This window comes from Eleutherodactylus coqui, chromosome 1 (assembly GCF_035609145.1).
Source record: "Eleutherodactylus coqui strain aEleCoq1 chromosome 1, aEleCoq1.hap1, whole genome shotgun sequence".
NCBI classification, from domain to species: domain Eukaryota; kingdom Metazoa; phylum Chordata; class Amphibia; order Anura; family Eleutherodactylidae; genus Eleutherodactylus; species Eleutherodactylus coqui.
Genome location: NC_089837.1, coordinates 7,465,942 through 7,538,030, shown reverse-complemented (window position 1 = coordinate 7,538,030; position 72,089 = coordinate 7,465,942). Strand labels below are relative to the sequence as shown.

General features: G+C 45.8%; 1 protein-coding gene across 1 annotated transcript; it reads right to left on the bottom strand.

The window, feature by feature from the left end:
- Positions 1 to 13,391: 13,391 nt before the first annotated feature.
- Positions 13,392 to 57,341, bottom strand: LOC136592503 (uncharacterized). Its single transcript, XM_066588603.1, has 7 exons — positions 57,211 to 57,341; positions 54,291 to 54,582; positions 47,243 to 48,061; positions 40,803 to 41,903; positions 22,511 to 22,723; positions 14,410 to 14,533; positions 13,392 to 14,299 (listed from the first exon to the last, which is right to left on the bottom strand). Exons 1-7 carry the CDS (start codon positions 57,339 to 57,341, stop codon positions 13,392 to 13,394), a joined length of 3,588 nt encoding a protein of 1,195 aa, XP_066444700.1.
- Between the last annotated feature and the right edge of the window lie 14,748 nt (positions 57,342 to 72,089).

The following is a 72,089-nucleotide window of genomic DNA, read 5'->3' as shown; positions in this document are numbered from 1 at the left end:
CAGGAGGTATCACAAAAGTAGCGACCACACGTATACAGTGACCCTGTGAACGTCTCATGAAATCAGTTCATTCTGTGTAGGTGACAGATAGTTACAGATAGACAAACACCGTAATGGAAAATCTTTGTGCACCCACAGCATTATTAACGGACAGTATTACACATGAAGAAATCAGAGTGCCCATACAAGGCCGAGTTTCCCCCCGTCAAGGACCTCAGCCTTGGCCCACATTTCTGTCCAATTCATTCTTTGTATGCGCCAGATAGCTGAACAACGTAATGGGAAAGCCTTTGTGCACCCACAGTATAGGCGAGCCCCTGGAACCTAGGGACAGAATTAAACAGGTAGAAAAGAGAGTGCCCAAACATGACAGAGTTTCACCCCACCAAGGACCTCAGCCTTGGCCCACATTTCTGCCCAATTCATTCTGTGTTTGTGTCAGATAGCTGAACAATGCAATGGGAAAGTCTTTGTGCACCCACAGCATAGGCGAGAACTTGAAACTCAAAGACAGTACTAAACATGAAGAAAAGAGAGTGCCCAAACCCTGCCCAGGACCTCAGCCCGCACTTTTGTCCAAGTCATTCAGTGTATTAGTGCCAGATAGGTAAAATGACACAAAGGGAAAGCCATCTGGACCCTAGCCAAGTCAGTCAGTGTAATTGTGCCAGACAGGTAAAACTCTGCAATGGGAAGTCTTTGTGCACCCACAGAATAGGCAAGCCCCTGGAACCCAAGGAAAGTATTAAACATGAAGCAATTACAGTGCCCAAACATGGCAGAGTTTCACCCCACCCAGGACCTCGGCCTCTGCCCATACTCTCAACAATCGTGGGCATAAAGCGGACTCGGATGCCAGTTCAGCTGTGAACGTCTCATTAATTCAGTTATGCTTCTTCTGATTGGTCCGAACAAGTGTCTCACATAACTGTGGTAACACGAGAGATAATACATAGTGCCCAGCACTAATCCCCAGACTCCCAGAAGGGGGAGGAGGTGGCATAATAAGCCCGAGAAACCATGACCGAGGTAGCACCCGCAATACTCTGTGTGGGAAGCACGTGAGCGGGCCCAGGGTCAGGCTCGGCCCCAGCCTCCACCTTGTGTGACCCAAGGTGCCGTGAGTTACATAGCAATGGGAAATTCATGTGTCCCCACACACTTCATTCTGTGTATGTGTCAGATAGCTAAACACCGGGATGGGAAGTCATTCAGTGTATTATTGCCAGATAGGTAAAACACCGCAATGGGAAGTCTTTGTGTACCCACAGCATAGACGAGCCCATGAAACTCAAAAACAGTATTACACATGAAGAAATCAGAGTGCCCACATGGCAGAGTTTCACCCCGCCAAGGACCTCGGCCCACACTTCTGTAATTCTGTGTATTTCTGCCAGATAGCTGAACACCACTATGGGAAACTTTTGTGCACCCACAGTATTGGCGAAACCCTCAAACCTTTCTGTAGCAAGTATATAGGCGGACCCCCCAAACCTCATTGTCACTTTATTTGTAACAGACCCTGGAGGCAGCCCTCTGAAAACATTGGTTTTAAGAAAGCCTTTTGGCCCGCAAAAAAATTCGTAGTTCAGCGTGGTGACATGCTGTTTTAGGAAGAGGAGGAGGAGTAAGTTCCGAAAGGGATAGACAAAGCAACTTTTCCCCCTTTTTGGGGTTAGAAAGAGGAGGCATATTTCTTGTATTGCAGCTAAAAGAACCATTATGTTCCGCTGCTTTCCACTGGTGGAAAAGAGAAGTCTGGGGAAATCCAGCCTTTGTTCATCTTTATGAGTGTAAGCATGTCGGCGCTGGCAGTTGACAGGCGGGTACGCTTATCCGTGATGATTCCCCCAGCTGTACTAGCCACCCTCTCTGACAAGATGCTAGCGGCAGGGCAGGCCAGCACCTCCAGTGCGAGAATTCGTGCCACGTGTCCAGCTTTGACACCCAATAGTTGTATGTAGCAGAGGGATAACAGAGGATTGTGGTACGATCAGCTATGTACTCCCTCACCATCCTTTTACATTGCTCCCTCCGACTCAGCCTTGACTGGGAAGTGCTTACACAGTCTTGCTGGGGAGCCATAAAACTGGCAAAGGCCTTGGAAAGTGTTCCCCTGCCTTGCTGGACATGCTGTCTGATCCTTGCGCCTCCACTGCTAGTTGGCCCTCGGAATTGCGTCCTCTGCCGCTAGCGATGTCAGATGGCAACATTAGCATCACTTTTTCCACCAGGGCCCTGTGGTATTGCATCACATTTGTACCCCTTTACTCTTTGCGAATGCGAGTGGAAAGGTTCTCCTTATACCATGGGTCTAGAAGGGTGTACACGCAGTAATCTGTGTTGGCCAGAATGCATCTAACGCGAGGGTCACGGGAAAGGTGACCTAACATGAAGTCAGCCATGTGTGCTAGAGTCTGATTACGCCACACATTGCTGTTCTCACCAGGAGGATGACTTTCAGGATCCTCCTCTTCAGCCCAAACATGCTGAACAATTGAGAGGCAAGCAGCATGACTACCCTCTGCATGTGGGCAGCAGTCTCTCCTCCTCCTCCTCACCCTCCCCTCCTCCTCCTCCTCTTCCAAAACATGCTGAGAAATAGATATGAGGGTGGTTTGGCTATCAAGCGTCATACTGTCATCGACCTTAATGTTCAGCAGCAAACTTCTCAGCAGGCAAGGCAGCGGGATGGAAATGCTAATGTTGGCTGCATTGCTGCTCACCATTTGGGTAGACTCCTCAAAGTGTCCGAGATCCTGGCAGACGTCTGCCATCCATGCCCACTCCTCTGCAAAGAACTGCGGAGGCTGACTACCACTGTGCTGCCCATGTTGCAGCTGGTGCAGCGTAGAATTCCAACGCGTGGGAACGTCGCACAGCAGTCGGTGCTCTTTACTGAGGAGTGGTCATGGGTGACAGATATCTGCTAGGTCCTTGGAAACTTTTAGGAGTCTACCCAGATGGTGAGCGGCGATGCGGCAATCATTAGTGTTATCATCCCACTGCTTTGCCTGCTAAGAAGTTCGCTGAAAAGCATAAAGGTCGACACTTTGCGGTTGGAACAGAAGACGGGGGATGACAGTATGTCACTTGATAGCCAGACCACCCTCATGTCTATATCTCAGCATGTTTTGGAGGGAGAGAGGGAGGGGGAGGAGAGGAGGAGGAGGGAGAAGGGACAGTTGGGCGCACTGCAGAGGGTACCCAAGCTCCTTGCCTGTTCAGCGATGTGTTACGTACTGGGACCCTGGCACACATGGCTGACTTCAAGTTAGGCTGCCTTTCCTGTAACCCTCGCGTTAGACGCATTCTGGCCAACACAGATTACTGGATGTACACCCTTCTTGACCCCCGGTATAAGGAGAACCTTTCCACTCTCATTCCCGAAGAGGAAAGGGGTACGAGAGTGATGCAATACCACAGGGCCCTGGTGGAAAAAATGATGCTAAACTTCCCATCTGAAAGCACTAGTGGCAGAAGATGCAGTTCAGAGGGCCAAATAGCAGGGGAGTAGCGGGAATCAGGCAGCATGTCCAGCGCAGGCAGGGGAACACTCTCCAAGGCCTTTGCCAGCTTTATGGCTCCCCAGCAAGACTGTGTCACCACTCCCCAGTCAAGGCTGAGTCGGAGAGAGCACTGTAAAAAGATTGTGAGGGAGTATGTAGCCGATCATACCACCGTCCTACGTGATGCCTCTATTCCATACAACTATTGGGTGTCAAAGCTGGACACGTGGCACCAACTTGCGCTGTACACCCTGGAGGTTCTGGCCTGCCCTGCCCCTAGCGTCTTGTCAGAGAGGGTGGTTAGTGCAGCTGGGGGAATCATCACGGATAAGCGTGCCCGCCTATCAACTGACAGTGCCAACATGCTAACACTCATAAAGTTGAACAAAGCCTGGATTTCCCCAGACTACTCTTCTTCGGAAAGCAGCAGAACCTAATGTCCTTTTTGCTGCAACAAGAGAAAAATGCATTCTCTATCATACTATACTTTTGCTACAGAAATGTTACTGTGGTCTCACCTATACTTTTGCTACAGAAATGTTACTGGGGTCCGCTTATACTTTTGCTATAGAAATGTTACTGGGGTCCGCCTATGCTCTTGGTACACCAATGTTTCAGGGGTTCGCCTACACTCTTGCTACAGAAATGTTAGAGGGGTCTGCCTATACTTCTGCGACAGGAATGTTACTGGGGTCGGCCTATACGTTTGCTACAGAAATGTTACTGGGGTCTGCCTATACTTTTGCTACAGAAATGTTACTGGGGTCTGTCTATTCTTTTGCTACAGAAATGCTACTGGGGTCTGCCTATACTTTTGTTACAGAAAGTTTACTGGGGTCTGCCTATACTTTTGCTACAGAAATGTTACTGGGCTCGGCCTATACTCTTGGTACACTAATGTTACTTGGGGTCGGCCTATACCCTTGGTACACCAATATTTCAGGGGTTCGTCTACACCTTTGCTACTGAAATGTTACTGGGGTCCGCCTATGCAGTTTCTACTGAATGGTTTGAGGGGTTCACCTATACTTTTGCTACAGACATGTTACAGGGGTCTGCCTATACTTTTGCTACAGCAATGTTACTGAGGTCCGCCTATACTCTAGGTACACCAGTGTTTCAGGGGTTCGCCTATACTCTTGCTACAGAAATGTTACAGGGGTCCGCCGATGCAGTTTCTACTGAATGATTTAAGGGGTCCGCCTATACTTTTGCTACAGAAATGTTACTTGGGTCTGCCTATACTTTTACTACAGAATTGTTACTGGGGTCTGCCTATACTTTTGCTATAGAAATGTTACTGCGGTCTGTCTATACTTTTGCTACAGAAATGTTACTGGGATCTTCCTATACTTTTGCTAAAGAAATGTTACTAGGTTTTGCCTATACTCTTGGTACAGAAATGTTACAGGGATCTGTCTATACTGTGGGTGCACAAAGACTTCCCATTGCGGTGTTTTACACATCTGGCACAAATACACTGACTGACTAGGGTAGAAATGTGGGCCAAGGTCCTTGGCGGAGTGAAACTCTGCCATGTTTGGGCGCTCTGATTTCTTCCTGTGTAATACCATCTTTGTGCACCGACAGCATAGGCGAGCCCAAGGAACTCAAAGACTTCCCATTGCGATGTTGATCTATCTGACACCCACACAGAATTAATTGTGTGGGGACACATGGATTTCCCATTGCTAGGTAACTCTTGGCAACTTGGGTCACACAAGGTGGAGGCTGGGACCGAGCCTGACCCTGGGACCGCTCATGTGCTTCCCACACACAGTATTGCTGCATTGTGGAGATGTGGAGAAGTTGTGTAGAGTCCTCTTTATGCTCACGTTTGCGGCTCCTGACAATTTTGTGATGGAGGTGGCACAGGATTGGAATGATGATCGTACGTCAATTTATCATCAATTCTTAACAGCATTGTGAGTTTTCGCCCACACTTTCAAAGAGGGCCGCTGCCTAGTCCTGCCAACCCTCTGCAGTGTGTGCTTCCGGTTCCTCCTCATCCAGTACGCACTTATAAATAGACATTAGGGTGGTGTGGCTATAAGCGAGTGTGTGGCATGAGGGTAGCTGAACGCTGCTCAGGGAAACTTTTGTGTGCGCTGTGGATGCAGGGGCATGCGTGGACAGCAATGCCAGCATGTAACCCAGGAGAAGAGGTAGCGGTGTCACCCGCAGGCAGTGATTGTCCTTGGTTGCAGTTAGTGTGGTGCTTGAGTAAGATGTATGAGCACATGTGCCTTGCTAATGAGGGTTTGTCCAAAGTAAATTGTTAGGGGGGGTGACGCCAGACTCTTGCCCCCATTTTGGATTAATAGTATGACGTGGGAGCCTCAGATGCAGCAATGTATGCTGCCCCTGCCCTTTCATATCCGTTTCCGTGGTGTTTCTATGACTTTCTGATGTTTTCTGGTGTTGCACAAGTCATGACCTATGCTGAGCATCGGTCCCATACAAAAATGCTCGAGTCGCCAGTTGACTTCAATGGGGTTCGTTACTCGAAACGAGCTCTCGAGCATTGCGAAAAGTTCGACTTAAGCAACGAGCACCCGAGCATTTTGGTGCTCGCTCATCTCTATTTGTTAGTGATGAACTTTAGTGTAATATAGGTATATGCTTCCTGGACGCCATTGACTGGCAAACAGTTTCTGTAGTAACCCATTGGACCTCTGGGATTACATAGCGAAGGGTCAATGGTGTCACAAAGGTAGCACTCTGCGAATGTTTTACTGTACGTTGATCACAACATGATAGGGTTAACACTAGGGATCCATGTTCTTGCAGTTAGTTATATTTGGTACATAGTATATTAGCTATACATTCTACATGTTTAGGGAACTTTATATATATATATATATATATATATATATATATATATATATATATATATATATGTGTGTGTAATCAAATTTGTCAATATAGCAAAAGGGGTCAAGAAGGGACCCTGGTAACTACAGGCTGGTAAGTCTTACTTCAATAATTAGAAAAAATATTCAAGGGGTTTCTGAGAGACGCCATCCTAGAATACCTCAATGAGAACAACGGAATAACTCCTTACCAGCATGGGTTCATGAGGGGTCGATCATGTCAGACCAATCTGATCAGCATCTACAATGAAGTAAGTTCTAGGCTGGACCTAGGAGAGTCTGTTGATCCTGTATTTCTGGACCTCTCTAAAGCATTTGACACAGTGCCGCATAATAGGCTGATATATTGAAAACAAAGATCTGATATAGGCTGATATATAAAATGAGACAGCTCGGACAGGGTGAAAATGGGTAAATAACTGGCTCAGAGATAGAAAACAGAGGGGCGTAATAAATGGTTCATACTCTGATTGGGCCACCATCGTCGGTGGGGGGCTACAGGGTTCAGTATTAGGCCCCATTCTGTTTAATATATTTATCAACAACCTGATAGCGGGGCTTCACAGTAAAAAATCAATATTTGCAGATGATAGAAAATTATATAAGACAATTAATACAACAGAGGACAATGTACAGCTACAAAAGGACCAAGATAAGCCGGGGGCTTGGGGGAGAAAAAGGGTAAATGAAGTTCAATGTGGATAAATGTAAGGTTCTGCACATGGGCAGGAGAAACGGATGTCTCCAGTATACACTAAATGGGGTATTGCTAGGGAAAAGTGAGATGGAAAAAGATCGGGGGTGGTGGAGCCTGGATGCCGAGCGGCATGGTAGTGTGAGAGCAGCGCTCCCGATAGTAGGCTTCTCCCAAGACCCATAGCAGCGGCAGACAGACAGCAACATGGGCAAAATCACAAAAAACAAGGCAGCAGAACATCAGGGAACCCGCCGGACGTCTAAGGGGCAAGTGGATATGCAGCGTTTCTTCAGAGACCGGAGCGCTTGGCCCCCGACCCCCCCCCCCTCCAAGATGGCGCCGGCTCGTGAGCTTGTTCCCGCTCCTAGCAGAGGAGATGAAGAAGAGACCCTGTCAAAGGAGGAGGACAGCGAAGGGGTGTCCAGAGGCTTTATGAAGGAGCTAATAACACAAGCCCTGCGCCCCATCAGCTCTGACTTGGCTGAAATCAAAGAGGTGCTCAGGCAGCTGGGGCACAGAGTTAAAGATTTGGAATCTACTTCTGCAGCTATCTCTACCCATGCCATGCAGCTTGAGCAAGTGGTGAAGGACCAGCACTCACGCACACCTGAATAGGGTGCTATTGATGCAGGAAGACCTGGAAAATAGAAATCGCCGCAACAATGTGCGCATCAAGGGTCTTCCGGAAACCTTCACGGGTGAGTGCCTTCCTAACATTGCGAAATAAATTTTCAACACGTTACTAGGCGCGGATAGAGCTTCCACGATATGCATTGAAAGAATACACAGAGCTCTTAGGCCCCCACCTAGTGCGTCTGAACCACCTAGAGACGTCATTTGCAAACTGCTAGCCTTTCCTGACACAGCAGCTGTATTGAGAGCTACTGGAACCCACAAAGATTTAAAATATGCATTCTACGCCCACTGCTGGATGTCCTCAGATCCATGGAGATAAAGTATGCGTGGCTCTTCCCCTTCGGACTTAGCATTATGCACAGCGGCAAAAGAGTGAGCGTGCGTATGCCCGAAGATCTTCAGAACCTGTGGAAATTGCTGGACATTGATCCCATAGAGCTCCCGAGCCGGCAATCGCTCCCTGAACCTCCTCAGCTGCCCCATCTGGAGAACCCGGGGAGGTGGCTGGTTGCGGGTAGCTCTAAATCCCCAAAAGGCAAAGGAAGATCGGTGAGAATGTGAGACGACAGATCTGTTATCCGGCGAGACTAGACACCGTTCGTCTCCCACCCAGAGTGGTCCAATTTACCTTGGGCCCCATAATGATGGAGTGACATGCTCCCCTATCCAGTTTTACTACCCCACAGAGGAGACTCTGGAAGCCCCGAGGACACTTAAATACCCAGGCCGTACCACTCCTCCGGAAGCGAACTGGAGACTATACGTTCCCCCCCCCCCCCCCCTCGGGGGATTCACCCGAATAATTACACTCCTTTGTTTTCTCGCTTTGTGCCCGTTAACTTTTTCTTTCTCTTCTAGTAGTGCATAAATTGTTCTATTTGATGTTCTACACGATTTGTTCCTTGTTGAACCTGTCTGCCATAGCAGCATGCGACTGGGGAGCCCACCCAGTCACTTTCGCTCTCCCCCCTGTGGGTCGAGGGTGCTGCCTGTCTGTCCAGGCAGTGAAAAATTATTCTGACATCTCTGCAGGGTCTACGACTCTGTAGGATCTCAGTAATCTGCCCCCAAGTGGTCCGGGGTACTGGGTCCTCTGACCCCCCCCCCCCCCCCCCCTGGCCCACGCCTGTTTAAATTGATCAGTGGTATTTTTCTGCTGACTTAGTGTTGTTTACTTATTGTTTTGCTAATTATCTTTTATTTGTACCCTTCTGTGTCTTAATTTTTCCCTACCCCCCTCCTTCCTCTACCCCTTCTAACCCGTCCCCTCCTGATACCCTTGGGTGCTGCGTGGGGTGATTGGCAGCTGTCCACACCGCTCTTGGTACGCAACTCACTGTAACTATGTCTGACATTTCAACTCCCTCATCTATAGCTCAAGAACATCAGTATGAACGGACTCCGTCTCACGTCCTTTAATATCAGGGGCCTGAATGCACCACTCAAAAGGCATAACCTGGCGCTTCTTCTGAAAAGGTATGACACCAAAATTCTTTTCACACAGGAAACGCATTTCAAGGGCCACAAACACATGGACTTACCAGGAAAACAATTCCCTAAGGCCTTCCATAGCACTCACCCCTCGTCGGCCTCGAAGGGAGTCTCCATTTTCTTTCACAAATAGATTAATTTCGTAGAGGAGGCTCAATTCAGAGATGACGAGGGGAGAGTCCTTTTCATCGGAGGGTCTCTAAACAACGTTAAACTGACACTAGCTAACATATACGCCCCGAACGCTGACCAGGTACCCTGGCTTTTAAAACAGCTGGAGATATTAAAACACTTTAGAACAGGCCAGACAATTTTGGCGGGCGACTTTAATGTGACCCTCAACCCGCTGGATTCATCTTCCGGTCATTCCCAGACTTCACAGTCTAGACTAAGAAAACTCGGTAGGACTCTGCAGGAAATGGGACTAGTTGACGCCTGGCGTACATTACATCCGTCAAGGAGAGACTACTCATTTTTCACCCCGGTGCACTCTACGTTCCAGAGATTGGACTACGTTCTGGTCTCCTCTGATCTCCTCACTTCCCTGATTAAGGTTGACATCGATACAATGTCAATCTCTGACCACGCACCAGTACACGCGACCCTCAGAGCGCCAACCCCGCTCCCTCGGGAGTGGAGATGGTCTCTTAATGCCTCTTTACTGGACTCACCCGAGGAGAGGGAGCATTTATCCAAATTACTTGAGGAATACTTCCTCTTGAATTCATCAGACAAGATAGAGACACCAATGGTTTGGGAGGCTCACAAAGCCTACATGCGGGGCCTCCTGATTGCCCTGCGCACACGCATCAAAAAACGCTTACAAAAGGAAATCGACTAAAAATTAACGCAGATAGCAAAAATGGAACTGACAGCGAAACTCTCCCAAACAAAACAGAACTTGAATAATCTGTCGGCTCTAAGGGCAGAATTGAGATTCGTCATAACAACAAGATTTAATAAAAAACAAATGCAGTTTAAGCATAAGGTGTATGCGCAGGGCAACCGAGGGAGCAAGCTGATGACCGCGCTGATTAAAAAGACCAGGGCGAGGAATCAGATTAGCTCCATCAAATCTACCTCTGGTTTAACAATGACCTCATCCAAGGACATAGCATTAGAATTTCAGAGCTACTACTCCAACCTGTATAATTTGAAGGGTCCCCCGCAATCCGGGGCTCCGGATGATCCAGTCACCCTGATAGACAAGTTCCTATGCCATCTTAACATTCCCAAACTAAATCTTGCAGATGCATCTGCCTTGACTGCTCGGGTCACCCAACCCGAAGTAGAGAAATTGATAGCTTCATGCCTCCCAAACAAAAGCCCCTGCCTGGATGGCCTTCCCATTCAATATTATAAAGCTTTCATGCCTGTCTTAAAACCAAGACTGACGGACCTATTCAATAATCTATTAGATGGGGCAGCCCTGCCGAGACAATCTCAAGAGGCCCACATAACCCTGATTCATAAGGAAAATAAGGACCCAGAGTTATGTGGAAGCTATCGCCCAATATCCCTGATCAACTTAGATATGAAATTATGGGACAAGCTACTCGCCAGAGGACTTGAGCCTCTCATGCCTGGTTTGATTGATACTGAGCAGGTGGGCTTTGTCAAGGGAAGGGAGGGGAGAGACAACTGCATTAGATTACTCCATGCAACCCGCTATGCACAACACCATAAGATTCCACTAGCCTTAGTAGGCACGGACGCGGAAAAGGCTTTTGATCGAGTAGACTGGCGATATATGGAAAGCGTCTTATATCATTTTAACTTCCCGTCGGAGTTTATCCGAGCAGTGTTCTCTCTCTATGCGTGCCCCTATGCTAGACTCAAAATCAATGATATCCTCTCTCCCCCCTTTGATATAAGAAATGGTACTCGGCAGGGCTACCCCCTCTCTCCCTCCCTTTTTATTCTGGCATTGGAACCAATGCTATTGAAGGTCAGACAGGACCAGACAATCTGAGCACTGTCGCCTGACGGCCAATCCCTTCACACAGCGGCATTTGCTGACGACATCGTCTTTCTAGTAACTGACCCACATAAGAGCCTCCCGCGTCTTATTGAATTACTGGAGGAGTTTAGTGCCGTATCCAACTTTAGGATCAACTTCGCGAAATCAACAGTGCTGAATGTATCTATTCCCGAGAACCAATGTAGGCTTTTAAGAACCAATTCCCCATTTACATGGTCGTCCTCCTCGTTGGACTTCCTCGACATTAAGCTATCCAAGCATGCAGAGGACCTATACAAAGAAAACTTTACCCCCTGCTGAGCCAAATTAAACATCTCCTCAAATCCTATGATGTGCCATTCATATCATGGTTTGACAGGAAAAATATTAACAAATCATATATACTACCTATCATTTTATATAAAATTAGAATGCTCCCAATTCACCTCCCAGCCAACTTCTTCAAGACAATACGCTCGGCTTTTTCGAGCTTTGTGTGGAGACAGAGGAGACCGAGACTGGCACATAAACTGCTGACTAAGAGGAGCGCCGAGGGAGGTATTGATCTCCCGGATACGTACGACTTCTACCGAGCGTCTCAACTATGTTACTGGATAGACTTTTCACAGGGCCGCAGAGACACTCTTTTGTCCACGCTGGTGGAGGGTTACAGTGGCGCCACATTGTCGAAGGACCTTTGGCTCCCGTCGGGGTCCCGCTATAAAACGAAAGCTTTCAACCCGTTACTCAGAGGTCCCTGTGGGGTGTGGGACGAGCTGAGGGTGGATCTTGCGCCGCTCCCCTCTTCCCATCCTTCCATTATACAATATTATCAACACGCTAGGTCTCCCACCGGACCTGAGTACTGCCTCGGTCTGGAAAAGATTCAAATCATCCACGATAGCTGACCTTCAAGCTCTAGCTAGCAATCTTCAGCCAGCAATCATTTTAAACAGGCTATTACCATCTGAAAAATTCTCCTTTCTACAGAGAGCCCATGTACTGGGGATATTCAAGAAATTCCTCCTAACATTTAGATCCACTAGGCCACGGACCGCCTTTGAGAAGGCCCTGACCGAAAATAAAGCCTCCCTCAGGAAAATCTCCTTTCTGCGGAAAAACTGTATAACTCCCCTCTCATTTTGTAAACCAGCATTTCTTACCTCGTGGGAAAGGAAGTTGAATATTGTACTCTCAGCAAGCGAGGTAGAGGCGATCCTAAAAACCTCCTTAGGGAGATCTCCTTGCATACTCGCTCAGGAATCACATTATAAACTATTAGCCAGATGGTACCGGACCCCCCAATGGCTACATGACCACAACCTCGCAACCCAGGGTTCTTGTTGGAGATGCGGGAGGGACATTGGATCATACTTACACCTGTGGTGGACGTGCCTATTAATAACCTCCTTTTGGAAAGAGGTAGAGAAAATTATTCAGAAACTGTACCCGAATTTATCCATCTCACCAGACATGGTCCTCCTGTGGAGACCGTCACACCAGTTTCACCCACTGAAGGACAAACTATTAGCCCTTCTATTTGATGCAGCTAAGTCCTTAATACCTTCTCTTTGGATGCAAAACACACACCCCTAGCTCAGACAATGGAAAGAAAAAGTTGATAACCTCTATAATTTAGAAGAGCTACACAGTTGGTCTACAAACTCCCACGATAAATTCACTCAAATCTGGGCGCCATGGATGAGACTTAGGTGACTGGTATGCTGGGACGAATGAGACGGTGCCCGTCTGCCCCTGGAAGGATGCCCATTATACACACCCTAATACTGCGTCAGGACTGCGACGGTAACAAGACGGCATCCTCTACGTCTAGAAGAAAGCAGGTTTCATCACCAACACAGGAGGGGGTTCTTTACTGTAAGTGCAGTGAGACTGTGGAGCTTTCTGCCTGAGGACGTGGTGATGTAAAAATCCATAGAGTTTAAGAGGGATTAGATGTCTTTCTAGAACACTATGATATCACAGGATATAGACATTAAATAATCAGCAGGGTTGTTGATCACAAATGTTGATCCAGGGATTACTCTGGCTGCCATTATGGAGTCAGGAAGGATGTTTTTTCCCTCCATAGGAACTAATTGACTTGCTGTTTTTTTTTTTGCCTTCCTCTGGACCAACAAAGGAGGGTGGGGGGTTGAAACAGGCTGAACTAGATAGACATTGTCTTCATTCAGCCTAACATACTTTGTTACTATGTAAATCTCTCATCTGCTTCTTCCCTCCAGTAAACGTGTTCTTGTGTTGAGGTCCTGTCTCCATAGGATAATGTAGCACTTTGGGAAGAATATACACCCTAAAAGTCCAGCACATGAGGTCAATATGGCAAATATCTCCACAGCCACCATGTATTTCCCTCTGGTGCTCAGATAAGCTGGAATCATGGCAATCCAGACACTACAGAACACCAGCATGCTGAAGGTGATGTACTTGGCCTCATTAAAACTGTCCGGTAATGTCCGAGCTAAAAAAGCCATAATAAAGCTAACAGCCGCCAAAACCCCCAAATAACCCAGGACAGAGTAGAACCCAATAACACAACCTTCATTGCACTGCACAATGATCTTTCTCTGATAGGAATGAGTGTCCAGCTCCAGGAAGGGGGGCGCTAGAGCCAACCAACCCATACAGATTATTACTTGGATGGATGTGCAAAACACCACCAAAAAATTAGTCCACTTGCTTCCAATCCAGTGTTTCCAGAAACTGTCAGGCTTGGTGGCTCTGAAAGCAATGGAAACCATGATGGTCTTGGCCAAGACACAAGAAACGGCTATTGTGAAGAGGATTCCAAATGAGACCTGACGTAGTATGCAAGTGAGGTCCACGGGATGTCCAAGGAACGAGAAGACACAGAGGAAGCTCAGCATGATGGAGACCAGAAGGAGGAAGCTCAGGTTCCTGTTATTGGCCTTCACGATGGCCGTGTCTTGGTGCAAAATAAAAGCAACAAGAATCATGAATGTAAGGAAAGAAAATATAGTAGAGACCAGGGAAATAACCAGGACCATTGTGTCATCTGTGTAGGAGAGAAATTCCAGCTGCTTTGGCACACAACGGTCCTTCTTCATGTTGGGCCAATCAAGGTCTGTACATTTCATGCAGGTTTCACTGTCTGGAAAATCAAAAAATAAAAACCATAAATATTCAGTATCTGAAGAATCATCAATATATCGTTAGTCCATAATCATCAGTGGAGCACACCTATGCGTGAGGTTTTCATACCTGTAATGTTGGAGATTTCTCCTGAGGAGCACTGGACACAATTATAGCAGCAGGTATGGATTTTGGAGTGGGAGACTTTACGAGTTCCTGGTAAACAGTTCTCTGAACATTGAGATGCAGGGATCTTGGGAGAAAGACAATTTACTTTGCATGAGTAAACTTCTAGAATGATCTATGTTCCCTGTGCAATAATTTCTCACAGTCCATATAACCATATCCAATACTTTTCTATGATGTCTTTTCTGCGTGTAAGGGATTGTACACCATGCTGGAATGTCTCAAATACTCGTTGATGTAAACAAAAATTTTTATTATTTGCGCGTGGAAGCACACAAATGTAATAGAAACCACATAGTCTTGTAGATATATCTTTTAACCCGTTGCAATCCAATATATATATTATATAACGTATGTATATATATATATATATATATATATATATATATATATATATATATATATATATATATATATATTATTTATATATATATATATATATATATATATATATATATACACATACATATGAAAAGGCACAGACATGGCGTGATTAATAAAAACAGTTAATTAAAACAATACTAGAACAGGATGAGTAGCGGAGTAAATATTTAACTCGTCTGGTGATTAGGGGTGAAAATTTTATTGTCTCTAAATTGGTGTTAGGGGGTCACCAGGCCAGAGTGTTATCTCTGCTATAGATTTCTCATATTCTCCAATGATGCATGAAGCCACTTACAATGTGGATTTCTGTCTTCAGAGTGTCAAAGATGGCTATAAATTCGCACTCCAAAATTCATCTGGGACGTTGAGATTTAAAGTTGCCTTTTGATATAGTAACCTTCATATATTCTATGTTGTGTCTGTGGCTAGTAAAGTGCTCCGCCACAGGTAATTCAGTCTTTCCCTCTCTAATTGTGTGGTGATGAGATCTCATCCTTGCCAACACAACGGCTCCCCAAGAGGGCATTCACTGCACAGGATCAGGTACACAGCATTGGACATGGAACATGTGAATGTCCCTTGGATTTTGTAGTGCTGCTGTGTGTTGGGGATTTGTATCCTGTCCACGGTCCGTACATGTCAGCAGATCTTACAGCTCCTTACATTGCAGTGATAAGTTGCTTTTTGTGTGTCGGATGACAATGGACTCCTAATTATAAAGCTACTCAAATTTGCAGGTTGCCTGTAACACAGAGGGGAGAGTCCAGGAATATGGTGTTCAGATGGTCATTCTTGTGTAGGTATGGTGGAGTTTCTTTGGGGTTTTCCTTATCACCTCCGGATACGGATTGTAGGTCACAACTAGAGGTACACAGTCATTTCATTCCTTCTCTCTGTATTAGAGCAATTGATTCCTGGGTATCCTGGTGGCTCTTGTGATTTGGTCATCAATTGATGTGGGATGGTAGCCCCGATTTAAAAATGTTTTTTTTTTTTATGATGGTATAGATGTACTTCTCTGTCTTTTTGGTTGAAGTAGATCCGGTTGTATCTGATAGCCTGGCTGTAGACAATCGACTTTTTGATGTGTTTAGGATGGAAACTGTCCCATCTGAGGTATGTGTGCCAATCAATAGGTTTTCGGCACAGGGATGTTTGTACTGAGTTGTTTAAAATTTTTATGGTGGTGTTTTATGGTGAGTAGCTTAATGTCAGGTTTGTCATGGGATGGAATGCCTTACATCTCATGGAATTGTATTAGTTCTTGGTCAGAGCTGGTCCAGATGATTATGATGTTATTAATGTAGCAGAAGTAGACAAATGGTTTGATGGAGCAGGAAGCCAGAAGGTCACTTAGCAGTTTTGACATGAAAAAGTTGGCGTATTGCGGTGCCATTTTACTGCCCATGACAGTTCCAGTGAGTTGCAGGAATATCTCTATTTCAAAATAAGAAAAGATTGTGTGTTGTTCATCCTCAAACACAATTATTTCCTCTTTTGGCAAATAGATATACCATGAAAGTTAGTATATTAAAAGGTATCTTCAAATCTCAATGTCATAGAAGAATTTTGTAGTACAGGTTTATAACTAGAGATGAGTGAATGTACTCGTCCGAGCTTGATGCTCGCTCGAGTATTAGGGTACTCGAGAGGCTCGTTACTCGAGACGAGCACCACACGGTACTCGAGTCAATTCCATTTCCTTCCCTGTATGTTTTGCACCATTTTCTGGCCAATAGACATGCAGGGAAGGCATTACAACTTCCTCCTGTGACGTGCCAGCCCTATCCCACCCCCCTGCAGTGAGTGGCTGGCGAGATCAAGTGACCGCGGAGTATATAAAGCAGTCCCGCCCGCTGCTCGCCTCAGACACACACTGGGAGAGATTAGGGAGAGTGCTGCTGCTATAGGGAGAGTGTTAGTGTCTACAAGAACCCCAACGGTCCATCTTAGGGCCACATCTGACCGTGTGCATTACTGTTGTGGCTGGTTGGGAGCAGTTTTGCACAATTTTTTTTTTTCATCTCGGGCTGAGCAGGCCATTACAGCTATAGCGTTCTCAGTCTGCAGTCTATTATGCAGAGTATAGGGGCAGTGCTGGTCAGGCAGGGATAGTGGTAGTGTACAATTCTGTCAACAAGTACCCCAAAAAAACTTCTCCTTAGGGCTACCTGTAAGTGTGTGCATTACTGTTGTAGTGGCTCACTATTAGCCAGCTAGGCCTTTCTGTAGCCCAGCGTATAATTTTTTCGGACCACAGTGTGCGTTACATAACCGCTGTGACCCTCCAAGTGCAGGCCAATAATTGCCAATTTTTTTACACCGCTGTGTGCGTCCCATCAACTTCACGCACAGCGTGCAGCAACAGCCGCTGATAGAGCGAAAGACATATACATGCTATCTAGGCGGCTGTTTTAAAAAAAAAAAAAAAAAAATGAACAAAACACTCCTTAGGGCTACCTGTGCGTGTGTGCAGTTTACTGCGTGGCAGCTAGGAGTTGTACTTGCTCACTATTAGCCAGCTAGGCCTTTCTGCAGCCTAGCGTATAATTTGTTTGGCCTACAGTGTGCGTAACATAACCGCTGTCAGCCTCCAAGTGCAGGCCAATAATTGCCTAATTTTTTACACCGCTCTGTGTCTGCTGTATTCTGTGTAGGCCCAGAGGATGTGGCCGTGGACGCGGGCGAGGACGCGGAGGTTCAAGTGAGGGTGTGGGCACAGGCCGAGTTCCTGGTCCAGGTGAATCACAGCCGGCTGCTGCAGGATTAGGAGAGAGGAAAGTTTCTGGGGTCCCCAGCTTCATATCACAATTTATGGGTCCACGTGTTGGACCTTTATTACAAAATGAGCAGTGTGAGCAGGTCCTGTCGTGGATAGCAGAAAATGCATCCAGCAATGTATCGACCACCCAGTCTTCTACGCAGTCCACTGCTGCAACTCTGAATCCTCTCTCTGCTGCTCCTCCTTCCTCCCAGCCTCCTCAGTCCATGAAAATGACACATTCTGATGAGCAGACAGACTCCCAGGAACTGTTCTCGGGCCCCTGCCTTGATTGGGAAAAAATGGTTCCTCTCCCACCTGAGGAGTTTGTCGTGACCGATACCCAACCTTTGGAAAGCTCCCGGGGTCCGGGTGATGGGGCTGGGGACTTCTGGCAACTGTCTCAAGAGCTTTCAGTGGGCGAGGAGGTCGATGATGATGAGACACAGTTGTCTATCTGTGAGGTAGTAGTAAGAGCAGTAAGTCCGAGGGAGGAGCGCACAGAGGATTCGGAGGAAGAGCCGCTGGACGATGAGGTGACTGACCCCACCTGGTTCGCTAAGCCAACTGAGGAGAGGTTTTCAGAGGGGGAGTCAAGTGCAGCAGCAGGACAGGTTGCAAGAGGCAGTGGGGTGGCCAGGAGTAGAGGCAGGGCCAGAGCGAAGACTCCCGCAACTATTTCCCAAAGCACCCCCTCGCGCCAAGTCACCCTGCAGCGGCCTAGGTCATCAAAAGGTGTGGATGTTTTCAGTGAGAGCGCTGACGACCGATGAACAGTGGTGTGCAACCTGTGTCGCGCCAAGATCAGCCGGGGAGCCACCAGTACCAGCCTCACCACCACCAGCATGCACAGGCATATGATGGCCAAGCACCCCACGAGGTGGGACGAAGGCGGTTGACCGCCTCCGGGTCACACCACTGCTTCTTCCCCTGGGCCCCAACCTGCCACTCAGATCCAACCCCTCTCTCAGGACACAGGCATGAGTGCCTCCGGGCCTGCACCCATACCCTCACCTCCACTGTCCTTGGCCCCATCCAGCAATGTCTCTCAGCGCAGCATCCAGCTGACGCTAGCGCAGGCCTTGTAGCACAAGCGCAAATGCACCGCCACGCACCCGCACGCTCAAGCTTTAAACGTGCACATTGTGAAATTGATCAGCCTGGAGATGCTGCCATACAGGCTTGTGGAAATGAAGGCTTTCAAAAACATGATGGCGGTGGCGGTCCCACGCTACTCGGTCCCCAGTCGCCACTATTTTTCCCGGTGTGCTGTCCCAGCCCTAAACCAGCAATCTCCCGCAACTTCAATCGTGCCCTCACCAACGCGATTACTGGAAGGTCCACTTAACCATGGACACGTGGACAAGTACTGGTGAGCAGGGCCAATATATCTCCCTGACGGCACATTGGGTGAATTTGGTGGAGGCTGGGACCGAGTCAGAGCCTGGGACCGCACACGTACTACCCACACCCAGAATTGCGGGTCCTTCCTCCGTTCTGGTATCTGCGGTGGTCTATGCCACCTCCTCTAAACCCTCTCCTCGTCCTCCTACGCAACCTCTACCTCTCAATTAAGAAATGTTAACAGCATGTCGCCAGCAGTCGGTAGAGCGCGGCAGCACAATGGTGGGCAAGCGTCAGCAGGCTGTGCTGAAACTACTCAGCCTAGGTGTCAAGAGGCACATGACCCCCGAGCTGTTGCAGGGTCTGACTGAGAAGACCAACATCTGGCTTTTGCCGCTGAGCCTCCAACCGGGCATGGTCGTGTGTGACAACGGCCGTAACCTGGTGGCAGCTCTGCAGCTCGGCAGCCTCACGCACGTGCCATGCCTGGCCCACATCTTTAATTTGGTGGTTCAGCGGTTTCTGAAAAACTACCCACACTTGTCAGACCTCCTTGGCAAGGTGCGCCGGGTCACCGCACATTTCCGCAAGTCCAACACGGACGCTGCCACCCTGCGGACCCTGCAACATCGGTTTAATCTGCCAGAGCACTGGCTGCTGTACGACATGCCCACATGGTGGAATTCTACGCTCCACAAGTTGGCCAGGCTCTATGAGCAGCGTAGAGCAATTGTGTAATACCAACTCCAACATGGGCGGCATAGTGGGAGTCAGCCTCCCCAATTCTTTACCGAGGAGTGGGCCTGGATAGCAGACATCTGCCAGGTCCTCAGAAACTTTGAGGAGTCTACCCAGATTGTGAGTGGCAATGCTGCAATCATTAGCATCACCATTCCTCTGCTATGCCTGCTGAGAAGTTTGCTGCAAAGCATAAAGACTGACGCTTTGCGATCGGAACAGAAGATGGGGGAAGAGAGTATGTCGCTTGATAGTTAAAGCACCCTCATGTCTATATCTCAGCGCGTTTTGGAGGAGGAGGAGGAGGGGGAAGAGACAGCTGGGCCCACTGCTGAGGGAACCCATGCTGCTTGCCTCCCATCTGTTCAGCGTGTATGGCCTGTGGACGAGGAGGAGGAGGAGGAGGAGGAGTAGGATCCTGAAAGTGATCTTCCTAGTGAGGACAGCCATGTCTTGCGTACTGGCACCCTGGCACACATGGCTGATTTCATGTTAGCCTGCCTTTCTCGTGACCCTCGCGTTAGATGCATTCTGACCACTACGGATTACTGGGTGTACACCCTTCTCGACCCCCGGTATAGGGAGAACCTTTCCACTCTCATTAACGAAGAGGAAAGGGGTTCGAGAGTGATGTAATACCACAGGGCCCTGGTGGACAAACTGATGGTAAACTTCCCATCTGACAGCGCTAGTGGCAGAAGTCGCAGTTCCGAGGGCCAAGTAGCAGGGGAAGCGCGGAGATCAGGCAGCATGTTCAGGGGAACACTCTTCAAGGCCTTTGCCAGCTCTATGGCTCCCCAGCAAGACTCCGTCACCACTCCCCAGTCAAGGCTGAGTCGGAGGGAGCACTGTAAAAAGATGGTGAGGGAGTACTAAGCCGATCGTACCACCGTCCTCTGTGATGCCTCAGCTCCATGCAACTATTGGGTGTCAAAGCTTGAGACTCTTTATAATTTGGGATCCCACAGGCTCCAAATTGTCAGATCCTATAGAGATACTCTTCGGCTAAGGCTGTCCCATTTGCTTCAGTGACTCCGCACGTATTGGAACATTGGACCAATATTCAAATTTGATATCTTTCTTTTATTTTGTCCCTGCTTATTTTAAAAATCTGCCTTGTTGTGTATTCATACTGCATTTCCTTATGCTCCCATGTTACAACCTTTTTTGTATATCTTTGTACATATCAGGTATCTTGCCCTGATAGACTTTTTCTAGATTAAATCTGCAATTTAGAAGTCTGCCTTGTGCATTTTAAAAATGAATCATAACGTCATAGATTGTGTTCATAATTCATAGATTGTGTTTCAGTTTACAGATATCAAAACTGGTGGTGGCAGTGTTTATTTGTATGAGCATTGTAGAGATGTGGAGTGCGTTAGAATGGAATAGGTGGATGATTTGAGCTTTCGCTTTGCATGTGTGCATAAGCCTGGGAAAGCTGGGTATAAATTAGACAGTATTCTAATGACTTCAAGCTTTCAATACTGTTAGAATGATCGAGGACAGAGGCTCCTCTGGTCTGCTATGTGACAGATAGCATAAAACTTTCACATCCTTATTAGTGGACTCATCTACTCATCCTGTTCTGGTATTGACTTAAGTGCAAATTAATCACACCATGTCTGTGCACTTTCATGTGTATGTGTATAAATATTTATGCCTCTTCGGATCTGTTCCATTAAGCCTGAGAAAGAACCCTATGTAAATTTTAAAGCTTGCTGTAACATCATGTATTTTTGTTAGCCATTAAAAGGTATCATATCTACAAGATTACTTGGTTTCTCTTGCTGAGAACAGTCATATTTTGCTAACACAATTCCAGACTTTTTTCTCTTTGCAAATATAATAATTACAGTCTCTAGAAGGGCACTGTAAACTAAATTTACAGTCTCTCAATTAAGTATGCCAAACCTGGCTGATGATTCCTGCCTAAACATTCTATGCCACTATGCGTGTAAGAGAGACTATTTCCTACCACAACATACTCTGCTTTTGCATTATTCACAGGTTTTAACCAGCCACTTGTACTTTATGTTGATGTCCTTGTGCCTCCATCTGATTCTAACATTAACGCTGACCACTCACAGCTGCATACATTTATGGTTGCAGGAAAAAGTAAGTGAGCCCTTTGTACACCCCTAGATCTCCACATTGATTACTAATAAAATGTCATCTTATAGTTAATTAAGTCACAATTATGGACAAAATCGGACTAAACTAAAAACACACATATATGTGTACATGTGCTTAAATTGTTATTGCTATGGGACCATTGTGAATAAACTACTTCCTTCAGACTTGTGGATGATATTCCACAACATTTCTTGGTGATCCCGATGTGACTTCAAAAATTTCTACCCTTCAAAGAGAAATGAAAAGGGGTAGATAAGGGGAGATAAGCTGTAAGGGTCATTCTTACTTCAGTTTCCAAGCTTTACTCTTTAGCACAGTAGCTCTCCTATATACTAGCTCTCAGCAACCGTATACTCAGTTCTGGTGTGTTGGATCTCCTCACTAACTAGTCAGAGATACTTTGCACCTCTACTCTAATATAACATATACTGCTGTCTGACACAATGGGTTCATTTTAGCCTCCATCATATAGCACCATATGGTGAGTCAAGAGAAATGTTTTGTGGTTGACCCGGAAGATGGCTGATTATATCATTCTAGTAAGTAACCTATAACTGCGACCACAAGTCCAGGACCAGAGGATTTTTCAGGATTTATTAGCTCAGTCTTCCAGTCCAACTTCCCTCCTCTCTCTTTTCACTAGCGATCCTACATTTCTTGCCCAGATTACCATAGTCTCACCTTGCTGACCCTGTTCTTCCACAAGATCTGATCCGCTTTGATATTAAATGCAGCATTTTGTTTTGTTGTTGTAGAACCAATATATTTTATGAGCTTCGATCCATTCTGTGAACTCAGCCAATTCACGATGGAATATTGGGAGATGAAATCTCCATTGTCGTAGAATAGCAGATTTCCAGTATTATCTTTCTGGCTTCCCAGGTATCGGTGAAGCTGGAAGAATGAAGGAGGGAAATGTATCTGGTTATTTCCAGGAATCCCTTCACATATGTGTAATGTCTATTTGTGTTGAAGGACTCGGAGGCCCGCAGTGACTTAATTAGTCACGCTTCAGATGGAACGCACGGAGCGTGTCAATGCACGCTATAGACTGACAGTTTAGTTAATTGATCATAGATGGAGCACACGATGCATGTCAGTCTGTAAAACACCCTGGATCTATTACCATACGTTACAGATGTTTGGGAATTGCCCACATTATATGTCAATTATCTCTTTCAACAGCTAGTGATACATTAACTTAATACCATACCTACAAACCCTATCTCCCAAATGGCAACTCCTGGTTCCCATGCAAAGGGTGATCAATAGATTATTCTAATAAAAAATATATATAGTGAAATTAAGTCACTGCGGACCTCGGAGCAGAGCGTGATGACGCGGCACGTTGTTATTTACACAGAGCATTGACAAGCCCCGCGCGCTCCTTTCAGGAGCGTGATAACCTCATCCACGATGCGTCTCCCCTACAGCGTGATGACGCATTACGTGGATCTTTTTTACATTGCATGGAAGGCTATCTATGTGGAACGCAGGTGTGCTTCAGCATCCGTTGGATGATGAAAGCGGAACCACTTTAGCTTCCGCCCTTCACCCATACACGCTTTGATGGCGTTTAGCGTGGTTAAGGGATGGAATCAGATGTCCCCCATATGGATCTTTGATTAGGGTATGTTTTGTGTATATATATATGAGATTGGGTATAAGGATTATATGCTTGATAAAGGCGTCAGATGACACAGAAACTCGTTGCTTACCCGATAGTAGAGGTACTATAAACCTGTTATTATTCTGTTCTATTTTTATGGGAGTAAACTTGGCTCATTATTACCGGCCGTTGTGGAAGCTTATTCCCTATATGTTCTTGAGGTCCTGCGACAGAGTACAGCTGGATAAAGGTTTTTTCCTTTTTTTACTATACTGTACTATCCCCATTTTTCCTGCCAGAGAATTGGGGTTTTCTTTAGAGCTGCTGCTCTCCAAAAAAGTTTATATTGTGTAGGATATCAGACACACATATATTTTTTGGATGATACGGAGGATCCTGACTAAAGATACCTATTGAAGGCTTACTTGGATTCCAGGTGTAGGCGGGACACAAAAATTTTTTTTTGCTGTTCCGCCCAACACCGCGTAAGTGGAGTGGATTCACTATCTATTATTTTACCCATGTGCAAGGCGCTCTTCCTAATTTGTGTCTCTATATCATATATAAAGATTCCATGGAGATGACAAGTTTATTATTAGAGTTTATAATTAGAGATGAGCGAGCCCACTGGTCCGAGCTTGATGCTCGTTCGAGCATTAGGGTGCTCAAGATGCTCGTTACTCGAGACGAGCACCACGCGGTACTTGAGCCAATTGCATTTCCTTCCCCGCATGTTTAGCACCATTTTCTAGCCAATAGACATGTGAGGTAGCCATTACCACTTCCTGCTGTGACTTGCCCGCCCTATCCCACCCCACAGTAGTGAGTGGCTGGCGAGATCAAGTGACCGTGAGTACTTAAAGCGGTCCCGCCCGCGACTCGCCTCAGACGCATGCTGGCAGAGGTTAGAGAAAGTGCTGCTGCTGACAAAAGGAAAGTGTTAAAGTAGGATCCAGTCTTCAAGAACCCCAACAGTCCTTCTTTGGGCTACTCATGCTTCATAGTGTGCATTACTGTTGTGGCTGGCTGGGAGCACACAGAGCAACACAGAGTGTTGGGGCACAGCCACTTTTATAGGGAAAGTTATACACTATACAGTCCTGATCCTCCGTGCCAAATACCCCAAAGCTCCTTCTTAGGGCTACATCTGACCGTGTGCATTATACTTGTGGCTTTCTGGGAGTAGTAGGGAGTGTATTACGCATCTAGGCCAGTTCCCAGCCTTTCAGTAATAGCGTTCTCAGGCTGCAGTGCCATACAACCAGCTCTCACCGTGAAACAGCACTCTAACATCTCCTAGCCTACTGCAAGTGACTTCATTTATACCACTCTGTGTCTGCAGTGCATTAGACAGAGGTCTCACCGCTAAACAGTACTGTAATATTTCCTGGGCCACTACAAAATATTTCAGCTCTGCCGCTGTGCAGAGTGTTCAGCAATACCTTTTCCTTGGTGGGGTTGAAATAGCCGCAGTTACCAGCACTAGCCACTGGCTTTAGAGTCTTCTCCCACTCCACACAGCCTCTATAATCTACAAGTCTCTGCGAGCAGTAAATTACCCCAAGGTATCAGCGCAAGACAGCGGGTTACTTTTTCCTAGTCACAGCATAGAGCCCCTGCTATCTACAAGTCTCTGTGTGCGGTGAATTAAGCCACAGTTGTCAGTGCTGTACAGTGGGGTAATTTATTTGGCCCCTGCTACATTCTTAATCCGCCATGATGAGGAACAGGGGTAAGGGTCGAAGATGTGGACATGGATGCGGATGTGGACGTCCAAGTAAAGGTGTGGGTACAGGCCGAGTTTATGGTCGTGGTGATTCACTGCCGGCTGCTGCAGGATTAGGAGAGAGGCAAGATTCTGGGCTGTCCAGCTTCATATCACAATTTGCGGGTCCGCGTGGCAGACCTTTATTGCAAACAGAGCAGTGTGAGCAGGTCCTGTCGTGGAATGCAGGAAATGCTTCCAGCAATGTATCGACCACCCAGTCTTCTACGCAGTCTACTACTCCTGGCCTAGGGACTGCAACTCTGAATCCTCTGGCTGCTGCTCCTCCTTCCTTCCAGCCTCCTCACTCCATGAAAATGACATATTCTGATGAGCAGGCAGACTCCCAGGAACTGTTCTTGGGTCCCTGCCATGAGTGGGAAAAAATATTTACTCTCACACCTGAGGAGTTTGTCGTGACCGATGCCCAACCTTTGAAAAGTTCCCGGAGTCTGGGTGATGAGGCTGGGGATCTCCGGCAACTGTCTCAAGAGCTTTTTGTGGATGACGACACAGTTGTCTATCAGTGAGGTAGTAGTAAGGGCAGTAAGTCCAAGGGAGGAGCACACATAGGATTCAGAGGAAGAGCAGCTGGACGATGAGGTGACTGACCCCACCTGGTTTGTTAAGCATACCAAGGACAGGGCTTCAGAGGGGGAGGCAAGTGCAGCAGCAGGACAGGTTGGAAGATGCAGTGGAGTGGCCAGGGGTAGAGGCACGGCCAGAATGAAGAATCCCCCAACTGTTTCCCAAAGCACCCCCTCGCGCCAAGCCTCCATGCAGAGGGCTAGGTGTTCAAAGGTGTGGATGTTTTTTAGTGAGAGTGCGGACGACTGACGAACAGGGGTGTGCAACCTGTGTCGCACGAAGATCAGCCAGGAAGCCACCAGTACCAGCCTCACCACCCCCCAGCACCCCTGGGACTTGGACGAAGGCCATTAACCATCTACGGGTCACATCACTGCCTCTTCCCCTGTGCCCCAGCTTGCCACACTGATCCAATCCCCCTCCCAGGACACAGGCACGAGCGCCTCCGGGCCTGCACCCATACCCTTATCTCCACTGTCCTCCACTCCATCCAGCAATGTCTCTCAGTGCAGCGTTTAGCTGTCGCTAACAGAAGCATTGCAGCGAAAGCGCAAACACGGCGCCACCCACCCTCACGCACAAGCTTTAAACGTGCATATAGCCAAATTAATTAGCCTGGAGATGCTGTCGTACAGGCTTGTGGAAACAGAGGCTTTCAAAAACATGATGGCGGCAGTGGTCCCCCGCTACTCGGTCCCCAGTCGCCACTATTTTTCCTGGTGTGCCGTCCCAGCCCTACACCAGCACGTCTCCCACAACATAAATTGTGCCCTCACCAACACGGTTACTGGGAAGGTCCACTTAACCATGGACACGTGGACAAGGACTGGCGGGCAGGGCCACTATATCTCCCTGACGGCACATTGGGTGGATTTGGTGGAGGCTGGGACTGAATCAGAGCCTGGGACTGCTCACCTCCTACCCACACCCAGAATAGCGGATCCTACCTCGGTGCTGGTGTCTGCTGCGTTTTATGCCACTTCCTCCAAACCCTCCCCCTTTTCCTCCTCTGCCACCTCTACCTCTCAATTAAGAAGTGTGAGCACGTTGCCAAGAGTCGGTAGCGCGCGGCAGCACAGCAGTGGGCAAGCGCCATCAAGCCATGCTGAAACTAATCAACTTAGGTGACAAGAGGCACATGGCCCCCAAGCAGTTGCAGATTCAGACAGAGCAGGCCGACCTTTGGCCTTCGCTGCTGAGCCTCCAACCGGGCATGGTCGTGTGAGACAACGGCCGAAACCTGGTGGCGGCTCTGCAGGTCGGCAGCCTCACACACGTGCCATGCCTGGCCCACGTCTTCAATCTGGTGGTTCAGCGGTTTCTGAAAAACTACCCCCACTTGTCTGAACTGCTCAGCAAGGTGTGCCGCGTCTGCGCATATTTCCGCAAGTCTACCAGGGACGCTGCAACCCTGAGGACCCTGCAACATCGGTTTCATCTGTCAGAGCCCCGACTGCTGTGTGACGTGCCCACTTGCTGGAATTCTATGCTGCACATGTTGGCCAAAATGTACAAGCAGCGTAGAGCAATAGGGGAAAACCAGCCGTAACATGGGTGGTGGAGTGGTAGTCATCCTCTGCAATTCTTTACTGAGGAGTGGGCATGGATGGCAGATATCTGCCTGGTCCTTGGAAACTTTGAGGAGTCTACCCAGATGTGACCGGCAGTGCGGTAATCATTAGTGTTACCATCCCGCTGCTTTGCCTGCTGAGAAGTTTGCTCCAAAACATAAACGTCGACGCTTTGCAGTTGGAACAGGACACAGGGGGTGACAGTATGTCACTTCATAGCCAGACCACCCTCATGTCTATATCTCAGCATGTTCTGGAGGAGAGGGAGGAGCAGGAGGAGGAGGAGGAAGAGACAGCTGGGCACACTGCAGAGGGTACCCATACTGCTTGCCTCTCATCTGTTCAGCGTGTATGGGCCGTAGAGTAGAACAGGAGGAGGAGGATCCCGAAAGTCATCTTCCTAGTGAGGACAACGATGTGTTGCGTACTGATACTCTGGCACACATGGCTGACTTCATGTTAGGCTGCCTTTCCCATGACCCTCACCATTCTGGCCAACACGGATTACTGGGTGTACACCCTTCTCGACCCACAGTTTAAGGAGAACCTTTCCACTTTCATTCCCGAAGAGAAAAGGGCTACGTGAATGATGCAATACCACAGGGCCCTGGTGGAAAAAGTGATGCTAAACTTCCCATCTAACAGTACTAGTTGCAGAAGATGCAGTTCCGAGTGCCAAGTAGCAGCGGGGGCGCGGAGATCAGGCATCATGTCGAGCGCAGGCTGGAGAACACTCTCCAAGGCCTTTGCCAGCTTTATGGCTCCCCAGCAAGACTGTGTCACAACTCCCTAGTCAAGGCTGAGTTGGAGGGAGCACTGTAAAAAGATGGTGAGGGACTACGTAGACAATCGTACCACCGTCCTCCGTGATGCCTCAGCTCCATACAACTATTGGGTGTCAAAGCTGGACATGTGGCATGAAATTGCGCTGTACGCCCTGGAGGTGCTTGCCTGCCCTGCCGCTAGTGTCTTGTCAAAGAGCGTGTTTATTGCAGCTGGGGGAATCATCACGGATAAGCGTACCCGCCTGTCAACTGCCAGTGCCGACATGCTTACACTCAAAACGATGAACAAAGGCTGGTCTTCCCCAGACTTCTCTTCTCACTGGCGGAAAGCAGCGGAACCTAATGATTCTTTTCACTGCAACAGGAGAAAAAACCATTCTCTATCACCAGAAAAAAGGGGGTATAAGCTTTGTCAATCACTCTCGGATATTATTACTCCTCCTACTCCTCCTCCTAAAACAGCATGTCATTACGCTGAACTGCCAATTTTTCTGAGGCCCAAAAGGCTCTGTTTATAAATTTTTTTACAATTTTTAAAAGTTTCAAAAGTATTGATACTTTAACAGAAACCTATTTTTTTTCACAGGGCTACCTCCAGGCTCTGTTACAAATTACGCAACAGCGAGTTATGGGTTTCACCTGCCCTCGCGGTTGAGCGATTTTTCAGGGGTGCACTTGTACTCTTAGTACACCAATTTTTCTGGCCCTTGCCTATACTGTTATCTAACTAATTTTTCCGGCCTTCGCCTACACTCTTGGTAACAAAATTTTTTCAGGTGTTCGCCTACACTCTTCGTACACCAATGTTTCGCTTATACTCTTGCTACAGAAATGTTAATGGGGTCTGCCTATACTCTTACTACAGAAATGTTACTGGGGTCCAACTATAATCTTGCTACAGAAATGTTACAGGGGTCTGCCTATACTTTTGCTACCGAAATGTTACTGGGGTCTGCCTATAGTTTTGGTACACCAATGTTTCAGGGGTCCTCCTACACTTTTGCTACAGAAATGTTACAGGGGTCTGCCTATACTTCTGCCACAGGAATGTTACAGGGGTCTACCTATACTTCTGCTACAGGAATGTTACTGGGGTCCGCCTATACTTTTACTACAGAAATGTTACTCGGGTCGACCTACACTTCTGCTGCAGGAATGTTACTCGGATCCACCTACACTTCTGCTACAGGAATGTTACTGGGGTCCACCCATACTCTTGCTACAGAAATGTTACAGGGGTTTGCCTATAATTTTGCTACAGGTATGTTACTGGGGTCTGCCTATACTTTTATTACAGAAATGTTACAGGGGTCTGCCTATACTTTTGCTAGAGGAATGTTACAGGGGTCTGCCTATACTTCTGCTACAGGAATGTTACTGGGGTCTGCCTATACTTCTGCTACAGGAATGTTACAGGGGTCTGCCTATACTTCTGCTACAGGAATGTTACTGGGGTCTGCCTATACTTCTGCTACAGGAATGTTACAGGGGTCTGACTATACTTCTGCTACTGTAATGTTACTGGTGTCCGCCTACACTTTTACTACAGAAATGTTACAGGGGTCTGCCTATACTGTGGATGCCCAAAGATTACCCATTGCGGTGTTTTACCTATTTGGTACAAATACACTGACTGACTAGGGCAGAAATGTGGGCTGAGTCCAAGGTCCTTGGCGGGGTGAAACTCTGCCATGTTTGGGCACTCTGATTTCATCCTATATAATACTATCATTGTGGACTGAAAGCATAGGCGAGCCCAAGTAACTCAAAGACTTCCCCTTGCGGTGTTGAGCTATCTGACACCTACACAGAATGAATAGTGTGTGGACACATGGATTTCCTATTGCTATGTAACTCGTGGCACCTTGGGTCACACAAGGTGGAAGCTAGGACCAAGCCTGCCCCAGGGTCTACTCACGTACTTTCCACACAGACTATTGCGGGTCCTAGCTTGGTCATGGTGTCTTGGCCTTGAAAGGCCACCTCCTCCTCTTACTTGGGGTCAGGGGATCAGCACTGGGCAACATGCATTTTCCCTTGTGTTACCACAGTTATCTGAGGAACTGGTTTGGGCCAAACAAAAGGAACGTTACTGCATTAATGAGACGGTCACAGCTACACTAGCATCCGAGTCCGCTTTATGACCACGATTACTGAGGGTGTGAGCCGAGGTGGAGGTCCTTGGCAGGGTGAAACTTCCTTGTTTGGGTGCTCTGATTTCTTTATGTGTAATACTTTCCTTGGTTTCCAGGGGCTCGTCTATGCTGTGGGTGCACATAGACTTCCCATTGAGTTGTATTACCTGTCTGGCCGAAACACACTGACTGACTATGGCAGAAATGTGGGCCGAGGCCAAGGCTCTTAGCAGGGTGAAACTCTGCCATGTTTGGGCACTCTGATTTCCTCATGTGTAATACTATGCTTGAGTTCCTTGAGCTTGCCTATGCTGTGAGTGCACAAAGACTTCCCATTGCTGTGTTTTACCTGTCTGGCACAAATACACTGACTGACTAGGGTAGAAATATGGGCCGAGGCCCTTAGCAGGGGGAAACTCTGCCATATTTGGGTGCTGTGATTTCTTTAGGCGTAATATCATCTTTAATTTCCTTGGGCTCACCTATGCTGTGGGTGCACAAAGACTTCCCATTGCGTTGTATTACCTGTCTGGCACAAACACACTGACTGACTTGGGTAGAAATGTAGGCAGAGGCTCTTAACAGGGTGAAACTCTGCCATGTTTGGGCACGCTGATTTCCTCAAGTGTAATACCATGCTTGAGTTCCTTGGGCTTGCCTATGCTGTGAGTGCACAAAGACTTCCCATTGCGGTGTTTTTCCTGTCTGACACAAATACACTGACTGACTAGGATAGAAATGTGGGCCGAGGCCCTTGGCGGGGGTGAAACTCTGCCATGTTTGGGCACTCTGATTTCTTCATGTGTAATACTTTTCTTGGGATCCAGGGGCTTGGATATGCTGTGGGTGCACAAACACTTCCCATTACTTGTAGTAACCTTCAGTATAGACTGTGAGTTATCCAAAAAGAATTGTGGACCAATCTTGCAGAGAAAAATCAGCTCCTCACAGAGATTGATGAATGCATAGTGTTTTATGAGGCTCTGAAGATGATATATAGGTTTTTTTACACAGAATTCAAAGTCCCTTGCACGGTGTAGATGGTCTAACACTTCTAGAAGACAAGACATCTATCCTAAATCAGTGGTCAGCACCAACACATGGTACAGGACTCAGCAATACATTGCATCCCAAAACAGTCAGAGGAAACAGAACTTAATGAGATCCCCACCTTGGAGGAGACATCAAGGCTAGCAAACAGCTGAAAAGTGGCAAGGCAGCAAGAACTGCTGAAATTCCACATGAGGTTTGGGTACATGGTGGTTCAGTGTTACACACTAAAGTCCATCTGCTGTTTGTCTCCTGTTAAAGGGGTTGTCCTGCGAAAGCAAGTGGGGTTAAGTACTTCTGTATGGTCATATTAATGCACTTTGTAATATACATCGTGCATTAAATATTGGCCATACAGAAGTTATACACTTACCCCCTCCGGTGCTGGCGTCCCCGTCTCCATGGCTCCGTTTAATTTCTGTGTCTTCTGGCTTCTTTAGACGCGCTTGCGCTGTGCGGTCTTCTGCCTGGTGAATGGGGCCGCTCCGGCACGCTCGCGCCATAGAGCTGGTCTGCGCGTCGTCATCGTAGCTCCGCCTCCATCACGTGGTGCCGATCAGCCAATTAGGTGGCTGTATTGGCAGTGGAACGCAAGGAAGGAGAAGACAATCCATGGTGCACCATGGGAGAAGACCCGCGGTGCACCATGGGAGAAAACCGCGGTGCATCATTGGGAAAGTACCGGCGGCCATCTTTAAAAGAAGAAAAGAAGATGCTGCGCGAACTGGGAAGGAGGTAAGCAATTTTTTTTTTTTTAATTACAAACGGTATTGATTTTAACGGTGCAGAATGCGGGGTTAGGTTGAAAAAAAAATTGCATTTCGCCGCGGGACAACCCCTTTAAGAACAAAGCAAATTATCCCAGGACCACTGAGATGCCGTCATAATCACCCTATATCTAATATAAATAAGCCTACATGCTTTTTCTTGCACCGCACTTTGACCAGTCTGCCTCACCTTAGGACTTTTGTGTCATTCAATTCTTTAGATCTTGACCGCAGCCATAAAATCCAAAATTTGAGGCAAAACAAAACTTGAAATAGTGCTCCATAGTTTAGAAATTCAATAAGAGAAAAAAAGAAAGGAGGTGGTAGATTGACTTACCAGGTGCCAGATGAGACACACCCTGCCCAAGGGGACCCACCGTCACCCAACATCCAAGAACGCATATATCAGTAACCCGATGTTCCAGTGGTATACCGGAGAGCCAGCTTGAATCAGTTAAGACTAGAGATGAGCGAGCACTAAAATGCTCGGGTGCTCAGTACTCGAGTCGAACTTTCCGTAATGCTCGAGAGCTCGTTTCGAGTAACGAACCCTATTGAAGTCAAACGGGGCCTCGAGCATTTTTGTATGGGACCGATGCTCCGCATAGGGGATGATTTGTGAAACACCAGAAAACCTCAGAAAGTCATGGAAACACCACAGAAACGGATAGGGAAGGGCAGGGGCAGCATGCATGGCTGCATCTGAGTCTCCCAGGTCCCACATTAAGCCACAATAGGGGCAAGAGTCTGGCGGTCACCCCCCTAAGAATTTACATCGGACAAACCCTCATTAACAAGGCACACCTCAGCTAAGCACCACACTACCTGCAACCAAGGACAATCACTGTCTGCGGGTGACACCGCTGCCTCTTCTCCTGGGTTACATGCTGCCCAACCCCCCGCACAACCCTGCGTCCACAGCGCACACAAATTTTCCCTGCGCAGCGTTCAGCTGCCCTCATGCCACACGCTGGCTGCATAGCCACACCACCCTCATGTCTATTTATAAGTGCGTACTGGATGAGGAGGAACCGGAGACTAACACTACAGAGGGTTGGCATGGCTAGGCAGCGACCCTCTTCGAAAGTGCGGGCGATAGCCCACAATGCTGTTGAGAATTGATGATAAATTGCGTACGATCATCATTCCAATCCCGTGCCACCTCCGTCACAAAATTGTCCGGAACCGCTAACGTGGGCATAAAGGGGACTCAGGTGCCAGTACTTCTACACATCTCCACAATGCAGCACCACATACTAACACCAAAGATTGGTTTGCAGCAGGAGGTGTCGCAAAAGTAGCCACCACAGGTATACAGTGACCCTGTGAAAGTCTCATAAAATCACTAACACTTCCTGTGGATGCTCCAATCCAGTATCTCGGATAACTGTGGTAATTTGTAGCACGAGAGATAATACATGCCAACCAACGCAGATCCCCAGACCCCAAGCAGGAGGGGGAGGTGGCATAATAAGCCCGAGAAACCATGACCGAGGTAGGAGCCACAATACTTTGTGTGGGAAGCACGTGAGCGGGCCCTGGGTCAGGCTCAGTTCCAGCATCCACCTTGTGTGACGCAAGGTGCCGTGAGTTACATAGCTATGGGAAATCCATGTGTCCTCACACAATTCATTCTGTGTAGGTGTTAGATAGTTAAACACCGCAATGGGAAAGCCATCTGCACTCTGCACCCTACCCTAGTCAGTCAGTGTATTTTTGCCAAATAGGTAAAACTCTGCAATGGGAAGTCTTTGTGCACCCACAGCATAGGCGAGCCCATGAAGCTCAAAAACAGTATTACACATGAAGAAATCAGAGTGACCACACATGGCAGAGTTTCATCCCACCCAGAATCTCGGCCCACACCTTTGCCCTAGTCATTCTGTGTATTCATGCCAGACAGCTGAACACAGCTATGGGAAACCTTTGTGCACCCACAGTTGGGGCAAACCCCTCAAACCTTTCTGTAGCAATTGTATAGGCAGACCCCCTCAAACCTCTTAGTAGCAATTGTATAGGCGAACCCCTCAAACCTCTTAGTAGCAAGTGTATAGGCGGACCCCTGAAACTTTTCTGTTGCAAGAGTATAGGCGAATCCCTCAAACCTTTTATTAGCAAGTGTATAGCCGGACCCCTGAAACATTTCTGTAGCAAGTGTATAGGCGGACCCCACCAAACTTTTAGTAGCAAGTGTATAGGCGAACCCCTCAAACCTTTTAGTAGCAAGTGTATAGGTGGCCCCCGCAAACCTCTTAGTAGCAAGTGTATAAGCGGACCCCTGAAAACTTTTCTGTTGCAAGAGTATAAGAGAATCCTTCAAACCTTTTAGTAGCAAGTGTATACACGGACCCCCAAACTTCTTAGCAGCAAGTGTACAGACGAACCCCCCAAACCTTTCTATAGCAAGTGTATAGGTGGACCTCCTAAACCTCTTAGTAGCAAGTGTATAGCCAGACCCCTGAAACTTTTCTGTTGTAAGAGTATAGATGGACCCCTGAAAATTTTCTGTTGCAAGAGTATAGGCCAGTGATGATGAACCTATGGCACGTGTGCCAGAGGCGGCACGCAGAGCCCTCCCTGATGGCACGTGCCACCTTCGGCCGCTCACCACGTTAGTGATTACTGGCAGGGGCCGCAGCTCCCTTGCCAGCGTTCACTCAGCAGCGCTGATCCCGGCGCACACAGTGTCGTCAATGTGCAGCCGGGATACCCCTCCCCTGCTGTCTCTCTTAGGTTCCGCGGGAGCAGGGGGTTGAGGCGTCCTGAAGCACACTGTCATCACAGTGTGCACCCGGAATGGGCGCCAGCAGCAGCGCCGAGCAGAGTAGGAGGGGGTAAGTATATAGGTCTCGGTCTCACTATTACTACTGGGGCCGCTATGGGATGTCACCATTACTATTGGGGGCCGCTGTGGGGTGTCACCATTACTACTGGGGGCCACTGTGGGGTTTCACATTACTACTGGGGGCCGCTGTGGGGTGTCACCATTACTACTGGGGGCTGCTGTGGGGTGTCACTATTACTACTGGGGCTGCACTGGGGTGGGTCACTATTACCACTGGGGCCGCTCTGGGGGGGTCACTATCACTGCTGGGATATGTTTACACGAGGTGAAAATGCTGCAGAATGTCCTCAGCGGAAATTACCGTGGCAAATTCCACAGCATTTCCGCATCCAAAAGAAGTCAAAATCTGCACCTGGTCTATTTCCAAACGGTCCTGTCCTTTTAAGAACGATGGAGGTAAAAATCATATGTCGTCATAAGCCCCGCCCCCTGATGTTTTGCCACTTTGCAATAAATAAGTAGGTTTTAGGTTGCAGTTTGGGCACTCGATCTCTAAAAAGTTTGCCATCACTGGTATAGGCGAACCGCTCAGACCTTTTAGTAACAAGTGCACAGGCGGACCCCCAAAACCTCTTAGTAGCAAGTGTATATGCAGACCCCTGAAAAACTTTTCTGTTGCAAGAGTATAGCCGAACCCCTCAAACCTTTTAGCAGAAATTGTATAGGCGAACCCCTTCAACCTTTTAGTAGCAAGTGTATAGGCGGACCCCCCCAAACCTCTTAGTAGCAAGTGTATAGGCAGACCCCTCCAACCTTTTAGTAGCAAGTGTATAGGTGGATCCCCCAAACCTTTTAGTAGTAAATGTATGGATGGACCCCTGAAACCTTTCTGTTGCAAGAGTATAGCCGAACCCCTCAAACCTTTTAGTAGCAAGTGTATAGGCGGACCCCCCCAAACCTCTTAGTAGCAAGTGTATAGGCGGACCCCTGAAACTTTTCTTTTTTTTTTTGTAAATCAGATTTTATTAAGATTTTTTAACAATACAAGGTTATGTCCCCTGACAGGGGGTAGATTTTCATTAGACAATAAACATAATATAATGCACATATTTGCGGATCTCCGATCGTCGGAAAGATGGACTGTTTTAGCAAGGAGATCTTCCCTTATGTCTAATCCTTATATATTAACTGTTGAATTAAACCTTTTGAAAAAGAGAAAAAGAGGGGGGGGGGTATGTCCGAGGGGAAGGGAAGGAAAAGGAGGGGGAGGGGAGGAGGATATAGAAGCCGACGACATCTGCTCACCCCACTGATGTCCACCACAGAAGGCCCGTCGGAGTCGGGTTGACGTTACCAGGAGCGATCCAGCCAGTCCCAATGTCCGAGGTCTCAACCAGCATTGGTCCCCATTCCACCCCATAGGGCGGGAGGGGGATGCGTCTACTGTCTTAGTTTCCTCCATGGGTCCCATGTGATAATAATGTGTGCCTCTATTCCAGCTAGAGAGTTCCTCCAGGTTGCAGATTGAGTCCACCTTCATTTGCCACTGTTTTAGTGTAGGGGGTTCTCTTTGGAGCCATTTAGTGGGTATTAATGCTTTTGCTGCGTCAAGTAGAAAAGCGATTAATTTATCTTTTCTGGGATGAAAATCCCGGGATGGCTTCCAGAGGAAAATCATTTCCGCTGAGATTGTCAAATCTGTTTTGAGGGACCGTAGTACTTTTTCAATGTCTTTCCAAAAGGGGGCTATCCTGGTGCATTCCCACCATATGTGCTTAAATGAGCCTTCCTCAGTGTTGCATCTCCAACACCTGTTGTGTGGAGCAAGCTTATAAGCGAAGAGCCATTGAGGGGTCTTGTACCAACGTACAAGGAGCTTGTAATGGCTTTCCTGTAAGAGTATGCATTGAGATAGGCCGAGTGATGTTTGTAGGATCACTTTTATGTCTGTTGGGGATAGGGATATATTTAATTCTTTTTCCCACGAATTTAGGAAGTTTGGTTTGTATTCTACTGGTGTCGAGATAAAGTTTCTCCTTATGAAGGAGATTGTCTTGTTCCTCGGGGAGTTCCCCGTTACTGATTTCTCGAAGGGAGTAGCGGGTCTAGTAGATCTGTATTTCTCCTTGAAACCATCCAGGACCTTGACGATATGAATTCTTTGTAGGAAGGATAGGGATGTTTGTGGAATTAATTCCTGTATAATTTCGGGCGTTTTTTTGTGTGCTAAAGCTTGTAGGTCTGATATTCGCAGGTCCCTGAATTTTGCCCACAGGCTCCTAGTTGCTGAATCTGTGGGTATGTTAAGCAATTTTTGGGCCAATCTCAGTGGAGTAATGGGAGAGGGTTCGGGGGCCAAAGATGTTTTCAGTTTATCCCACGTTTCGCAGGGCCCTCTAATAAGTGGATTAAAACTTTTGGACCTGTACGAGAGTCTGCGGGGGAACCATAATTCCTCTAGGAGAGAGCTACCATGAGAGAATGTTGCTAAAGAGAATAACATTTTGTCTTTTGTTGGATGAGTCAGGTCCATCCAGTATTGAATTTGGGTGGCCTGGTAAAAGTCGTGGACGCACGGCAACCCGATCCCCCCCTCTTCACGTCTTTTAATCATAAGGCTGTATGCCAGGCGGGGTCTTTTTTGCTTCCATACAAAGTTGGAAAAAGTCGCTCTTAATGCTTTGAAAAAGGTTTGAGGTAATGCAATTGGGAGCATTCGGATTTTATATAGTATTATAGGCAAAATGTAGGATTTTATAATATTTTTTCTTCCGAACCATGAAAGAAATGGTATATCGTACTTTTGTAGCAGGTTTCTTATATGCGTCAGGAGCGGTTGGAAATTAGCATTATATAAGTCTTCTGTTCTCCTTGTAACCTTAACCCCAAGGTATTCTATGTAGGAATCTGACCATTTGAAGGGTGAGCTGGCTTTCAGGGAGTCGCAACTTGTTGGGGGAACTGAGATATTGAGCATAGTTGACTTAGAGAAATTAATTTTGAAATTAGATAGTTCTCCAAAGAGATTCAAGACTGAAACCAGGTTGGGTATTCCTTTTTCTGGGTCCGAGATGATGAACATAATGTCATCTGCGAATGCAGCAGTTGTTAGAGTGTCGGATCCAGCTTTGAGGCCGTTTATATCTGGGTTCAGTCTTACCTCCTGCAGAAGTGGTTCCAGGGCCAATACAAAGAGGGTGGGTGATAACGGGCATCCCTGGCGTGTTCCATTGCGAATATTGAAGGGTGGGGATAGAATATTATTAATTTTTAGTCTTGCATGGGGGTCTTGATACAGTGAAAAGATTGCCGAGATAAACTTGGGAGGGAAGTTAAATTGGGCTAGGACCCTCTCCATGTAAAGCCAGCTCACCCTGTCAAAAGCCTTTTCGGCGTCAGTCCCAATCAGGGTGACAGGAATGCCGTGGGCTTGGGCGCCTCTGATTGCGTGTAATATTCTGAGGCAATTGTCCCTCCCCTCTCTCCCTTTTATAAAGCCTGCTTGTTCTCTGTTTATTAAGAGGGGGACTAGGCTTTCCATTCTGTTGGCTAGGAGTTTTGCCCAGAACTTTACATCCACATTGATAAGAGATATGGGTCTGTAATTGCCACACATCTCCGGATCCTTTCCCTCTTTGTGCAGTAGAGTAATGTGGGCCTCTTGAGCCTGTTTGGGTAGTGTGTCGCCCATAAGGAGAGCATTGAATAGGTCTTTTAATTTTGGGGCTAGAATTGACTTAAAGATTTTGTAATAGTCGATCGATAGACCATCCGGGCCTGGACTTTTTCCCGTGGGGCTGTTTGCTATAATATCCTCCACTTCCTGTGTAGTTATTGGTTCTAATAGTAAGAGCCTCGCATCTTCATCCAATTTTGGTAGTTTGGTATTATTTAAGAATGCGTCTATTTTTTCTCTTTTGTTACTATGTGGTGACTGGGAATGTTGATCTTTCAAATTGTAAAGGTCCGTGTAAAATTGTTGAAAGACCTCCGCTATCCCCTGGGACGATGTGAGCTTTTTGCCGGCTTGGTCTCTGATAGCTACGATAGCGTTTTTGGCGCGTGATTTTTTGAGGATCGCCGACATGAACCTACTGCCCTTGTTGCCATGGGCATAGGCTATATGTTTCAGGTGGAGGAGTTTTTTGTTGTATCTTAATTCCAACAAATTTTTTAATGAGCGTCTTAGTTCTGTCAGTTCATCTAGTTTGTTTGTTATATGAGAGAGCTTTGTCTCTCGTTCTATTCTAGCTATCTGTGACAGAAGCTTGTCCACCTCGGCTTGTTGCTTTTTTTTACTTCTCGAGCCCAGGGAAATCAGAAGTCCCCGTACATAGGCCTTATGTGCCTCCCATGCCACTGGTAACTTTGTAGATCCGTCGTTATTAATCTGAAAATATTCTTCTATCATATCAGAGAGGTTGCACCTCTCAATTTCGGAGTCTAAAAGGAAAGGATTGAGCCGCCACCTCCATTCTCTGGGACCGTCTCCTCTAATTAGGATATTAATGTGAATGGGGGCGTGGTCCGATACCGTAATTGGGTCTATCTTAGCTTTTAGAACTTTAGTTAGTAAATCGCCAGAAACAAAAATAAAATCAATTCTTTGGAATGAAGAATGCACTTGGGAGTAGTGTGAGTAGTCTCTTGTTGAGGGGTTCAGGGAGCGCCATGCGTCCACGACTCCCATTTCATGTAGGGCATTATTCAATCTCCTTATCTGTTTCTGTGGGATTCTGGATCTGTTTGAGGAGGAATCTAATTTGGGATTCAATGTAATGTTCCAGTCCCCTCCCAGAATGACCTGGCCCTCCGCAAACTCTCTCAAGATCTCTAATTGGGTAATCAACCAATTCACTTGGTTTGTGTTTGGGGCATACAGATTTGCTATTGTTAAGGTGGAATTGTTAATAGAGCCTTTTAAGAATAGGACTCTCCCCATTTCGTCTGAGTACTTGGCCTTGAGTGAGAATTGGATGGATTTATGTATGAAGGTGGACACACCTTTTGAAGCAGAGGTGGGATGTGAATTGTGAAAATTTGATGTAAAGTGTTTCCCCGGGAGGGGCCAACACTTGTCTCCTTTGTAATGTGTTTCTTGTAATAAAACAATTTTGGAATTATACCTTTTCAGGAGTTGTAGGACAGACGATCTCTTCTGTGGTAGGTTGAGACCCCGGACATTGAACGAGGTGACACGTATTGCCTCCATTGTCGACACTCGCCCCGGTCGTTCACCCGCTAAGGTGCCTAGATGTATAGATGATACGGTACAGATATAAATTAATCTCAATATATGGAAAAGGACACAATGGGAGCTGGCTTGCAGGCGAGCTGTTATTTGTTCTCGTCAGATAAGGTATCTAGAGATATAGGGTGGGGGAAGGGTAAATTAGAGAGGAAAGGGGAAGGAAAAAGAACAGAAACAGAGGTAAATGATGTAACAACAAAATAGAAATAAATGCGGTTAAGTAGATAGGTGCAGAGTAGGTTACCAGAAGATAACTTCAATCAAGCAATACACTCTTATCTACAGGTGTATACGACTGGGCTCTCGTAACAGTCAGAGCTCAAACGTATAATGGAGGCGGCGTATGTGCCAAAAAACTGTTATTAATGAAGTTTCGCCTAACTAGAGGGGCACAATACAGGCACTTTCTTAAGGAAGAAAGAAACATGAGAAACATGAAAAACATTCAAGATTTGAGGAAATAAGTCCTGGAACTGTGTGAGGGTCCATTAGGGTAGTATCGACCCTAGGGGCTAAATATTTCAGCGACACTCAACGCCAAATGTATCTTCCGATACAGAGTGGAGGTTTTATAGAGTCCATACTTAAGTGTTCAGGTGTCTCTTGTTGATTCCTCTTCTCTATTTTTCTTTTTTTGCTTGCTTTTCGGGGATTTGGCGTGACTCACTGTGCGCCAATTTTCTGGTGTCGGAAGATGAGGCAGTGACGGGAGATCCGGCAGAGGGAGCCAATTGGGTAACTCGATAGGGTCCAGACCTAAGTGGGGCCAGCATTCTCTTAAGTCCTCTGGTGATCGTATATTAATTCTCTTGCCTTTATAATTAATGCCCAAACCAAAAGGATAGAGCCAGGCGTATTTGATGTTTTTTGCTCTCAGTTCATCCAGAAGCGGTTTCAAAAGCCTGCGCTTGGCCAGAGTTGCTGGTGCAAGGTCCTGAAAAATCTGTATGGGCGAGCTCTCATACTGTAGATTTTTGCGATTGCGGGCAGCTTCTAAAATGGCCGCTGTATCCGAGAATGCAAGCAGTTTACATACTATGTCTCTGGGAGGTTCTGCAGCAGCTGGTTGTGGCCTCAGGGCCCTGTGTGCTCTTTCAATATTGATAGCACCAGCTTTTTCAGATCCGACCAGATCTGCAAATATTTCTAACAGCACTTTCTTGAGAACATCAGGTGCCCACGACTCTGGTAAACCCTTAATGCGCAAATTGTTCCGCCGATTGCGGTTTTCCAAGTCCTCTTGCATAAGAAGCATTTTATTTATTTGCAGGTGCTGCTCCTTTAAGATGTCGGCCATACTCAGAGCATGTGATGTGACTATGGCTGATGCTCCCTCTAGCTCCTCTACCCTCCTCCCCATATGCCTCACCTCTTCTTTTATTTCAGCAAGTTCTGCCAGGACTGGGCTCATCGTTTTGGTAAGTAGAGACTTCATAAAGCTCCTGGATAGAGGTCCCTCTTCTTCTCCCTCTGAGTCAGAGTCATCTTCCCGCGCTGTGCACAGTGCAGCTGCAGCTGCTGGCCCCATCTTACTTGTAGCATGGGGGGACCTGGTTGTCTTTTCCTTCAGATATTTCTGGAGATCGGATTGTCCCCGGGCCAGGCGCGGTGTCAGGGAATGTTCCCCTCCTCTTTCCTTGCTGTGTCTTCCTATTTTGGACATGTTGGCTGCTGATAAGTGCCTGTAATCAGTGCCGTAGTGAGGGAGCACACTCTCTATGCAGCCATCACTCTCGGTAGCTAGGCTCCGCCTCCCCCTGAAACTTTTCTGTTGCAAGTGTATAGCCAAACCCATCAAACCTTTTAGTAGCAAGTGTATAGGCAGACCCCCCAAACCTCTTAGTAGTAAGTGTATAGGCAGACCCCCCCCAAACCTCTTCGTAGCAAATGTATAGGCAGACCCCTGAAACATTTCTGTTGCAAATATATAGGCAAATCCCAGAAACATTTCTGTAACAAGAGTATAGGTGAACCCCTGAAAATTTTCTGTTGCAAGTGTACAGGTGAACCCCTCAAAGCTCTTAGTAGCAAGTGTATAGGCGAACCCCTGAATTTTTTTTTTTTTTGCAAGAGTATAGACGAACCCCTCAAACCTTTTAGTAGCAAGTGTATAGGTGAACCCCCCCAAACCTCTTAGTAGCAAGTGTATAGCCGGACCACTGAAACTTTTCCATTGCAAGAGTATAGGCGGACCCATCCAACCTTTTAGTAGCAAGTGTATAGGAGAACCAACCAAACCTTTTAGTAGCAAGTGTTTAGGCGAACCCCTCAAACCTCTTAGTAGCAAATGTATAGACGGACCCCTGAAACTTTTCTGTTGCAAATGTATAGGTAAACCCCAGAAACATATCTGTAGCAAAAGTATAGGTGAAGTCCGGAAAATTTTCTGTTGCAAGAGTACAGGTGAACCCCTTAAACCTTTCTGTAGCAAGTGTACAGGCAGACCCCACAAACCTCTTAGTAGCAAGTGTATAGGCCGACCCCTGAAACTTTTCTGTTGCAAGAGTATAGCCGGACCCCTCAAACCTTTTTGTAGCAAGTGCATAGGCGGACCCTTCTAACCTTTTAGTAGCAAGTGTATAGGCGAAACCATCAAACCTTTCTGTAGCAAGTGTATAGGTGGACCCCCCAAACTTCTTAGTAGCAAGTGAATAGGCGGACCCCTGAAACTTTTCTGTTGCAAGAGTATAGGAGAACCCCTCAAACCTTTTAGTAGCAAGTGTATAGGTGGACCACCCAAACCTTTTAGCAGCAAGTGTATGGGTGGACCCCCGAAAATTTTCTCTTGCAAGAGTATAGGCGAACCCGTCAAACCTTTTAGTAGCAAGTGCATAGGCAGACCCCCAAAACCTCTTAGTAGCAAGTGTATAGGCGGACCCCCCAAACCTCTTAGTAGCAAGTGTATAGGCGGACCCCTGAAACTTTTCTTTTGCAAGTGTACAGGCGAACCCCTCAAACATTGGTGTACCATGAGCATAGGCGAACCCCTCAAACATTGGTGTACCATGAGTATCAGCGAACACCTGAAAAAATTTGTTTGCCAAGAGTATAGGCGAGGGTAAGAAAAATTTGTTGGGTAAGAGTATAGGCGAGGGCCTCAAAAATCGGTGTACCAAGAGTACAAGTGTACCCCTGAAAAATTGCTTAACCCTGAAGGCAGGTGAAAGCCATAAACATTTTTTTTTTAAATGTAGCTGTCGCTTAATTTGCAACAGAGCCTGGAGACAGCCCTCTGACAACATTTGTTTTAACCCCCGTAAAATTGGCGTTTCAGCACAATGACATGCTGTTTTAGGAGGAGGAGGAAGTTCCGAAAGGGATAGACCAAGTTACTTCTTCCTTTTTTGGGGGTTAGAGAGAGGATGCATATTTCTCCTGTTGCAGCTAAAAGAATCTTTAGGTTCCACTGCTTTCCACCGGTGGAGAAGAGAAGTCTGGAGAAATCCAGCCTTTGTTCATCTTTATGAGTGTAAGCATGTCGGCGTTGGCAGTTGACAGGCGGGTATGCTTATCCCTGATGATACCCCAGCTGCACTAAACACCCTCTCTGACAAGACACTAGCGGCAGGGCAGGCCAGCACCTCCAAGGTGTACAGTGCAAGTTTGTGCCACATGTCCAGCTTTGACACCCAATAGTTGTATAGAGCAGAGGGATCATGGAGGATGGTGGTACGATCGGCTATGTACTCCCTCATCATCTTTTTACATTGCTCCCTCCGACTCAGCCTTGACTGGGGAGTGGTGACACAGTCTTGCTGGGGAGACATAAAACTGGCAAAGGCCTTGGAGAGTGTTCCCCTGCCTGCGCTGGACATGTTGCCTGATTCCCGCTACTCCCCTGCTATTTGGCCCTCTGAACTGCCTCTTCTGCCACTAGTGCTTTCAGATGGGAAGTTTAGCATCACTTTTTCCACCAGGGCCCTGTGGTATTGCATCACTCTCGTACCCCTTTCCTCTTCGGGAATGAAAATGGAAAGGTTCTCCTTATAACGTGGGTCTAGAAGGGTGTACACCCAGTAATCCATGTTTGGCCAGAATGCGTCTAACGCGAGGGTCACGGGAAAGGCAGCCTAACATGAAGTCAGCCATGTGTGCCAGGGTACCAGTACGCAACACATCGCTGTCCTCACTAGCCCATACGTGCTGAACAGATGAGAGGCAAGCAGCATGGGTGCCCTCTGCAGTGTGGCCAGCAGGCTCTTACCCCTCCTCCTTCTCCTCCTCCCCCTCCTCCTCCAAACCGCACTGAAATATAGACATGAGGGTGGTCTGGCTATTAAGCGACATACTGTCATCCCCGTCTCCTGTTCCAACCGCAAAGCGTTGGCCTTTATGCTTAGCAGCAAACTTCTCAGAAGGCAAAGCAGTGGGATGGTAACGCTAATGATGGTAACGTGGAATGAGGAAAATCCTGGGCGCTCCGGGCCGAGCAGCGTTTCCCAGAAAGCGGAAGGAGCAGGCTAGTTTCCCCTGATAGAGCCGACGTCGGTAAAGTAAGGACTCGCAAAACGTCACAACGAGCACCTTGTCGGGGCCAATGGGAAAGAGCTGTGGCCTTTGACACATTTTCTCAAAGTGCTGAGAAGGAGTGGGGACGCACTCAGTCAATGCACCACAGCCTTCCCCCACCGCTGCCTCCCTTGGGGCAGAGCCACTGAGTCCCCCTCTTCCCTGCCAAGTCCCCACTCTGCTTGTCTGGCCGTGGGGCCAACGTGTGGCCATTTCAAGCCTGGGCTCCCCCTCCGAGAAGTCGGGCAAGGCTGAGGTGGGCGCCTGCCCATATCTGCCATGTGACCCCTTGTGAGCCCCTCTCCCACGCAATCGGTGCGAAGTTGAGACGACCGCTCCAAGCCTGGGCATCCCCACTGAGAAGCAGGGCAAGGTGGATGTGGGCGCCTGCCCGTCTCCGCCGTGTGACCCCCATGTGAGCCCCTCTCGCACGCAGTGGTGCGAGGATGAGGTGACCGCCGCAAGCCCAGACACAACCTCTGAGAAGCCGGGCAAGGTAGAGGCGGTGGCCCTCGCCCACCTCTGCCATGTGAGCCCCTGCGAGCCCCTCTCCCACACTGCGGTGCAAGGATGAGGCGGCCGCCCCAAGCCTAGACACCCCCTTCGAGAAGCTGGGCAAAGTAGAGGCGGGGGCCTGCCCGTCTCCACCGTCTGACTCTCTGTGATCCCCTCTCCCATGCAGTGGTGTGAGAATGAGGTGACTGCCCCAAGCCTGGGCACCCCCTCCGAGAAGCTGGGCAAGGTAGAGGCGGGGGCCCTCGCCTGCCTCTGCTAACCTTTTCTCGTGGGTTAGCTTAGCACGGCACGTCACAGCGCAAGAAGAACGTGTTCTCTCTCTCCTCCCAGAAAACGCTCTGAGAGGGCAGAGCATCATACAGCACTAATCTTGTGCATAATTCTCAAAACACATGCCATCTATGGCTGTGATATGACTATCACAGCCATCCATGTCTCCATGGACCAATCACAAGGGTCCCTGGTAGTTTCTATTTACAAAATATGGATTTGGCAGCTTTCTATATTTCCAGGTGCACTAAAACTTTTTGCTTTGGGGTTCAGGGGAGGGGCAGGGGGTTCAGGGGAGGGGCAGGGGGTTTAGGAGAGAGCCAGCTTGGGAGGCCGTCAAAAGGCATATTGGCGGTCGTTAAGGGGTGTATTTTTCAAAATAGGGTCATTTGTGTCGGTATCTATCATTCTGACACCTCTGAGCGTTTGCAAACTTGGCTTCGTGCAGGAAAACAAAATGTTCCTCAAAATTTTAATAATGAATGTTAAATCTGTATGTCTCTAAGGGTGACTACCCACTAGCATTTTTTTCCCGCTGTTAATTCACTGCGTTTTTGTTTTTTTTCAAATATCAATGGGACTTTCTAATGTTAAAATCGTAACGCAGCAAAAACGTCAACTGCATTGAGATTTTAACATTAGAAAGTCCCATTGACATCTGGAAAAAAAAACAACGCAGCGAATTCGCGAGTGGAAAAACGCTAGTGGATATTCACCTTTAAATGCTAAAAAAAAATAAACTAAAGTTTTGTAAATGCGCTTCCAGAATAAAGTAAACACATGGAGTATATATCTTATCAAAAATCTGGACAGTATGTTTGCACATATTTGAGATATTGCAATTAAAAAAAAAAGACAATTTTTCCCCAATTTTCCCAATTGTGTTGCTTTTAACAAATGTACACAAGTTATATACGTCTATTTTTACGACCAAGTGAAGCACAATATGTGGCGAAAAAGTAATGTCAGAATCACTTGGAGATGCAAAACCTTTACGGAGTTATTCTATGTTACAGTTACACATGTTAGGTTTCCAAAAATTTGCCTGGTCATTAAGGTACAAGTAGGCTTGGTTACCAAGGGGTTAAATTAAAGGGGCCCACACACCTTCAACAGCTGTTGGCTGAATGATCATTGTGTCCCTCAGCTCTGTTTGGCTTGGCTGGGTGTTTACATCTTTAGGGGGGGTAGGTCACAGCCATACAAACTTTCTTCAAGAGAACAAAAGGATCAAGCATTAAAATAAAAAATCTTGCTATTTATATAGCACCAACGTATTCTGCAGCACTTTCAGGTAATTATTTATTTATTTTACAGACCCCAGAAGGATGGAAGGCTAAGTCAACCTTGAGCCAGCCACCTGAACCACACAAGGATTGAACTTGCAACCTTCTAATTGTAGGTGAGAACTTACACTCTGCGCCACACGAGGCTCAGATATCAAGGTCCCTGATACTTTTTTTCTCCAATCTCATCTGTCAGAGGAAGTTGAGGAGCCCGCATAGAAATTAGAGTTTTGTCTGGCCCAGCTGTAATAGGTGGATTGGATGACTAAACACTAATGGGTATGAGAGCCTTTACTGTGTACAATTACTACCATCACGGAGTATGTACATCGTACATATATCTCTGCCAACAGCTTGTGAATAAAGTGAATGTTAGGAGAGGGAGAACATCATTAGCAGTGCAATATAATGGCAGTAGGTACACAACACTGGTGAATGTGCCAACGATCAACTATTCACAGTACAGTTGGGCATACATATCAGTTATACCATAAGATGTTTATGGGCACTCGCATTTTGCACTTACCAGGTGACTGTACTTATGGAGATAATTTATCTCTGCAGATTGACAGTTCCTGGTGAGGCGTAGATCATGTAGAGCCTGAGCCAATATGTACACAGCTTTATAGACTCGGTCGGAGAGACCAGGGTCTTGGAAGTTATAAAAGTCTGTGACCCTTTCTGTCCCTGTACAGTTATGAAGAGATTTCTTGTATGCAAACTGAAGTAATTCATTCATTCGGGAATCTCTTGATAGACAGTGGACATTTACCAGCCAAATATGAGCCAGTAACATGTCTTCTGGATGATTTACAGTCTGGAAACTTTCATAGAAGCTGCTCATATCTGGAAGAGGCAGCCGAAAAGGTTGGATAGCCAAACTCCCATTTAATGCTTCTTTGTGATGTTCTATAATAGCTGCCATTAAAGCAAATGGAGGACCGAAGACCAGAGTCTTATCCCGCAACACAATTCGTAATGCGTGTAACCAATCTGCAAGGTATGAAGAATACATCCCACAGAGTATGATAACCTGGGCTGATGACTTGCTGATGATCTCCATGTTTTTCCTTTCTATCTCATGTATAGCATTTAAGCTCACATATTTTACTTTTATCGTGTAGGCCACACAGATTTCATTCATGGTCAGATATTGTGTCAAAATCTGAATCTCCTCATTACCGCTGTCATCATCTGAACATACAATCCCAACCCATGTCCATCTAAAGAACTTCATTATCTTGGATAACACCAAACAACTGATCTGGGCACTTTGACTGGTCCTGTAAAAAGTTGGGTAGCGATGTCGATCATTTAAAACAGAACTTGTTGCCCCATAACTGATCTATAAAGAGTAATGATATAAAACAAGTATTAATGCCAAATAAACAGCCTAGAATCTAATGGAAAACCAAAAGAAATAGAAATGATTGCTGGTATGAAATAGCAGCCTAGCCCACACATAGGGCAGAACCTCCCCTCCTGGACCGTAACTACAGATAGAAGAAACAGTAAATGAAGTCCACACATTTCTGCACTGATTATAAAATATGGTCTGGTTGTATCTAAGTTACAATTATAGCCAGACACAATGGGGAACATTTTCTGCAAGGGCCGTTTGCACAAAAATGTTGTGACTTCTAAGCATTCTGTGTCAGCCCTACAACCTTCTTTGAAAAGAGGGTCTGGCTTGTTGGGAGGGTGTACCAAGAAACTTATGCCAGACGCTGGCATAAATTATGCCAGAAATGTGGGCCTGTTGGGGACAGGCATACATTTCTGTCAAGGCACACAGAGGATGGGAGTATGCACTGAGTGCCTAAAGAAGCATGTGTCTCATGTATTCAGCGCACTGTGCGCACTGGAACATTTTCCTAAGCCCGGTGCAGGACATGCCAGCTTAGAAAATTCTTCCCAATGTGACTACTAACACACATACAGCTGTACCAGTCATGGCTTACACTGAACACATTAAGTAATCATCCACAGTGCAGGGAGAAAATGTAAGTAAACCCCTGAATGTAATAAACTGTAGATCCCCTTTAGCAGCAATTACTTACACCAAATGTAAGTAGCTTCAAATAGGATTCCTGCTTCAACAAATTATATGCCTGCAGTCAGAGGAGTAACTTGAAGCTCCTGGGCCCCAATGCAAAACTGTAACAGGGCCCCCAACTATAATGCTTTATTTATAGTATTGGGCTTTTTATATGGCCTTATGGCCCCCTAATGCTCCTTGGCCCAGGTGCAACTGCATCCCCTATAGTTATGCCCCTGCCTGTAGTCCACCATCAGGTCTACAGGTCACATCTCATCTTTTATTATTTTGAAATCCTAATTATCTAGATGCTTATAGGTAGGGTGATTGCGCTGTACTATCTAAACTAGTCAGCAAGAGGGCATACGTTGAGGAGCTGAGCAACAAGGTGCTGGCTTGTCATGACGGCACTTACCATGCTCCCTTCCAGAGGGATGCATGTAGCCTCAGCCAGGGCAGCGCTGCGCTTCTTCCAGACACTCCTTGGAAAGGGATGCCCAATAAACATAGCGAACAGTGATTGAGGTGTTGTCACGGGTGACGCTACTGTTCTGTTACACACTGGATTGACCTTTGGCAGAGAATAAATGAGCCGCAGACAGATATAACGTATCTCAGGTCCATGGGAATGGTCAGGGCTTGGCAAAACTGTACTTAAAATGAACTTCCACCAGTACAAGGCAAAAAAAAAAATATTCCAAGTGCAAGCATTAAGACAGACTTGAGTAGAAGTACCTCCACACGTCGATCCCAGACTTCAGGACACCTGTGTGTTAACAATTGAAGATGTGTACCTCCACACAGCGGTCCCAGACTTCAGGACGCTCATGTGTGAACAATTGAAGAGGTGCTGCTTTATGTGGTGATCCCAGACTTCAGGACGCTCACGTAGGAAGTACCTTTGCACTGGGCCTTGGACAATTAGACTCACGTTAGACTCATGCTCGCTCTCTCCTTTGGGGCTCACTCCTCTAGCATTCATGGTCCTTTCACAATGGGAAACCTCTCCTCTTCCATCTTCACCACATTAGGGTTAAAGGTACCCCCATGTTGCTCTGTGCTTTCCTCTCCTAGACTAGGAAGATGAACCCTGAACGGAACTAACTTTCCCGCTCTCAATCACACACATTTATAATCTCAGACACACCATGTGACAGGACATAAATTGCTACCTTTACCGAACATTCATATCCGTCTCATGCAAACAGTTAACCCATCATGTGCTGCAGCTGTGCAATACATATAACATGATGACTTGACAGTTTTTGCACAGTGCATCAACATTAGACATAACAAATATGACATTTATGGAGGGGACCAGGAAAGCATATGCTGTGCCACTACACAAGAACTTAAAGGGGTTGTCCCGCGGCAGCAAGTGGGTCTATACACTTCTGTATGGCCATATTAATGCACTTTGTAATGTACATTGTGCATTATGAGCCATACAGAAGTTATAAGAAGTTTTTCACTTACCTGCTCCGTTGCTAGCGTCCTCGTTCCCATGGAGCCGACTAATTTTCGGCATCTAATGGCCAAATTAGCCGCGCTTGCGCAGTCCGGGTCTTCTTCTTTTATCAATGGAGCCTCTCGTGCAGGATGCCGGCTCCGTGTAGCTCCGCCCCGTCACGTGCCGATTCCAGCCAATCAGGAGGCTGGAATCGGCAATGGACCGCACAGAAGCCCTGCGGTCCACCGAGTGAGAAGATCCCCGCGGCCATCTTCATCAGGTAAGTAAGAAGTCACCGGAGCGCGGGGATTCAGGTAAGCGCTCTCCGGTGTTCTTTTTTAACCCCTGCATCGGGGTTGTCTCGCGCCGAACGGGGGGGGGGGGGGTTGAAAAAAAAAAACCCGTTTTGGCGCAGGACAACCCCTTTAAGCTTCATACAGCCAGGTGTTATGCTTCCATCTACTATTTAGCTGAGCTAACCTGGTCCTGGCCCTCTAGGTTCAGGAATAGCCATAGCTGTGTGACCTGGTTGTTCTAAGCTAGCCTAAAAATTATTTTAGGGTGTGAGTACTCCTCAAAGGGACTAGTTTTTGTGGTTAAACTGACTACAAGGTGAAGGTTGATATAGAGCGGACATTGAGAAATGGGGGTCTAACAAAGATAGTTTATTATCCCACCTCTCCCTCAGAGATTGATTTGAAAACCCAGTTATTTCTTCCTCTTTACTTCCTAACCTAGTCTCTGTATGACTATATTATTAGCCGAAGGTTGAGAAAACTCTCACTATCTAACTGCCTATTAGGACTGAGTATTCAGACAACCCCTTAGGTTGGGTCCTGTTACATATAGATCCTATAGTTGATTCCTCCCAAAATCTGGGAAGTTTTCATTGCCTTTTTCTCTATTGAGAGAATAGGTTCTGTAGGTTCCTGATGAGCTGTTGTTGTGGTGAAAAACATCAAACCATGAACCAACGTGTACTAAACCATGAATGAACTCCCTCTGTAAAGTAAAAATCATTCTAGGTTACATTTCGAAATCACAAATCAACTTATTGTTTAATCCAAGGATCATATTTTAGATCCGTGTTGAATGAATGAAGGCAGTAAGACAATCCTGGCTCTGTCATTCTCAATGTACTAACCTTACAGTGTAACCCACTTACTGGTTGGCATGCCTTAAATCAGATCATTGTGTTCTGTATACTGTATAGGGATTCCTTCATCTTGGATACCAACATGGGTTTGTCTATGTAGATTTATGTAATGTGTATGTCTCAAAGTTTACAGCCCTGCACTTTCCAAACTTCATGTGTGGGTACTACTCAGCTTCTGTATGTGTTTTCAGCCTGAATTTTTTAATATTTTGAATAAAATTTAGTTTTAAATATGTCTATTCTGCGATGGGCTGTAGCTACAAATAAGATTTACACAATATTGAGAAATGTTGGGCCATTTATCCTTGAAAATGTTTTACAGCTTATCATTATTTCTGGGATGCCTTGTGCGAGCATCCCTCTTCAGTTGATGTCCCAGCATCTCTAGAACATTAAGGCCAGGATTGACTTTGCCATTCTAAAACATTTTTTTCCCACCATTTTTTATGTAATTATTTGTGTACTTTGGATCCTTGTCCTGTGGCATCACCCTTCAGTTTGATCATTGTTTCCTCTGTGATCACATGCCAAAGCCACCAAAACCATGAAACCCCTCCATCATAGCCCTAAATCATGATACCTCCTCTACTGTAGCCCCAAACTATAGTAGAAAGTGAGGTCCACGGCAGCTTAAGTTGATGCATAAAAACGTATTTTATTCCTCCATGTAGATCGTCGCAATCTACATGGAGGACTAAAATACAAAGATTTTATGCATCAACTTAAGCTGCTGTGGACCTCACTTTCTACTATATACTTTTATGTGGAACTGAGATCTGTGATGCCGATTCCGTGGCGTTGCATGGGATTTTGGTCCTGCCTTTGTGGATGTTGAGTGAGTGCTGCCTGAAAAAACCTTTTGTTTCTATCATAGCCCCAAACCATGATGCTCCTTCCACTATTTGCTCCAAACCATGATCCGCCTTCCACAAGGCTCCACAGTTGTATTAGCTTTTGGTGTTGGTGTTGAGTGCTCTCTTTTCCTTCAAATATAACATTGTGCATTTGTACAAAAAGGTCCCCTTTTGTTTCATCTTCCCAAATCAATATAACTTTTTAACAAGTCTTAATAATGATTGGGAATAGGAAACCAAACCAGAAAAGCAATGGCTGTCAGTGGATGGTTTCCTGTCTTGGTTTTCTATTCCCAATCATTGTTAAGACTTGTGAAAAAGTCACATTAATTTGAAGGAATGCCGCCATCCAATAGGTGGCGCTGCAAAGGTATTTTTTCAACTTCCTTATTTGGAAAATGGCATACTCAGTATAGACGTCATGGGTATCTTGATAATAACAAGGTATCACTGAAAGGATAATCAAACTACTAACGACCACTTGTCTGTGAGTATGTATATGGGTAGGGGTGTGGGAATGCAGGAATTGCACTTGAGCAGATGGGTTTTATTTCACAGTCTTATCTAACACAGACAACCTCCTCTTCATCATACACTAATCTATTACATGGACGACCTCCTCCTCCTGAAATACTAATCTATTACACAGACCTCCTGCTCCTCCGATATCTTACACAGACAACCTCCTCCTCTGCTCCAACTACCACACAGCTTCCCACTAGCACTGAGCCACTATGTACCACACAGAAATGAGCCCAGCACCCTCTCTTATGAAAGCTGTCTGAAAGGAAATCTGTTTTACCCATAGGAACCAATCACAGTGCAGCTTTCATTTTACCTCAGCGGTATAAGAAATAGCCATTGGCAACAAAAATTACAGGAGAAGTCAGTGAGTATAAAAAGAAATACACGGGCAACGCTGGGGAATCAGCTAGTAGGTGACAAACCATCAGATGCCGTATCAATAGTTTGTGTAAAATGTCATAGTTTAAGCTTTGGTTGTATTGTTGTTATTAGGCCAAGATCAATAGACCTTACAAGCATCCATTGTGGTACCCATCTAGTGACGTGATGAGCGGTAAACTCTTTTTATAACATCCATTAATTGACTCGTCTTTTGTAACAACCATTATTTGACCCTACGCATGTTTCAACCAAACTATCAGCGGTTCTATATTGGAAAGTACCAGTTTTTTTTTTGGTTCATTGATCCTTGGTACCTCATATCCTACTAGGAGTGGCCGTTCAGTGACAGTAATGTGGATGTAACAATTATAATACTAGCATAAAATGCATACGTAGAACTCAAATCTGATGTAAATGATGGAACAGGGAATCACCCTGCAGCTCGAAATATACGAGGAATACTAAAAAGTGCTAAGATCGGGTGTAGGAATGCGGGGGTTAGACCTAGACCTTCACTGCATTTTGTGCTTATGGTTATAAATGTTACGTCCACATATAGGACCCCTGATGATACCATTAAAGTGGTTGCAACACATAACGGTTGTTATAAAAAGAGTTTACCGCTCATCACGTCACTAGATGGGTACCACAACGGATGCGTGTAAGGTCTATTGATAGTGGCCTAATAACAACAATACAACCAAAGCTTAAACTTTAGGACATTTAACACAAACTATTGATACGGCATCTGATGGTTCATCACTGAGGAGGTCGCATTTGCACGGTGGCGTTTACCAATAAACAGTGTGCGCTCACCTCCATGATCAATCACTGTGATGCCAAGGATCAATATTAAGGATCGCGGTGTGTATTAAACAAATTATCACATTTTGTGCTTGAAAACCCATTAGAGGTGCGTTCCCCCCGTCCTCCCTTCTTTTCTGTCGTTTTTGGTTTTGTGTTTTTGGGTTTATGCTTTGCTTCATATTAATGTCATCACTGTTAGCTATGAGCAGTTCCTGATTTTTAATTCTAATTATTAAAAGTCATATTTTATCATTATCCTTTCAGTGATACCGACCTATGCAGCTAAGATCCGAGTCTCAATGATCAATGAGAACCAGAAACATGTTTTTCTGACAGAGCTAAGAACATGAGGATGCCACCTACCTGTGAGTACCGGTATATGGCCAGTATTTGAGCCATGGACACCGTAGATTCTGAACCCAGGTCTCCAATAAATCCGGCTACGTTCCTCTGCTCTTTACAACAATAATTGGGGACGGTCCTTCCGGGTCCTGATAAAATCTGTAGGACACTTCTCACAGATTTCTTGCTGTCGGAGCACGAGTCGTATACATGATATCCCAGAGAGATGTTGGGTAGAATTGTCTGATCTCGGTTAATTTCCTCAATAGCGAAACGGAAAGTCAGAAGATACCTGTAGTACTGAGGCACGGGTCTATGGAGATGAGATAAAGTGGTAGGAGATGAATGGAGGTCGTGTTGGCGACCATCTGATCAGTAAGTATTAACCCTACTGATATTTTTACCATTTTGATATTTTTATGTTCTATTGTGGAAAAACCTTCATGACAACTATGGATTCTAGATTTGCAGGAAATCAGATGGTTAAGGTTGTGCAGCTATAATGGTGTGTAAAGATACACTGTGTGATAAAATGTTCCTGGTAGATTGTCACTCATTATGTTTCAATCTGCCACCGTTCTGGTCTAGGGAAAGCTGAGTGGATCTAGGTAGATTGTTTGGCATCTTTCCTGCCAAGCAGAGCTCATCAATATTCATCCAACTGTCTTTACTACCAACACCAGAGGAGCCTTTGATCCAATTTGTTCTTTTTAGGACCAGCCAAGAAGCCTTTTTTTGTAATAAAATCAGACATTTGCAGAAGATCCCATTGTCTCCCTGTCCCACTGATACGCATCCTCCAGACTTGCTGACTGCGATTTCCCTCAAGTGAGATGGGCCAAAGAGAAAACAAATATATAACTGGCTTTATGGGTTATTTGAAGGTCCGAGCTCAATAGTGGTTATATTTTCAAACCCATGAGTGTACAACTGGTGCATTGCATTCACTTCTGTCATTGTGCAAATCCCAGAACCCACAGAATCACATACCTGCAAAGCTAACCATCTGTAGCAGATCATGTTTGGTATCCACTTGTAGGTTAAAACATGGTGGCCATATCTTACCTTTTTGAGGGCCTGCTAGGGAAATATGGCTGAAATGTTACATTGGGATTCCATCTGGAAGATCTGTGCACATATTCTGCTAACCTTCAGTGAAGTCATGAAGAGGATGGTGGAGGTGGGATCCTCATAGACATTACACCAAAAGGGGGATCTTCCCACACTCACAGACTCAGGAGATGCATCTAAATGAAGAACTGTCCACCTTTCTACTCACTCTGTGCCCCAAGACTGTGTGAAACAGCTTTATAGACTGGTATTTTCTATTACTTTCTCCCTTTTTGCTTTCATGTGTTGTGTGTGTGTGCTTCACAGTATAGACCTTGGAAATATTCACTGTGTGTATTCCTTAAAACGTAAATTTTAATACACAATACTTAAAAAATACAAGATGCTTCACTGACACAATGTCACTAACACAGATAAACATACAAAACTAAAATAAGCTCAACATAGAGCCAGTGGTCAACAACACTATGAGAGCACCCTAATTTGAGTGTTATCTCACGAACAAAGGGGGCGGTGGCACCTATATATAATGTAGGAATGAATTAGTGCCGGCCGATCGTGATTAGGGGCTGGTGACCAAAAATTGAGGTCAATGACTCATAGGTTTTAGCAATGAAGGTTATAATTCCGGTACAATGCCAGAAATAAGGTAGATGACTCATATGCTTGTTGTTCAAAAAGTCGGACAGCCAGGATAGATTGGTTCGCAAATGTTGTTTGGTTCAACGCGTTTCTGTCAAGAACTGACTCATCAGGAACCTTCTAGTGGAATATTTGTCATTCCAAGATGGGTAAGATGACCCGTACCAAAAATTGGGTAGAATGACCCGTACCAATGAATTAATATAAGGCTGCCGTAATCTAAAGGCAAAGGTTGTGCAACAGTCCTTGGTACATGGTCCGAAATTAACCATATAGTGGCCTTCCGACTGTGCACCCTTACCTACTCTATCCTAAGAGGTGAGCAAAGCAACACCAACTTTTACGCTACTTATGGCAGGTTTTCTATCAACCAATATTGATACAAATTCATGGCTTTCGGAGGCCAACTCCGTTTTTTCGGATAAGACCTTCCACCCACAGTCAAATTTTCTTCTATTAAATCTACCTTCAAACATCTCACATCAGTAAACAGGGAATATACGACGAGCTGGTGGGAGATCCAAGGCCTCCAAAAATATTTGGAACACGGCATTGTCCCCAGAGGCCTCCGATCCCCAATCCTTCCTCCCCCTCGCTGTCAAACCCCTGACTTTCTCTCCAAGTGGGAGAAAGAAGTGACAGACAGCTCTTTATGTCTGATTGGTTTACTCATAGAGGAAGAAAAACTTACCTATGAAAAAAACTCTAGACTCTTGACAGAGGCAATAGAGAAAGCCAAGGTTTTCGCCACAGATCCTAAATTTCCCGCAAAAGAGAGATCTTTGCAGGAAAACATAGAGAAACATACCCTCTTTATTAAAGAGAGAAAACACGCCCAGTTCACCCGTAACCTACAGGATTATGGAGAGAGTAGAGCATACAAGATTTCATATATAAGATCAGATACAGAAATTAGCTCCTCTGAGGGCGAAGAATCGGAAGGCGAATCCACTAAAAGAACTCAACAGGGGTTTTTTTTAGGGAAGGGCAAAGGACAACACCCTCCCAGGGCCAGAGGAAGAGGCCGCCCCCAAACAAATCGGGGTACAGGCTTCCTAGCACAACCAATCGGACATTACTTCATGAGGGAACGGCGCAACCCCTATGAATCCTAGTCATACACATCCAAACATTGATAATCCTACTTCATTGACACCCGGTATATGTGACACCATTGACTCAACCATGGCCACCTCAGACAAACTACAGGTCATCAATTTGTCCTCACACATCCTTTCTGAAGGTGAACTCAGACTCTTGGAGAGGGGCCTGTCCTTCGTCCCGACATGCCAATTCGATAGGTTTGTCTGGACGAAGGACATGGCCCTCTTCTTGAGGAAATTGAGGTGGAGAAAACATTTTGACATGAATGATCGCAAAAAGGCAACGGAATTAGGCTTGGAGTCTAGCGATGACAGCATTAAGGGAACTAGAAGAACTTGAACGAGACAATTTTAGAGGGAGAGGAGAAGGACCCTTTACAGATCTCAAACTTAATAGTACAAAATTTCCACCCCAGGGACAATCCCCGCATGTGGACATTTTTGAGAAGATCATTCAAAATGAAATTAAGAACTGTCCCGACCTCCGAACTAAAAAGAAAAATTTGTCTCCTATGGAACTGAGAGCCCTTAAAAGTCTAGAGAACAACCGTGAAATATAGATCAAGGCTGCGGATAAAGGGGGCAATATAGTCATCCTCTCACGTGATGACTACATATCTATGTGTAATAGAATACGTAACAACAAAATCACATATAGGACCCTATCCCAAGATCCCACGGACCAAGCTTTGCACGATCTCTGTATCGACAAAACGGTATACGATTTTCTCCTTCCGGTGCATCCACAAGTGGCCACCTTCTACTCCCTTCCCAAGGTGCATAAGGGCCTCCATCCTCTTAAAGGGAGGCCCATTGTCTCCGGGGTGGATAACCTCTCTCAAAATAGCGGCATTTACTTAGACAAGATCTTACGGCCATTCGTACAGTCACTTCCTTCCCATGTCCAGGACACTCCGGATGTCTTACGACATTCGGAGGGTATACATGTCGAAGAGGGTGTGTATCTAGCCTCTCTTGATATCGAGGCTTTATACAGTTTGATACTGCATGACATTGGCCTGGGGGCGGTACACCATTTTCTCAAACAACGTGGTTGTGAGTACATCAGACACAACCAATTTGTACTTGACCTCCTTGATTTCATACTCACCCATAACTATTTCGTTTTCAACGGCAAGATCTTCCACCAGCTCAGGGGCACCGCGATGGGGAGTCCAGTTGCCCCATCTTATGCAAATTTGTTCCTGCGCTGGTGGAAGGAATATCTTGTCTTTTCTGAGAGCAATAGCATGTGGATGGAAAAAATATTAATTTGGCACCGTTACATCGACAACATTTTCTCCTGTGGTCTGGAACGATAGATGACTTTCAGGCTTTTGTTCAACATTTGAACATCAAGAACATCAACCTTAAGATAACATCTGAAATACAGGAACAGTCCCTGGCCTTCTTGGACATATGTGTCGCAAAAACATCTCAAGGATATCTATCCACCACTCTTTATAGGAAAAAGACGGCCACCAATAGCTTGTTATCCTGGCAAAGCTTTCATCCTTTCCCCTTACGCCGGGGGATCCCAAAAGGGCAATTTTTAAGGCTTCAAAGGAATTGCTCATCGGAAACCACTTTTCTGAATGAAGGCACCAAATTAAAGGAGAGATTTCTCCATAGAGGATACCCCTTCAAGATAGTCGATCAAGCCTTCGACTTTGCTAAAAAAAACAGGATCGAGCTATTTTACTTAAACCGCGAGCCAAAACGTCGATTAACACTCTAAGGGTGATTGGCACCTACGATGAGGGAGTGCCATTCATGCAAAAGTTGCTGCAAAAATACTAGCATATTTTGAAAGAGGACCAAGATATCAAGGATATCATCCCGGATGTACCACTTTTCACTTTCCGAAGGGGTAGGAACTTGAGAGACCATATCATTAAGAGTCATCTTGATATAGACCCGAGTAGATGAACATGGCTGGGGTCAGCTCGACCCAATAGTACCTTCCCATGTAATGGTTGTGAAGCATGTCCCTTTATCCAAAAAGGAGAAAGATTCCATTGTGCTGCTACAGGCTCCTCATATGTGATAAGGGACTTTATTAACTGTAGATCGTCACATCTTGTCTACGTTGCCACCTGCCCGTGCCCCAAGAACTACGTCGGCAAGACTCAGGAACTTCGCAGACGCATCTTGGGGCACGTAGGCAACATTAGAAGGGGGGAAAGCACCCCATTGGCTAATCACATGCTAATCACACGCTGAGGATATGTTTAACATCAAATTTCAAGGGGTCGAGTGCATACGCACTTTCGGAAGGAGAGGCGACACTAACCGAAGAGTCCTACAAAAAGAATCTCAATGGAACTTCCGGTTGGATTCAGTCTCTCCAAATGGTCTCAATGAGGTTCTTCTGTTTGGATATTTCTTATGAATAATTGTTCTACTCTCATTTCTACTAGGTGACTGATAGTCTTATATTTTGGTCTTACCCGCTACCCCTATTACCAATGTTACTGCTTCTATTATCACATAGGTCTGCATTAGTCTCCAGCCTACATATTTTCTGGGGTTAAGGGCAATTGAGCATTATTGCCATCTACTATTAATGCTGACATCTAATCCTCCTGTATACATAAAATGCCACTTGGGGGCCTCTCATACCTTATTTCTGGCCTCAATGCACATATTGCTATTTGCTGGCATAATTTTGTTCTATATACTTACGTTTATTATATTTAGGAGCGATTATTGGCTAAACAACTGCTACTCTTATTTTCAAGACAATTTCCCGATGTCGTTATCGCCTTACAGCATCACAACCCCTTTTTTACACCTATTGGTTCCATCAGTGTAGGCTGCTGGTTTGCATATAATTAAAACATGGGTATACTTTGGTCCAACATACTATTTTTACTAAGGATCGTTTGGTCATTTATTAATTTGTGTATACCTTTGTTTGGGGCGTTTGTCTAGTACAGGTCTGACATCTCTGAGTGTCTCCGTTGCCATAACAAATGCATCATAGCCGGCATTAAGCTACTGACAGTGGGGCAGGCATCCGTATTTGGCTCCTCCCCCACACATGACCTTTGTCACATGATCGCACAGGAGCCTGTTTACATCAGCAATGGCTGTCATTGCAATCTTTCACAACAGGGCATCTATCTACATCTGGCTCCTCCCTCACACGGGACACGTCGTCATGTGATCATGTACGAACGCTAGCTGTCATCACAGGCGCCTTACAGCGGGGCATTGCACCGCTATCTCGCTCCTCCTCCGCACATGACGCGTAGTCACATGACTACGCGCTGACGCGATGATGTCATCGCCGGCTGTCATCCGTTCTGCACAGTGGCATTATGCTCAATCGGGCTTTCTATCATTCAGCTGCAGTTTGCCGCTAGCCTGTTTGTATCATTTAACTTAGAGATCTGTCTGTGTTTTGTTTCTAGCATGCCTCACACTTTCCACAATAATGGGAGACTGGACCCTCCCAAGGGGGCGTTTTTCCTACAGCACACCCGTGCAGACATTGGTTAATAGGGACACACCCCTCAGGGGGGGGGGTGTACTACTCAGCCTCTTTAAAAGGGATGCAGTCACTCATAGACCTCATTAACCTCCAGTCTACCATCCAGACTGGAGGTGCTGCTGCATATCTCTCTCTCCTATCCTACCTTATTTTTTGGGTGCTTTGCTTTGCTGGTGCCAGCATATTTCTCCTGTTGTGCTGGCCCACTAGCTTTGACCATTGTGTCATATACAAACCTATTTAGGTTTTTTCGCTGAACAACTATTTTAGGGTTCAGCTGACCATTTACCTACACTACCACCGCTCATATATGTATGGTCTTGGTGTTGCTTTGCTCACCTCTTAGGATAGAGTAGGTAAGGGTGCACAGTCGGAAGGCCACTATATGGTTAATTTCGGACCATGTACCACGGACTGTTGCACAACCTTTGCCTTTAGATTACGGCAGCCTTATATTAATTCATTGGTACGGATCATTCTACCCAATTTTTGGTACGGGTCATCTTACCCATCTTGGGATGACAACTATTCCACTAGAAGGTTCTGTCGTAGAATTCCTTTGTGGAACCACGGCTTACTCAATTTGGAATGTTTACACCCTTCCAATATTAATTCTGAATTGATAATGCGCATAAGAAGTTTTCACACTGACACGAGGTTCAGCATGCATAGCTTCCTCAATTCTAACTTTAATGTTGGGCGTGTAGCCTCTTTTAAGAGTTTAACATCTGGGCAGGTCAAAAGATTACATAGATACAACGTATTGTTTAATTATTGGATAAGCATCTTGCAATTCTTCCATCCTCCGGTCATCTGTGATTGGCCATCAGGTGGTGGATGAAATGAGTGGGTTGTCTTGGAGCCACGTGTGGTTCCTTCGATATGATTGGATGTTACATCATGAACTATAAATTGCACAAACCTCCCATGCTATTTGCATACGTTTCCAGTAAAATTGCTTGGGTAATTTCTGTGGTAGCTGTTTCAGACTGCGGTTGTCCATGTCTGAGTTATACTGTCTTCCAAAGTTGCAAAACAGATGGAAAACGTGACGTGTTTATACTATATATTATCTTGTCAGCGTTTTGAGAACAGAAGTTTCATGTTGGCTTCCCCATGTCAGCAGAGTTATAAAACAGATATTTTCATATGAGCGGAAGTACCTATTGCATAACTGTAAGAACATTATATTTGTAGCAAGACAGAAAGCAAATATGTATACAGAATGTTAAATTGACAACTGTCTACTGCCAAGGCCCACCGATCCATATAGATATATACTGGGCTTCCACCACAGACCCCCCTTGAAACTATCTGTTTCACTAAACTCGCCCTGCTCCGTCCCACCCCCACCGCTGACCCTAGACTCGCATTGTGTTGTACACTGGAGCTATTGCTGTCATGGGGGTATAGGATGGTTCGACATCATCGTATTCTGGATCCATGATGACGACGTTTGCGCTGATAGTGGGCTTTTTGTTGGACATCGTAGTGAGACAGGTGGACCAGGCAGTCATCAGGGTCGGAATACACTGTATGCAATGACAAACAGAAATTAGGATGACTATAAAGGTGACAAATATAATCAGGTTAGGAGAGGTGCGACTTTCACTATTTCAGGTAAACACTGCATAACTTGTATAGAACCCCGCCTTCTTGACGTTACCTCGATTCATCAACAAGAGTGCAAAATCAGAACTATCTAATTACTGATCAATATGACTAAACCCCTGTCTCATTAGTAAGTGCATGATCATATATATCAATCTGGAAAGAGCTACAAGGTGATTATTCCCACTTCCCTTTTCCAGAGGCGGCAAGGTAACAGGACCAGGGGCGTTGTAACACCAGTATGTTGCGTGGACATAAGCAGAATGCACTGCAGATAAAATAAAGCAAAATCTTAGCGAAAACCTATCACCGTGTTCTAAATACACAATGTTTCGAAACTTATTTTATATATTTTTCCCTTCTCCTGTTAGGTACCTAACTGAGGAAAACAGACTAAGGTTAGCTCTTTTTAGTTAGTGCGGTCAGCTTCTTAATGGCAACTGCGTCTTTACCCGCGGGTCACGTGTTGTCTGGAATGTAGGTACAAGTCTCCCCTATCATCTTACAGACACTCCCTTTTTTGGGTAAAATCGTACCTAGTGCCATTCTATTTTGAAAAGTCATAGTCGAGGTAGGTCCTATTGGTCGACTAGTCCCTATAAGGCATCTCTAGTATAATTTATAAATCACTTTTAATTGTAATAAACATAATTAATCCAGTCAACATTTTATTTACTATAATAATCAGGAAAATTTTTAAAAACTCGTCAGGTACCCCCCTTGGCTGTCTTATGACGTCAACATACATGTGTGGGTCAAAACTATCACCAGGAGCCTCTCTTCTCACTCTAATGTGCTGTTACAATACTAGTAGTGTGCACAGGTACGCACGGATTGGGATTCCCTGATCTTCACCCACACCGATGTCCCTCCTGGAGATAGTCCTAATGGTGAACACGTCCAGGCCGCCTACCCTGACCCTACACTACCTAGTGACAAGACTGGAAGGAGCCGTCGTACCTATGCAGAAACAAGGGTAGACCAACATGACAGCAGAGTTGGATCAAGATAGAGTAACTATGGGGGGTAACCTCATTATCTTCACTGCTGTCTGACAGGATGTGGGGGAGCATAAGGGCTTTACTAAGGCACACTCCCCTGTCCAATTACTTTCTAGACATGATGTCACATTATTTTACCTGTGAAGTGTGTACCTTCGTTTACCTCATTCACTTCCGGTACCCTGTATCTGCATATTACCTCATTCATGAGCTTCTGTGTGGTTATCTGCTCATTTACCTTAGTATCACGGTGGGCCTCCAACCTGAAAAAGACTCGAGCAACAACAAGCACATATTCATACCCCCCAACAGGTGTGAGCTGAATGTGGTCAAATTGGCAATCCCTGAAATGGGTAGAGTGGTCAAGGCAAGTGTTATATGGCCACCTTACTTCTGTCCGGACTCGCATATGGCAAAGATCATGCTAACTGGACAAATGGTGCAGCAGCTACAGAGAACCTAGGTGTCACCCATTCTTGTTCAGTGTCGACGTCATCGCTGCTTTTGATTTTGTGTACCAGTTGGGCCATCATGGGGGACAGGGACCTCTGTAGGCAAGTTCTGTTGATTGTTCGCCATACGCCGTCCTGTTCTGTCGCTCCCGTCTTTTAGCCCATCTGCTTTCCGTCCTCGTTGACTTGTAACTGTAAAGTCCTTGACATATCAAAGTTTTTATCAAAGTCCAAAGTTTTATCAAAGTCCAAAGTTTTATCAAAGTCCAAAGTTTTATCAAAGTCCAAAGTTTTATCAAAGTCCAAAGTTTTTATCAAAGTCCAAAGTCTTTGCCACTGACTCATGCTGTCAGTATCTTTCTTCCACGGCTTGAGGGCCGCTGCCTTTGCTGTGTTGTCGGCGAGGGTGTCACCTCTCGCTTCTCCATTGTAGAAATCGGTGTGAATTCTCCATTGCCAGGTAGTAGTAGTAGGGTTTTCATGAGACTCTGCACCGCTGCACTATTCTTAATTGGCTGTCCTACTGAGATAACAAGCTGTCTGGCCTTCCATATTGGGCCGTAATCATGAGCTAAGCCAAATGCATTCCAGGAGTCAGTGTAAAGAGTTGCCGTCTTACCTTCTACCACTCCATACGCCTCAGTGAGGGCCTCCGGTTCCGCTTCTTGCCCTGAGACATGCGGAGGCAGAGCTTCTGCGTTTAGGACATCTTGTTGTGTTGCCTCTGCATATCTGGTTCGGAATCATCAATCCTCACCCTGATACCATCTACAAAAGAAAACTCAAAATATGCATCATTAACAGTGTGTACATCACTACAATAATGTCAGAATCTTGTTGCACAGAATTTTAAACAATTTTAAAAAATAGCTGATTTGCCATACTCAGATCACCTATGCCTCCCCTCCCCCTTTTGAACCGGAATACCTGATTAAAAGAAGAGTAGCCGGGTTCAAGGTATTACAACATTGGGAAGAAATATTGGGGGAGGCATGGAAAGGGTACATTGTAGTCGGATCTAATAGGCCAGAGATAAGTGCTTGGGTTGCACTTGCATGAGTATGTTCTGGGTGTCATTTGGGGTGTCGACCACTAGGGGGTAGTCCAATACCAACTTAGAAGATTTGTCAACCATTGCATGTACTGCTGCCACCGCACAAGCAGATGAGGGAGCTCCTCGAGTCACTGGATTTAACCTCATGGAGTAGTATCCCAGTGGCCGTGGTCGTCCTCCATGCTTTTGTGTCAGTACTGTCGTATGGGTGGCAGTATGAAACAAGGCCCAGAAAGGTGCGGAATTTGGCAACAGTGTATGTACCGGTATGGCCTGCAGAACTTGGTTAGTCTTTGGAGGCCTCCAGGCCTTACCGCCTTCTGCAAGAGAAATTAACAGTGAAATTGTGGCCGGTTGGCAGTTTTTCCAAAGCATCAGCACACAGCACCTAACATGTGTGGCTGACCCTTCACCCCTTTTTTTTTTTTTTTAACTAGGGGGATACTGTTTGACCCAGGGGTGTGTATCTGGGTCTCGTATATATTATCATGGTGGGTATATTCAATTTCCCTATGCCTGTCTTGTGGGTGTCCCATAATTTGTCAGGAACCGTGGAAAGCTGAGTTTGGGACAGGAGAAAAAACAAAACTTTTTTTTCTGGCTATCTATGATTCTTACCCCCTCCTTGGATAAGAGACATGTTCTTGCATCATCTAGCTCCACCCCTCTGAATCAGGCTAATCCCTTACTTCCTTATTCTCTCATTCAAGGTTGGCAGTCCTTGGATACACATCACAACCCAATAAAGATAAAGTCTTATGCATCACACAATTTACATTTTACAAATTACGGGTCAATCTGCCCCGTTCCCCCTGTGGATACCTGGCCTTATCGTTACCTGCTTGTTTCCTATTCCTTGGCTTCTCTACAGTTTCTCTTACTCCCTGTAATTTATTTTAGCGTTTATTAAATTTAACTTATTCAAACCAGTTTAAACTGTCTAAATTTAACTTCCCTATTACTGCAGCATCAGTAACTTCCTCTTTTTAAAACCTCTCGCTCCTGTGACAGCCCAGCGACAGGATTACAAGGGAGAACGTGGCTAATTTTTACTTTTACAACAGTTTTTGTCCCAGACTTCCGGCGACCGGGCAGATGCAGTCTTAGATGCCGGGCATCTCCATCTGATTGGTAATGTACTGCAATTCTCCCTATTTACTAAGCTGTTATATTGAACGCTGGTGTCTTTGGCATGTGTTAATGCAGACGCCATTTCAGCCCACCTTCTCTTCCTCTTTCTGACACTCAGGGAAATTCTAACGTCTAATGCATAAATCTTATGTTGTAACCTTACGGTCACAGCGGTGACCACCTAACATTGTATGTGGTTACAATTGAATTGGGGACTTGGCAAACATAGATGTATTCTTAAGAGCCCCCTCAGGATGTGAGTGGCATATAACTTTTTACATTTGTATGACGGACGTATAGTTTATTTATTTATTACAGCACAGGAATTGCTTCACTTCTATTAAGAGTTATGGCACTTCCTCTTTTTAAATGAAGTTAGCAGCCTTTTTTTTTTTTTTTTTCCCCTAACACATTCAGTTAACCCTTTTTATACATTCACTTACGAGCACAAGCCTATACTTTCAACGTTTAACAATTCAACAGCAACACAGTCTAGTAGTCTGTCTTACTAGAAGGGATCCATTAATGAACATGCAACCTACAAAGTCCAAACCCACAGCGTGCCGCTGTGTACGGTGCATTATCTTGGCTATAACCCAGCCAATGCGTTCTCATTGCCAACAATCCCTTCTTACAGTTGAGCAGGACTGATACTAATTCTATATAACAGACAAACAGACTATTTCTATATAACAACTCAGCAGGATTAGCTCTACACAACAGACAAGCACACTAACTTTATATAAAAGACAGGTAGGACACACAGAAAGATTGCTTGATTAATCAATGATAACTTGACTCTCCACCCCTTCCACACTTTTCTGGAGGGTGTAAGAATTGACCTCGGTACAATGTTTGTTGCCTTTCAATTTCAATCATGGCTGCCAGATTCATGATTATAAAGGTCTCCTCAGACGCCGGACACAATATGTCCCGCCCTAGAGTCTCTAGTATTTCTGTCACTACACAGTTTATTAATCTACCCCCAGACAGAGGGATCTACTCGTGCACGTTTAAACGATAAACAAATATTTGTGGACCACCATCCTCAAACAGTGGACCGTAACCACAGCGGTGGGCGGGGTAGGGATTATTCTGACTACAGATCTCCCATCCGAGGGTACTTTTCGTCAATAACAATCCTTTTTTGGCAATTTGGGCAAGACATGGGTGGTATACCCACACAACTAAACAAACAAATAGACAGAGAACCGGTACGACTGGTTTTAGTCTAAACTGCCCCTCGGGATACTGTCTGTCAGTTCCCTTTCTTCGGAAGCCTTTTACCAGACTTTACCGAAGTAGCGATACCTGCCCAGACGTTTGACCGTTTCCTGACTCTAAGGTTTTAGACACCAAACCTGACCCGAGCAGGACCACCTAGTCAAACTACCCCGACAGGTCCCCTTACTCTAAGGTTTTAGACACCAAACCTGACCCGAGCAAGGGGCCCCTGTACGGGGACTTCCTCCCCCTTAAAGCAATTCACTGACCTTGCCAACCGACCAGTACTCTCAAAACGACAGGCATGTAAACATTCCTTTATATCTTATGACAGGTTCTTATCGAGTGATCGAGACTTATAGAAATACCTGTCGAGCGGGTCCAAACCGATCGGCCTTGCACGGTCCACAGGCAAGCCTGAACTTAGCCACACAGGTATAGATAATTAATTTATCTTACCGTGCTCTGATGATTCTGTTGGGCCCACTAAGTCCAAGGTTGCCTATGTCCGTGTTTTCTGTCCGAGATGTTTGGAACCTATCGATCACTCCCCGTACGGGCCACCACTGTCGTAGAATTCCTTTGTGGAACCACGGCTTACTCAATTTGGAATGTTTACACCCTTCCAATATTAATTCTGAATTGATAATGCGCATAAGAAGTTTTCACACTGACACGAGGTTCAGCATGTATAGCTTCCTCAATTCTAACTTTAATGTTGGGCGTGTAGCCTCTTTTAAGAGTTTAACATCTGGGCAGGTCAAAAGATTACATAGATACAACGTATTGTTTAATTATTGGATAAGCATCTTGCAATTCTTCCATCCTCCGGTCATCTGTGATTGGCCATCAGGTGGTGGATGAAATGAGTGGGTTGTCTTGGAGCCACGTGTGGTTCCTTCGATATGATTGGATGTTACATCATGAACTATAAATTGCACAAACCTCCCATGCTATTTGCATACGTTTCCAGTAAAATTGCTTGGGTAATTTCTGCGGTAGCTGTTTCAGACTGCGGTTGTCCATGTCTGAGTTATACTGTCTTCCAAAGTTGCAAAACAGATGGAAAATGTAACGTGTTTATACTATATATTATCTTGTCAGCGTTTTGAGAACAGAAGTTTCATGTTGGCTTCCCCATGTCAGCAGAGTTATAAAACAGATATTTTCATATGAGCGGAAGTACCTATTGCATAACTGTAAGAACATTATATTTGTAGCAAGACAGAAAGCAAATATGTATACAGAATGTTAAATTGACAACTGTCTACTGCCAAGGTCCACCGATCCATATAGATATATACTGGGCTTCCACCACAGTTCCTGATGAGTCAGCTCTTGACAGAAACGTGTTGAACCAAACAACATTTGCGAACCAATCTATCCTGGCTGTCCGACTTTTTGGACAACAAGCATATGAGTCATCTACCTTATTTCTGGCATTGTACCGGAATTATAACCTTCATTGCTAAAACCTATGAGTCATTGACCTCAATTTTTGGTCACCAGCCCCTAATCACGATCGGCCGGCACTAATTCATTCCTACATTATATATAGGTGCCACCGCCCCCTTTGTTCGTGAGATAACACTCAAATTAGGGCGCTCTCATAGTGTTGTTGACCACTGGCTCTATGTTGAGCTTATTTTAGTTTTGTATGTCTATCTGTGTTAGTGACGTCGTGTCAGTGAGGCATCTTGTATTTTTTAAGTATTGTGTATTAAACGTTACGTTTTAAGGAATACACACAGTGAATATTTCCAGAAAATTTCTTCTCGTATTCCTCTGCCTCTGTGATTTCTACTTTCACAGTATAGACCTTATTCTAACTTTATTAATATTTGCTTAAAAACATTTACCACAATAGGGCACACCTAACATACAAGAACACAAAGCAAATAACCATATGAGCAATGAACCGAAGCTGCTGGCACTCACGATATATGTTTTGAAAACTAATGCCAACACTACTCCTTATCCTAAAGTGTGCTCCTGAGATACTCTCTCCAAGATAATACTAGGTGGGAGGCTCAAGTGAGAAGAAATACCTCTCTTGATACAGCCTAATCCAAGAGCACCCAGGGCAGTGTTAATTATTCAAATTTATGGAATCACTGCTCCATGTAAGGAGCTATAGCATATATTAATGCTTCTTGCGACTTGGAACTAATATGCAGCTCGGATAGTATATCCAGCCTCATGCGGGGGGCTTAATGATAGATTGCCCGCCTCTCTTAATGCATCCAGGTCTAAATATGCCAGGCAAACATGGATAATTTTGATTTTATTGAATCAATGTTTTCTCTGCGCATATCATTATTTTTGCACCTTTCAAAACCCACAGGAAGAGATGAGCGAACGTACTCGTCCGAGCTTGATGCTCGCTCCAGTATTAGGATACTCAAGATGCTGGTTACTGGAGACGAGCACCACGCGTTACTCGAGTCAATTCCATTTCCTTCCCTGCATGTTTTGCGCCATTTTCTGGCCAATAGACATGCAGGGAAGGCATTACAACTTCCTCCTGTGACGTTCCAGCCCTATCCCACCCCCCTGCAGTGAGTGGCTGGCGAGATCAAGTGACCGCCGAGTATATAAAGCGGTCCCACCAGCTGCTCGCCTCAGACACACGCTGGCAGAGATTAGGGACAGTGCTGCTGCTGCTGCTATAGGGAGAGTGTTAGCGTCTTCAAGAACCCCAACGGTCCTTCTTAGGGCCACATCTTACAGTGTGCATTACTGTTGTGGCAGCTGGGAGCAGTTTTGCACAATTTTTTTGTTTTCATCTTGGGCTCTGCAGAGTATTGCGTTCTCAGTCTGCAGCCAATTATTCAGAGTATAGGGGCAGTACTGGTCAGGCAGGGACAGTGGTAGTGTAGAATCCTGTCAACAAGTACCCCCAAAAAGCTCCTCCTTAGGGCTACCTGTGAGCGTGTGCATTACTGTTGTAGAGGCTCACTATTAGCCAGCTAGGCCTTTCTGCAGCCCAGCGTATAATTTTTTCGCCCTACAGTGTGCGTTAAATAACCGCTGTGACCCTCCAAGTGCAGGCCAATAATTGCCTAGTTTTTTACACCGCTCTGTGCGTCCCGTCAACTTCACGCACAGCGTACGCCCACAGCCGCTGATAGAGGGAAAGACATATGCACGCTATCTAGGCTGCTGGTTTTTTAAAAAGAATCTGAAAAAAACTCCTCCTTAGGGCTACCTGTGACCGTGTGCATTACTGTTGTAGTGGCTCACTATTAGCCAGCTAGGCCTTTCTGCAGCCCAGCGTATATTTTTTGCGGCCTACAGTGTGTCTGCCTATACTGCTGCCACTGAAATGTTGCAGGAGTCTGCCTATACTTCTGCTACAATAATGTTACTGGGGTCTGCCTATACTTCTGCCATGTAAATGTTACAAAAGTCTGCCTATACTTCTGCTACAATAATGTTAATGGGGCCTGCCTATACTGCTGCCACATAAATGTTACAGGGGTCTGCCTATACTGCTGCCACTGAAATGTTACAGGAGTCTGCCTATACTTCTGCTACAATAATGTTACTGGGGTCTGCCTATACTTCTGCCACGTAAATGTTACAGGAGTCTGCCTACACTTCTGCTACAATAATGTTACTGGGGTCTGCCTATACCTCTGCCACATAAATGTTACAGGGGTCTGCCTATACTGCTGCCACTGAAATGTTACAGGAGTCTGCCTATACTTCTGCTACAGAAACGTTACTGTGGTCTGCCTATACTGTTACTACTGAAATGTTACAAATACTGGGTTCTGCCTGTACTGCTGCTACTGAAATGTTACAGGGGTCTGCATATACTGCTGCTTAATAAATGTTACAGGGGTCTGTCTATACTGTTACTACATAAATGTTACTCGGCTCTGTCTATAGTGTTACAACAGAAATGTTATTGGGGTCTGTCTATACTGTTACTACTGAAATGTTACAAATACTGGGCTTTGCCTGTACTGCTGCTACAGAAACGTTACTGGGGTCTGCATATACTGCTGCTACTGAAATGTTACAGGGGTCTGCCCATACTTCTGCAACAGAAACGTTACTGGGGTCTGCCTATACTGTTACTACAGAAATGTTACTCGGCTCTGTCTATACTGTTACAACAGAAATGTTACTGGGGTCTGTCAATGCTGTTATTACTGAAATGTTACAAATACTGGGCTCTGCCTGTACTGCTGCTACTGAAATGTTACAGGGGTCTGCAAATACTGCTGCTACTGAAATGTTACAGGAGTCTGCCTATATTGCTGATACATAAATGTTACTGGGGTCTGCCTATACTGCTGCTAAAGAAACGGTACTGCAGTCTGCTTATACTGTTACTACAGAAATATTACTCGGCTCTGTCTATACTGTTACAACAGAAATGTTACTGGGGTCTGTCTATACTGTTACTACTGAAATGTTACAAATACTGGGCTCTGCCTGTACTGCTGCTACTGAAATGTCACAGGGGTCTGCCAATACTGCTGCTACATAAATGTCACAGGAGTCTGTCTATACTGTTACTACAGAAATGTTACTCGGCTCTGTCTATACTGTTACAACAGAAATTGTACTGGGGTCAGTCTATACTGTTACTACTGAAATGTTACAAATACTGGACTCTGCCTGTACTGTTGCTACAGAAACGTTACTGGGGTCTGCTTATACTGCTGCTACAGAAATGTTACAGGGGTCTGTCTATACTGCTGCTACAGAAACATTACTGGGGTCTGCCTATACTGTTACTATATAATTGTTACTCGGCTCTGTCTATACTGTTACAACTAGAGATGAGCGAACACCAAAATGCTCGGGTGCTCGTTACTCGGGACAAAATTATCGCGATGCTCGAGGGTCCGTTTCGAATAACGAACCCCATTGAAGTCAATGGGCGACCGGAGCATTTTTGTATATCGCCGATGCTCGCTAAGGTTTTCATGTGTGAAAATCTTGGCAATTCAAGAAAGTGATGGGAACGACACAGCAACGGATAGGGCAGACGAGGAGCTACATGTTGGGCTGCATCACA

Excerpts from the sequence above, each read along its gene's own strand:
- LOC136592503 (XM_066588603.1), bottom strand. The coding sequence starts at position 57,341 with ATGTTTTCTCCACCTCAATTTCCTCAAGAAGAGGGCCATGTCCTTCGT. Across the intron at positions 22,724-40,802 it reads CACCAGAAAATTGGCGCACA|CTTCACCGATACCTGGGAAG; the intron begins GTGAGTCACGCC and ends TCATTCTTCCAG. Across the intron at positions 14,300-14,409 it reads AGAAATCTCCAACATTACAG|ACAGTGAAACCTGCATGAAA; the intron begins GTATGAAAACCT and ends TTGATTTTCCAG.